This window comes from Esox lucius, chromosome 15 (genome assembly GCF_011004845.1).
Source record: "Esox lucius isolate fEsoLuc1 chromosome 15, fEsoLuc1.pri, whole genome shotgun sequence".
Taxonomy (NCBI): Eukaryota; Metazoa; Chordata; class Actinopteri; order Esociformes; family Esocidae; genus Esox; species Esox lucius.
In genome coordinates, this window is record NC_047583.1 from 11,627,584 (window position 1) to 11,699,672 (window position 72,089).

Sequence of the window (72,089 nt, forward strand, 5' to 3'; positions counted from 1 at the left end):
CTAAGTGGTCTCTGAGATTGCCAAGATATGAATCTTACGGATGTTATCAAGTTATTGATTTCAGAAACCTTACATCTTAGGCTACATACTGTATATTAATGTCGGAATTTGCCCTTTCTCTGGTAGCTTAGGAGATGTAGACATAATATACAGAAAGAAAACATTTTGCCAGTCAATTTGCAATACCTCAACTCAGTTTCTTTAACAAGCAAACAAGTCAGATTGTCGGAAATACAGACCATGGCATTAATGATTATGATCATAAAGTCATAGACAGTGAGAATGATTTAAATGATAAACAAAATTATTATTTGAGCTGTTTTCATAAAATAGAATTCTAGAGACTTGCCACACACATTGACACTATATTTCCACTAGCCACAATGAGTACAATGTATAATATTTTATTCAAAATGATGAATTTATGAATCAATCTGAGATGTTTTAATAGAACATTTAATATTACAATTAAGGATCCTAACATCTTCCAAAATATATGATTTTTGTTCCTTTTTTAAAATGGGCACATTCATTAAACAGTTCTGTGAATAATATAACGTAATTGTATACACTGAACTCTGAAGTATTTAGGCAGTGATATTTTGCTTTGTACTCAAAAACTTTGGATTTGAATCAATGGAAGCCACCAGAACTGTGTTGCTTATAGAAGATGCAACTAATTCTGATGTGTACAGAAATTGTTGTCTGCTCAGATAAAACGTAATGATTGTATGGTTGTTTATAGATTAAAAAACTAAAACTCAACCCCACCCAATGACACGATGGAGTGCCAAACCTGGAGTACAGACCCTAGATTGGGAACCTATACTGTAGAAATTACATTTAAAGATGCAGAAAAATGCTTGTCCTTTCCCAAAAATTGGTCTTTTGACCAAACAAGTCAGAATCGTTTTCAGAGATGATTGGTCAAAATAATAATTGCTGAAATAAAGATGACAATTGGGCTATCAGTGTAAAGGAAGCCTAGGTGTCAACCTCACCCAAACTGTTCTTGACCTAACCTCTTGCTCATGTACTAACAATCCTAATCCATGTGCTTAACTTACGTCACTTTTGTTTTGAGGCGATTTAGCGGCTCGGTCAAAACCACTAGGCCAAAACAGGGTACCAGCTTTGACACCGGTTTCAAATCGAACGCTACACCTGGCTGCGCTTCCGTGTTTACAGTACACACCCACGAAAAGGGAGGGGTCTAGCCGCGGAACCCGAAACGTATGTTTACTGAGCAAGCATACAACGCGGTGGCGAGGAAAGTGACACTGTGACAGTTGACTGTATGGTGAAAAATAGGTGCTAATTCCAGGTTTCAAAATTGCGTTTTACAGCGGAATGTTCACTCGAAGGGGCCATGGAGACGTCAAGAAATCTACACAGAAAGTTCTGGACCCAAAGAAGGATGTATTGACCCGACTGAAGCACCTCCGGTCACTGTTAGGTAAGTGAAATGACACGGAGCTTTGATGCAGCACCAAGCAGTGGCTTACTCGCTTGATTTAAATCATGATTCCTTCCTCCTGGCAAGCTAATCACAGTTAACCAGTTCTGCAGCCATATGGCAGCATATTTTAGCTTTTTTTGATCCACCTCTAGTATATTGGTCATTATGCCTAGATAAACGTGGAGCTACAGCCAAGCCATCCGCTTTGTGCTTGTCTTAGCTAGCCATAGCGCGTCTGTTTGTTAGCTAGCTCGCTAGCTGATTAGCATGCCACTCAGCAGCAGGCAGGTTACGGTTTGAGACCAAGCCACATTAGCCATTTAGCTTTGCGCTAAACAGGTGCTTAGTTTCATGTCCTCGATGCTAACTAGATGGACAGTTTGGTTTGCGAGTTGGCTGCTGACGTTAGCGAGTGCTGAACCTCCAGTCGTTCAAGGACTTGTTAGTTGATACAGCCGACAATTTATATTTTGGCAAACTCACTGGATTTTTGATTGCTAGGCTAGTTAGCTCTAACAAAAGAGTTTCTTTGTAGCCAACATTTGAAAATGACATTTAAACAGAATGCACATGATACTGTTGAATTATGTATTTGTCTAGCTAGGTAGCTTGATAACCATCAGATTTAATTTGCCTTTGGATGTAGTTTCCAAACTAGCTGGTAACACATTTAGTAATGCATAATTCATAGGTGGTTGTCACATGACATTCTTTTTTGAAAGCCATTCATTGTCTCCTGCTGCCGGCAGTATGATGTGATAGGAATTGTACTCATTACTAGCCCCACAACTAGGCAGACTATATTTTATGTGTAAAGATGCAAGTAAAATTACCTAAAAAAAACTGTCTGTCTGACAGTTGAAAATGGAAATATTGAATAAAAGACACTTGCGTATGGCGTCATAGAAAGGATGTATCCTAACCACCTAGTGCACCTGCTCCAAACCCCTAGTCGATTTCTTAAGTTTGTCCGTCAATGTTTAGCTGATAACTCAGATTCCGGTGTTCAAGCTTGCATTAAAACAATACAACAAAAACGTTACCGATTACTTTTGCTGGTTTAGTAGATTACTTTTGCTGGTTATTTCTCCGGGGGAAAAGGAGCCGCTGTTGTCCGTACATCACTAGCCTTTTGTGGAATTTCTGTTGTAAGGGTTTGTATTTTAACGTGTTTTACGTCTCTCAAATAGTTTCGGAGATTGTGGAATTTAAGCCCTTTTTAATTGAAAAGAAGTTGAGGACTCATGACATACCATTGAATGGATGCCTCTTAATAATAGCTGCCATCTGTGACACATTCACAGTGTATGCAGTTAAAACAATTTTCTCTATTTATTTGCACATGTGACTCTCCCAAAGAAGGCCTAGTTTGTTGACACAGACTCTACTGTTGAATGGGAAAACATCATTCAATTTGGCTAAGTGGATCCTGTAGTGTCTTTTAGCCCTTTTAATCCTCTGTATTATGTCTTAATATCATTCTAGGCCAGACAACAAAAAATATTGCCACTGTGTTTGTATAATGTGGTTATGCAGCTCAAGGTATGTGTCCTAGCATTGTTCTAGTTGCACCGTTGAAATGTACTTTCCTTGTCTTAGTCTTGTTTTCTAACAGGATTGCTCACCTATAGTATAGAACACTTTCCAAAACAATGTTTTATTAGCAAAATGTTCGAACAGTTTTTTTTTTTTATTACCCATTCAGGTAGGTTCCTCAAAATGTATTCTATTTTATAAAGCTGTTTTGCAACAGAAAACATTTTGTTTAGCTAGAAGATCACACCCCTACATCTGTGACTGGCTCCAGTTGGTCAAACCCATCTGAACTAAACATTTTCTGTTGTGACTGTGTGCATCTCGCACACCCTGTTCATAAGTTTGCTGAAACAGTGCTCAGAGGGTTAATATGTCAACAGTGTAGTCCATCAGGGTAGTTTCCTGCTGATACTGCAAATTCACTGTTAAGGCAGACGATCAAGACAGAGGTCAACTGTGGGCAGAGGCAGTCTGTTACTTCCCCACTGTTTTTCTGGTCATCATGTGGCTGGAGATAAGGCAGATCTGTTTGTGCACTAGTTGATAGCTGGACCTCCATATTAATGTCTGTTGGTCGCCCCCCCCATCTCCCTCCTGCGGTCAGTGTTTCCAGCAAAGAAAGGATTTCCTCATTGTCTGGTGCTGGCTTGTTCCTATGTGGAAAGGAAGTGGGGATGAGTGATGGGGACTTGGCCATAGCAGGGAGACAAACGAGGACTTGTTATTGCTCGCAGTAATTCAGTGTGTGTTTAAATATTTTGGCATTGCGATTTATTATTTAAGAGTATTTCTGAGTTCCTTTTTAAATGTCAGGGACATCCTGAAACCAGTGAGAATATAGTCCCTGGTGCCCAGATCCATGTTGAATCAGCATGACTTAAGTTTGACTTGGGCTCAATATCAAAACATGGCTTCATATTAACAAGGACTGTGGTTAGAAAAGTAGACCGTATTCTCCACACCCATGGGCATATTGGTATTGTGGGTTTGGAGTCATTGTCCGTTTATGTGTCTACACAGTGGTAACATTTTAAAGCCAAACGTTCCTGTAGTGTCCTTGAGTTTTGGTTACTTGTCAAAATATGCCGAACTACGCCGTAATGAGTGTTATTATGCCTGAGGAGAACACAATAGAAGACTGTATTTTCTTAAATATTTTAAAATTGGTTAATCCATTGATTACTGCTTCAATTAATTGATCTGTTGGATGAAAAAACTAAATTCTACCATTAAGTGCTTTTTGTTTTATAAAATGTAAGTTCTTACGCAATGCTTACTAAAGCATCTTGAGATAGCAGTTATAAAACTAATACATGTACAATATGTGCAAACAAGTTAGGGTTTTATTTCATGTATGTACCTACAGGTGTTTTTGAATTGTTCTCAAAACACAGCTGTTTTGCTTCGGCTTGCAAGATGTTAAACAGTTTTGATGTATTATGAATAATAAATAAAACACAGTGAGCTCCAGCTAATTAGTACATCCAGCTTGTTTACTTGCTTCAAATTTTACTGCCTAAATCTGCTAAAATAGCATGCTTTATCCTTTTGAAATGAATCCGAAATTGCACAGTGTGCTTACTGAATCTGTACAACAAAATATATAGTGGAGACAAGAATCTGATACCTCATAGTACCTGATAATCTGATCATGGGCAACATCACTGTATTGCAATACATTAAGTTTGACTGAGGATACATTTTACTCATGTTTCTATTATGTAGAAACGCTGGATTGGACGCCATTTATGATGATCCATGAATAAGGTAGGGAATGCTTAGCTAGCAGATGCTACTCAGCTGTAAACTAATCTCCACCAGTGCAAGTGCCCCACGGAATCCTTAAGAAAGTTAATTAAAACAGCACCACAGCGTCTGCCTTTTTTCAATATTTCTACCTGCTTTCCAAGTAGACCCAACTATCAATAATAACATTTGTTGACAATTTAATCGACTTTATTGATAGTTGTTGTAACACCATTTTAAACACCCAGTTCCTCAGTAAGTGGGCCTAGTGTTTTTATGCTGATATGTTATATTTTCTATTCTTTTGGGTTTGAAAGTGCGGATCGTATTGAGGTCCCCGTATCAAACAGTTCAGTACAAATATTTGGGGTTGTAACACCCCTCCATGGAAATGTGCTACCATGGACATTAAACTGCTGAGGCTACATCAAGTGTGTAGTGTGCCTATTTTCACTGGTGTTTGTTTGTGTTGGTTTTGTCCTCCGTGATCTGTCCCGCTGAGTGTGATCTGTCACGTTGAGCTGGCTGTTAGTTTGACGGCAATGGCTGGCCGGACCTGTCCGAGTTTAATTACATGAGCCTGCTTGACCACCAGATAACTCGCCGCCTCTGACTAGGCTTTGCATGGCTATTCCTTAACGTTTGTGTGTGAGAGGGAAGACAGACGGATGTTAACCACAGGGTCACTTCCTCCTCGTCTTTCCATGCTTTAGCTGAGTGATGGCGGGGTAAAGGATCCACTAGGATGGCTGCTGGAAAGACCTTGAAACCAACTTAATATGGCCCTTTCCCTGCTTAGTCGAGCTGAGACCTTGTTGATGTGTGATTTTATTCCTTATTTTGTGTTATTATTATTTTTTCGCTTTCAAAACATGTTGGATGGCTTCACACCCGTTATCTTTTCACCCAGGCTACAGTGTAGCTTACGTTCAATCACTTGTCCACTTCAGAGTTTAAAAGCACATCTTTGATAGTCGGCTTTCTTAAATGTCATTCAGGCTAGTGTCATACCGTGTTTTAATTGCCAGTATAGTTTTGTCTAAATAGAAAATACTCCTATGTGATTGACTAAAGCCTAATCCAGAAAGGGCTTGTTTGTTCTTTGACGTAGTCTGGGCTCTGTTATTACCCTGGGCCTATTCACTGTCCCTAGATGCCAGTTTATAAGGAAATAAAACCATGGAATTTACATCTACACAAGTTCAGTAGTCTACCTTCTTGATGGGTGTGATTGGGTTTCTGATTGTGAAAGCTCTAAATGTGCCCTGTAAAGATAGTAACACAACCGGCCTTCTGGGAACTCATTCAGGAGTTCTTTCACTGCTTGTGCTGCACTAAATTTGGCGAAAGTTGTCAAGCCCGGGAATGAAAGGCAAAAAACAATCGCGAATATTGTTGATCTGCCTGACCGAAGAAGTCATCCCAATTAATACAATCCTTCATCTGCTGAATTCCATGCTCCACTCTGCCTCATGCTAAGAATGCGTTCACGTATCTCACCTTAAAAAAAGCCATTGTTCTTCTACGGGCCCATAGAGGCTTTTGCTTGGAAAACCATAAATAAGATGGGTCAGGGTGAGAATGAACATTAACATCAGTGACACTGGAAAACACACCGGCCCACTGACCTGAAGCGATGGAAGGCAAAGGGCAATCACACACCGTGTGTTGCTGTTGTCAGAAAATGAGCCAGTAATGCCTGGTCTGATCAGGTTAATACCACAGCTTTGGTGAAAATCCAGGTCTATCTCTCTGGGCAGGTGTTATCTTACGTCTCGTGTAGGCTGCATTAGTCAGACGCACAACATTTGCTCCAGGAATGTAAAGTATCTTTTGCTTAGAAATGGGCTACATTCTCTGTGGCGTTTTGCCACTGTTCTGTTGGCCCTGCTCTGGGATGATATTACGGCATGTGTCAGAGAAGGCAATCTCCTATCCACTTTGAATGGCTGGATGGCCTGTGTGTGTTAAACAGGTTAGGTGACTATAGACAGCCATTAGCAGGTCCATGTCTGTCTAGCGTTGCCCATTAGGATGACGGCTTCTGCCATTATCACCCTGGCCGTGTGCTAGCTCCACTCCTATCTCATACAGGCCTGCAGGGCTCAGAGCTGGCAGTAGATGTGTGGGTGTGGCTGAGGTACAGGAGGCGGAGCAGCCTGGCCTGATCCCATGCAGTGTTTCCCTCTGAGCCACTCCCATAATAATCTGCGATGACTGTAGATCTATTACACCTGTCAGTGGGAGAATCTCTATTGTCTTGTGTCCTTGTCTCCTCTCTCCTCACGTTTCCATCGCCAGTTTGAGATGTTCAGAGGGGACGGGCTGTCTGGATTTCTTATCTAATGGGGTTGGATCATAATTTGAGAGGAGTGTTGACGAGGAGTATGCAGTTAACATTCTCCCATTGCTAGACTGTCGTACTGAGGTGGAATTGTCTTTTGTACCGCTAAGAGTTTCACATGGCACTATATCTAGGCTATAGATTAGCCTTGGCCTAGTGATCAGAATAACGTGAGCCATGCTCATCATAATTGTGGAGCGCTCCAGGCCTAAGACACTGACTTGCAGTGAAGCTGTGTAATTGCAACCAGGGTTCTAATCTTCCCTGCAGCATACAGACTGTGCCTGGGATACTGCAATGGGAACTGGCTCAGCAACGTCTATAGGCGTTGGGGGGGATCTTGGACAGGTTTGGCTTGCCTTATCGCGCTTGGCAACTTTTTGTGGTCGGTGTGATGTGTGTCATTGTGCTTTATCCTGCTGAAAGAGGTCTCGGCCATCAGGGTATACCATTGCCATGAAGGGATGTATCTGGTCTGCAACGATGTTTAGGTAGGTGGCACGTGTCAAATTGACATCGACAGGATTTTCCAGCAGAATATTGCCCGGAGCATCACACCCCCTCCACCAGCTTGTTGTTTTCCCACTGTGCATCCTAGTGCCATCACTTCCCCGTGTAAACGGCGCACACGTACTCTGACTTGTGCCAGTCTAGACCTTCTGTCAGTTTGGACCAGATAGGTCCACAGACAGGTCGTTGAGCCTTGGGCACCCAAAATCCTGTCGCCGGTTTGTGGTTTGTCGCTTTTCGGACCACTATCGGTAGGTACTCACCACTGGTGACTGGGAGCACCGCACAAGCCTTGTCATTTCAGAGATGCTCTGACCCAGTCGTCTGGCCATAACAATTTGGCCCTTGTCAAAGTCATTCAGGTGCCCATTTCTCCCACATCCAACACGTTGACTACGAGAACTGATTGTTCACTTACCATCTAATCTACCCAGACCTTGACATGTGCCCTTGTTAGGAGATGATCAATATTATTCGCCTCACCTGTGAGTGGTCATAATGTTTTGGCTCATCAGTGTATACCGGACGCTCTAAAATATATAAAGGGTTGGATCAGCGCTGCAATGACCAAAAACCTGCTCTGTCTGCCAGCACTTACCTGCAGTGTTTAACCGCCTCGTGAGGTACTGTTGTTGTTCCCTTCTCTTGCATAATTCAACATGAGTATCAAGAGAACAATACCCATCGGATTTCAAATCATTACGCTTGGCTTTTTACTGAAATCAGACATAAGTGTGGCTTATCAGAAATGTCTTTGATTTTGGTGTAGCTAATTTGTAAAAAACTAACTGTATTATATCATTACTTTATTCAGTTGCACATTGCAATACTAAAATTACATGACTTGTTTTATTCTTGCGATCACTACATTACAAAGTATCAATATGGTTTGATCCTTGATGAGGATTTTACGCTCTTATAATGTACTTGTAGACGAAAAGTTGAACAAATGTATTAAATTCATTACACAACCAGTGTGTTAGACAGGTCAACGTTAAGATAATGTATTCCATTCATTAAACAACCCGAGTGTTTGACCGGTTTTGTTTGCAAAGGTTTCATTATCACATACCACATGCAAAAGGCAGAACGAAATTGAAGCAAACAATACAGTAAGATTCAAAAAGCCTCATCTGTCACATGATCTGACACCATTCCAACTGCCAGGCTTCTCCAAATGCACACTTTTCTCAAAAAGTGATCTGACTTTGTCTGAATGTGACACAAACCGCCACTATTCACAATCAAAATGAGGTTCATGTGTGCTGCAGGCGAAGGAGAGACTCTAAGATAAGCAGGTAATTCATGTTGCTAATGATATTGAACGTTTGCGTTCTTGTAATGATGTTGACTGCCTCTCCCTTAACCATATGATCAGGGTTACGTTGGTTCATTCCTGTTCCTGTTAGGGAGTCGGCTGGCTGGTCATGGTGTGACTTCCCTGAGCTGGGTACAGCACCAAGATAAGCATCAGGCAGTGTAAAGAGTAATGGCGCCACGGTACCCATGAAATTAGCATTGCAAACAATGTGTGCCATGATAAAAATGCAGCTAGCACACAGCTGTCCTCTTTATCCACAACTCAAAGTTCCCTTAACCAGCTAAGCTCGAGTGTCCGTATTCTAGAACGAGACGCTATTCATTCATGGGACGGATTTGGTATTTCTTGATGATATCAAGTACTGTATAAAAACAATGTGATCTTGTTTTGCTGAGATCCGAGAACCAGGCCCCATCTGTTATTCAGAATCAGCACTGACCTACTTCTGGGTAAATAAGTACAACGGGGGCACACTTTACAGATTGCAAAGTCCTGTTGGGTTATCTAGAGCTCATCTTTGCCTTATTTTACACGTTAGACATTGTCTCAACGTAGAAATCCATGTTTGATTAACTGAATAACACAAAGTTTATTTCTCTCATGTGAACTTCACAAATTCAGACCTTCAATTGATGGATTTCTTTGAGCTGTCCTCAGTAAAATGTTTGAGGTTGCATTTCTATTTTTGTTCCATGTTGTTCTTGTATACTGGAAAGATGCTGGGTTAACATCTCAGTGATTGCTCCAGAGTCAGGCCTACCTCACTTTCATGACTTAATACAGGTTGGTGTTTCTGTTTTCCAGGAGTCAAAGTTCATTTCCATGACAATTACTTTTTGTAGTAGTGCAGCCTTGAGAAAGAAAGTCTACTGCGGAGTGCAGTAATTGATTATTTTGGAGTCCTGGTATTGTCTCAGGAAAGATTCTAGAAATATCCAGAGACTTATTCTTATGGGTTGGTAGGCGATAAGGACCTGCCTCAATGTCCCACAGGGAGGAAGCTCTGTCCTTGTGAAAACACCTTTGCCCTTAGGCTGGATCAGTTTGGTGTGTTGTCCTAGCAACTCACCTCTCATCTGTACAGCCTAGTATCTAACAATCAGTTTTTAATACTGATCATTAAGAGGTCCCATTTCATGACTTTGACACACTTGTATTTATTTGGAATGTAGTTCTTTTTACCCTGTTAAAGCTAAAGACAGCGTTACATTTTTTAAACAAGTTCAGTACTTTCAGAACCATGGCTGCTTATCTAATGTGGTCAGAAAAGGTATATTTTTAAAACATTTATGTTGTTTCTAGAAATGTTTAAACACAAAATGTATTGTACTAAGAATGAGACACCCTCAGGGTCCAGTGCTAACTTGTTTTCCTCACTGGCCCAATCGGGCCCTGACTGATTTTTACTGGCCCGAACTGAAAAAATTAAATAAAATACACAATTCATCTGTATTGTACATCTGTATTGTATGTAAATACCAAATCATAAGAATATTGAAAAACCACAGTCTTGCATGTGATGTGAGACATGAGCTGATACAAGCAATTGCTGTTTGTGAATATGCTGTCACGTACATGATTTATTTTTAATAAATAGTTATCAAAATACTGCTATAAATATCATGATCATCTTTTCACGAAGATACTTCCTTTGATGTGACATAAAAGCTTGTTGGTTCGCGGGCTTCTCATGTGTCTCTGCTAGTATGCACGTAGGTAGGCATAGTTCACTTGTGCTGTCGCCAGGTTGTCAGCAGCCCATTAGGTCGCAAACCACAAGATGTAGGGGACTTAAGAGGATGTTCTCTGTAGTTGTTCATTCACTTTTAAAATGACCCTGCCTTTATCAGCTTTCATCGGGACTGCACGACAGGTACGGCAGAACATGTCTCTTGTCGTTATTGTTTTCGAATCAGGGAATCTTTATATACAGTGGGGAGAACAAGTATTTGATACACTGCTGATTTTGCAGGTTTTCTTACAAAGCATGTAGACATCTGTAATTTTTATCATAGGTACACTTCAACTGTGAGAATAAAATGCAAATAAATTACTTAAAAATCATGATGATTTTCTGGATTTATTTTTTGATTTAATCGCTCACAGTTGAAGAGTACCTATGATAAAAATTACTGTTGCAATTACATCTACTTGCTTTGTAAGTAGGAAAACCTGCAAAATCGGCAGTGTATCAAATACTTGTTCTCCCCACTGTATACTCTTACTTTTGGTGCAGAAACATACAATTTGTCTTTGGCTTTGACGAAAATGTTTGTAGACAATGGTTAAGTAGATGGCTGTTCATGTTTACACTTGCAAACCAAAATGATCTTCACAATGTAATTGAATGATTCATCTCACCTCAGTGTCCTTTTATTTAGAATAGGACATCCATTTTATGTAGCTACCATTTTTGATTTACAGTAGTTCTCCGGTAGAAATATTTAAGCAAAGTTGTGGCCGCCTGGAACAGTTCATATTGTAGAACATGGATGGTCTACTGCTGCACGTTAATTCAGATGTATGTTGTTATTGTCTTTGTTAGAATTCATAACATTGTTGGATATTAGAAAGTTAACTTGTCGGTGCCCAACCTGCCACAAGGTGTTGCTAGAGAGTGTTGAGTCAAGGGTGCTTGTCAACCCCAGACGGCACGAAAACAATTTTCACCGCTGTTAATCTTGTAAAGATAAGCAAAGCTCAAACTGTAAATTAGTTTGTGGAATAATGAATTGTACATATCTTGAAACTATGTTCTTTGTGTTTGGATTTCAGAGCAGTAAGGAGTGTTGACTGAGTAACGACAACCTTTTGAGTTGTTAGTCAATATAAAGGAAGATGTTTGTCAATCGTAAAGGCTTTTTTTTTTCTCCTCATTTGTCCCATTGCATACAGTGGGGAGAAGAAGTGGGAAAACCTGCTAAATCGGCAGTGTATCAAATACTTGTTCACCCCACTGTATGTTCTGCGCTGGGCATTATTGTGTCACAGATTATAAGTCAACAGAACTGGCAGCCTAAGGCTGGTCAGACTGGTTTTATGGTCAGATGTTATAAATACGAGGCCCTACAGGGGTCCCAACGAGAGCAGTATGCTGTGTCTGTTTTGATTTCACTAACTGTTTTGTGGTGTAGCTGGTTCATACACTTGCTTTTCAGCATCACCAAACTCTCTATTCCTAGTTATGCAATTGGTGTGACAACACCACTGGGTGCCCTAGATATTTTTGTTATTGTTGTCTTTTTTCTGGGTGGGGCATTCTGCATCCTGGTGAAAAGCTACAATCGCTTTCTTTCTGTCAGACATACCATTTCCTCCTTATCACAATTATGTCATACTATTGCCCAACCATAATCTGCAAATATCATTCAAAATGAGTCAGGGCTGGACAATAACGATGGGGCCAGTAAGTAGTCGACACAAATAAAACCAGCAAGTCACTGTCCCAATCGTGCCATTGCAAAAACAATTGAGATTGCTAAAAATAATATTCACGTTATGAACTCGACATCCTCCAGCTGTGTCGTAATCCGGCACACGCACAAATAACTACTTTGCAGGTTTTTGCGCGTGCTGTTGGCCAGTCCAGAGCTGAGCAGTGACGTGAGGCTTGGCTGTCTGGATATGTTTTTCAATAAAACATTAAAAAAACTTGCCTGAGTCACTCAAGTGAAGAAGGCAGCGAAGGATAACTACGAACATTTTAACCCCAGTGCAAAATATAATTTACCTGTTTCGACTTCGATGGAACTCTGATGTCGAAAGTTCCCGGCTAGATCGGACAAATGTGGGTCTTTTTATAAACGTTTGCAAACGGTCCCTGACCAGCCATGCCAATAGCAAACCACACCTGGTCTGTAAGACAGACAAGTGGGGGGCTGCCAATCCACCTTCAGGGATTTAAATGTAGATGCCCATTGGGTGATCGCGTGACTTATAACAACCGCATATCTAGTAACTAAGATGGACCGGCCATTCACCTTGTTCCCAGAGTGATGAGTGTTTGTGTGTTAGTATTTTGTTTACAAGTCAAGTGTTTTGTTGTCTTTTAAAAGTCAAAAGTTTTGTCTTTTTATTAATTTTATAATTAGAAATGTGATGAAAAGAAATCTCAAAATGTTTTTGATGTTTTATATATCCAGAGTCCATTTCATAAAGGGTCATACATGTTAAGTAGCAGTAGTATTTGGTTATATGTTGTAACGCTGATAATTTACAACTTTTGAAAGGTGGGAAGGTCAATTTTTTTGAGGGGGCCAGTAAGTTTCAAACCCACTGGGCCTGTGGCCAAAAATGTAAACTTTGAGCCCTGTGTGTGTCGTCCCCCCCCCACCACCACCACCACTAGTCATCAAAATGCTATGGAGTTTAGACTCAGCACGGATTGTTTGGTAATAACTCGGTGGCCAGACTGCTAAGAACATTGCCAGGCATATTGTCACTACTTATCAGCAGATTTTAATTATTTTATTAATAATCTTTGCTTAGAGGTCAGCTCCAGCAGGCGTCTTCATATTGTCCACTGCAGCTTAGCCAGGTTGTGACGATTGGACAGCAGCTTGTCTCTCACCAGCCGCAGCTTTTCATCCCTGTTAAAATTAAGTATCTAAAGGCCTCTTCTCAATGAAGAGTGGCAGTCGTCAATTCAGCAGCTCCGCTGTGCTAAGCTGCCAAGATTAGCTGGCCCTGACAGACTGACTGGCCTGAGGTCAGGATGCAGACAGCCACTACGGTCTGTCAAGGTTCAATCTATACTAACGTCGTTCAAGGGTCCAAGAAGCAAATCACACATGGGCCTGTTGCCTATCCCTGGTCAGTATGTTTAAAACATTTAGTTGCTAACATTATGTAGGAAGACATTATAGTGCTGACGACACCAAGATATTCTGTGCCAAATGCCATAGGGCTTAGTGTATTTTTCTCTTCTCAAATGTTAGATGATCATGGATCCCAGCAGCAACTCTGCAGACACTTTGTTGTATAGCTTAATGTTTTAGCATTTTTTATTGTGAATTTTTAATTGGCCTATGCGAAACCTAGGGTACTCTCATGAAGACATTCAATAGATCTATATGCATAAGGGTTTCATCTCAAAAAGTTGTTTACTTGTAGTAGGCTCAATAATGGAATTTACCGTAGTCGTCTTATTTTCAACTAAACTTGATATAGTGTTTTGCTTACCAAAATACACTGAACCGAAAAAGGCGCGTTATTCCTAAAACTGGACCCCTCCCTTAAAACCTCGCGCCACCCTCCCTCTGAAAAAGGATGACATTGTTTGTCAACGTTTGAACAGGTTGTTGCGGGACGATGTGTCATTTCAGACATGGCCCAACCCTACTGTCAATGACAGTGGAATTACATGCTTGGATGCCAAGATCACACACCCCTGGGAGGTGAATGGCTGCTGACAGTTCATTGTAAACCACCGTTATTTATCACTCTGGGTGACGATTAGCACTGGGCGATGTCTACATTTACACATCGTCCCGAATGCCTGTTCAAACGTCGCTGATAGGCGATGTATTCGCCTTCTTTTAGTACTTGGAAGGGGCGTATGCACTGTTCGCACTGTGCATACGCCCTAAATTTGGTGGATGGCACAGTGTATTAACAAACCTGTTAAAAAAAGCTAACCTTTTAGTGCACGCCTTATTGAGTCTAGCATTGCACTATATGACGACTTTGATAGCTTAGACGGCATTATATTCTTCTGTAGCCTACTGACAAATTGAATTAGTTTACCTTTTAAAGCGAATAGGACTATTAGGTATCCTTATGGATTATTTTGTTAATAAAACTATTTGGGACAATTGTTTTCACTTTAGGTAATTCTCTAACCGCTTAATGGTTATCAGAGACCATATGCACCCAATGGTATGTCAAGGAGGTTAATAAACCCTAGAACCATATTACTGCTAGCCTACTCGTGTTAACAATTGTCATGTTAACATTTATTGCAACTGCATTTGCCCAAAGCCTATGGCACGGTGTTCTTGGAGAGGCTGCTTCATTACTGGGATCTGCCCTTTACCCGAAGCCTATGGTAATGTGCTCTCGGAGAGGCTGCTACATTACTGGGATCTGCCCTTTGCCCTGAAACCTGTGGCACGGTGTTCTTGGAGAGGCTGTTACATTTCTAGGATCTGCCCTTTGCTAGCTCACTGCAGACTGAGGACTTCTTATCACAACAGTGCCGTGCAGCCCGAGTGCTAGCTATCTTGCTCCTGCTGACCTCAAGATAAGGACACCAGTACAGGATGGGTTTTGGCTGTGGTCTCACTGGGGTTCTCTGGTTCTGCCTGGTGTCCTGGGCCCATTTAGTGGCTGCGGGGTTAGCACAGACCCTTAGTTAGCCCAAACCTTCTGCTGTCCTTACACTGCCTCCTAGTACATCCCATTCCCTCCCTGTCAGATGCATCTAGTCACGGACTGCGGGGAAGTCTCGCTAGATGCAGCTGGTTGCCATGGATTCATCGTTAGCCTCCTGTTAAAGTGGTCAGAAGTCGGTGTACTCTGAGCTGCTCTAAGAGGGCTGAGTGAAGCTTTATTGTCTTTTTCTCCCTGCAGGGTGGCTTCCTTGTTCCAGATTTGAAAATAGCTGAGCTGGGCTCATGTCTAGCTGTGTTGTGGTTGCGGTGAGATTAGGATTGATTAATAGTTTGCACAGAGTTTCTGGCATCAGAGGTAGACTGGGTGGGTGAAGACGAAGAGGTGGGAGACTCCCTGTTGCCAGCTGTGTCACGGTTATGAAAGCCCCCAATGGGATACCTTTTAGGGCCACTGTGTGGGTGTTTCTCAATGTAGGTTGGATGCAGGCAAATGCCAACACTGTGGCTGTGTTAGTGGCCTGTGTTACTGCAACTTCAAGGCACTGCTCCAGGGGTCCTTGTCTGAGGCAGAACGAACTGCAGCATAGTCCTGAAGTTAAGTCACACAGTTCCTGCAGAACCAGCACTGAATCAAATCCAGTGTCCCTAAGAGAAATAGTCTGTTGTTTTTTTTCTTCAAATGAAATGTTCCCGGATCCTGGACTGAGTGTTTGGGCAGGGCTGGAGTACAGAGATATTCAAACACCTCACATAATGATACCTTTCAGTGGGTTGAATGACCAAGATGGGCAATCATTTTCACGACTGACGACTGCATGTTTAATTACCTTGCACACTGAACAAAGGAAACAAGAATGTTTGGTGTTATTTTCTCTACTCCCAGCCCCTTCTCTACTCCCAGCCCCTTCTCTACTCCCTCTCTTTCCCCTGATCTCCCCTTTTCTCTAGCTCCTGCTCCTCGGCCTCTCCGTGTTGCTTCTGCAGTGGCAGGCCACCTGCCCCCTCCTGCTGACCGAATCAGAGGCACAGCTGGGTTTAAATGCTAATGAGTTAATCTGGCCAATCAAAGACTGATTAACCAGGCCCTGTGACGTACAGTACCATATTCATGACTCCATGCAATGCTAATGTCACACTTGAACTCCCTTCAGCTTGAGAACGTTCGACACACTTTTTGTGAATTATTTGTTGACATTCATGAAGTGGTGTTTGCTGTCTCCTTTGGAGCGGGCCCTTAACCAAGTGTCCGGGTGTTTTTACAGTACCGTGTAAATATTCCATTGGCTCCGATGTCTGGCTGACCTTCACTGGGTCAACATTTTGGCCTAGCCTAATACAGGTGACACAGGTGGGGGGCGTGGCCCGTGGGTAGGTGGCTGTGATGCGTTCTAGTCGACATGTTGTTCATGGTTTCCTCTTTTCATAGCAGTCATCAGTAGCCACTTCTACAACCCCAAGTCGTGACGGAGTGTTATTACAAAACAGGGGCTTTGGATGCTGTGTGCTGATTTGAGAAATATCAAGTTAATAGTGAAGCTCCGTTTCATTTCAATGCTGATGCAGTTTCCCTGGCCAGCAGGAACTGTGTGTCCTTCCTTCCCATGCCTACTGGTCTGGCGTTTGGTTTCAACTGTTGTGCTTGGTCTGAACGCCCTTCTGCCTGTCCTGTTGGACCTCGACGACACATTGAACAATGTTTTTGCCATCATTATCTACATTGTGTCACATTAATCTGACCAGACTGCTACGGTAGCCGCTCTGATCAAGGCACATTCATTAAGCTAAATCTTTTTTCAAAGGAAAGGCAAATTAAAACAGTGTAAAAACTAGTTAGTCACCTTGAATGTTTTTTGACCAATCTAACTTGGAGGGGTAACCTTGTCTTGAATCAACTTGTTCTCAGACTAATCTGCTATGCGGCCTGGTCTCTGATGGCAGAGCTGTGAGTTCTGCACATGCTGTAGCTCCTGGATGCACTGTAATGCGCTGTAGGGATATAAGTCACGCCAGGAGCTTGTGGCTCTCATTCACATCCCTACTCAGCTGTGCTTTTCTCAGTTTGCGGCAGGTTGTAATGGTTTTCTATTGAAAGCATGGCTTGACAAATCTTTTTAATTGTCTTGGACTGGCGCCCAAAGCTCCTAACAATCACATAGGGAAGGATTTTTTATTTTTATTTTTACTTTAAAAATCTTGATTGACCAAGCAATTTACTAAATGGGGTCAGCCCTAGAAATCTGGTACATGGGTCCATTTCCAAATGAAACCAATTAGAATTATGTGGAAACATTTAAAACGCTTTCTCTCTGGCAACTTATAACCGATCTGTACGAAACTTGATATGCCACATATATGGACAAAGATTGCTCGTCGTAGTCTCCCTGATTAGTACCTAAAGCAAAATGCCCGCTACTGAAAATCTACATTTACATGAGGTTAGTTTACAGTTGCCATGCTGTTGTCGTCTTTGGACTAGTGTTTGCTAGACGGCAGGTCACTGTGTCGTGTGCTATTGGTCCTGAGTCCCTGGGAAATGGCCTGGGGCCCGGCTTTAACGGTTTCGCCACTGAAGGCACAAAGGTCACGCTGTTGGACTCTTATGTGATGTATTTCGACGAGCCGAGACCACCGTGTTAGCCTGTCGACTGAGTCAAGCTGTCATGACATTAAGATTCTACCGGGTCGTTTTACGGTCGGTCGTCTGATATCCCTGAGAGAAACGTATTGATGATAAACAGGGTTTGCTTCGTTTCAGCGTGGACAACAAATGACCCTGCTGTGTTTCCACTCTCTGAATATTTAATATTGTGGTCAGGCATCAGCTTCTCTGCCTTGCTTCTGCTGGATGCTATTCTCCAGTTCTGGTTCTCTCACATGGGTTCTCAATGGCTGCTCAGCCTGGCTGGGATTTGACCGGCATCAGGAAACCCACAGTACAGAAAAGTCAGACTCTAAACACTTAAGACCGGCTTTCCCATTATATTCTTATCTTCTGTTCCACTGTCAGCGTAGAATAGTCAATTGTGGTTAGCCTCTCTGGAATTTGATAATTATGATTCTTGGCCATGCTGGGTGATTAGACACTGCTCTTATGGCCTACTATCAGTCGGGCTAGAAGACATTAGTCCGGATTTCTATTGACTGTCAGATGACTGGCCAAGTGGAACGAAGTGTTTGGAATGACAACTGACCCTGGGTCTGTTTTCTGCTGTTGGAATTTGGCCGGCGCACACACGCACACAAACTGTAAAATGTTGGAACTTGCTCCTCTCCACAAACAGAAAGTGCTTTCTGAAGTAAGGGCAAGGAGAATCAGAACAGCATTTCCTCTTCCCTTTCCAGTTAAGTCAAACCACCTTCCACCTCGTCTCTTGGGCTGCCGTAACAGAGCTGTGTTAAATCACAGCTGAATGCCTTGTGTCCCCAGGCAGGCTGGCCACTCGTTGGCTGCAGAGGAAAGACACTGGTGTTGTTTTGCGCAAAGGAATCCGATCCAATGTCATTTTTAAAATTCCTAGAACCCACTGAAACAGTTCTGCATAAGTCTACATGGCCCCAGGGGTACTGAGAGGGCCCTTGACTGGGATGGTCCCACAGGGGTTGACCTTGGTACAGTATGGAGAAACAGACTTGTGAAGAGTTAGTACACCCCTTGGAAAATATTTCTATATTTTGACACATTTGAGTGAAATTCCAAACTATATTCGTTGATAAAGATAACCCAATTCAGCGAATTGCACAATTGAGGTGAAACCATGAATGCAATTAACATCAACCAAAATGCATTTACCTACTGTGGCAAAAAGTACACGCCTAGCTTCAATAGCTGTTTTTGCCCCCTTTTTCCCGAAATAACTTTACATCGACTGTGAGGACGTTCTGCCCACCCTTTACAGAATTGTTTCCGCTGTCTTGTTTGAGGGCGTTCTTACGTGCACGTCCCACTTCAAGTCCCTCCACAGCATTTCGATAAGATTGAGCTGTCAGTTGACTCTCACTTTACTGTACATATCCCTCCATTTCTTGTTTTTGAGCCACTCTGTTTAGTTTTAGTTAGCTTTAGTTTTTAATCATCATGTATCGCCACTTTGCACTACGGCCAAACAACTGCACCCTTGACTCATCTGTCCAGAGCATGTTGCTCCTGTAGATTTGGTCAACACGCAGGTTTTGTCTGGCAAATGTCTTGATAGTCTTTGTTACAATGATGTATCGTCTAACAGTATCTCTTAATTTAAATAAAATCACAGATTTAGGTTACCTATGGTTACTAACCTAATGAACAATATGAACAAGTGCTGCGTGTATGGTCGTTGTGAGGTTATTGTCCCAACCGTAGTCCAACATGAAGCCCTTCCTAAATGCAGAAAAGTGGTCTGTACAGGAGTCAGTTGAAATTCACCACTGCGAACAGCAGCTCAACTGTAGTGTACTGTCTGTTTTAGATGTCCGGAGGTTTTCTTCCTCTGTCAGGAGTCTTCCTGTCTTCCCTGAGCTTGTCTGTAAAGCCTGTCTTGGGGGATTTGAGCAGAGCGGCGAGTCGATGCGAGGGGTGGAAAGAGCCAGATGATATGCTCTGGTGGGCCTGTCACATGAAGCGGGGAAGCACGTCAGACAGAACTGATCCAGCTTGGTACGCACGCACACTCACGTTCAGGAGTTAACGCTGCTAATCATCCAAATATGAAGAAGCTAATAGTTAAACTTGGGGACGGAACTGCTTGGTTGGCTAGTCACTAGAATAACATATGTTATTTCTCTAGTTGGCAAATTTAACTACTGTTTGTGGCTACTTCTGCTCGCAAAAAAATTACTGACCTGAGCATTAAGGCTGAGGGTGTGACCCGGGGATGGCCTCATCTGAACAATGAGCCTGCTCTCACATTCCTGTCTGTCTCATGCTCTGTCGGTTTTTTGTCTGTCTTTCTTTCGCTCTGTCTTGTTCTGTGACTTTTATTTATATATATATATATATACACACACACACACACACACGCCCCAGTCCCTGCTAGGTCCCTGCTTCAAAGAAAATTACTGTCCTTTGATTTCATTGGCCTGTGTGAAATTTGGCTCATGATTTTACTGTAGAGGCCCATTTATGGCCTCTACTCCCTCTGTCACTCACACAAACCCACTAAGCCCTCCTGACTCCCTCCTATGAGGAGGTGCCTGCTGCTCCTCTCTGCACTTCCAACAGCTGCCGGCTAGTGACTCCTGCTCATCAGTCAGCATGTTTTCCTGAGTTCCCGGCAGGAAGCCCTCTTAACACAATGAACTGTGCTGACAAGGAGTCCATGTGAAGGGCCCAGATAAGAGCCTGGCCTGGGCCTTGGGCCCTCGATCGGCCCGTCCTGTAACCTGCCCTCGGAGGAACTTGCTGGGAACGGGGGTCTGCTGGGTCTGCAGTGTGTCACCAGTCCACCTTCATGTTTTTATTCTGCTTGTTCAGTAGACCCAGTGAGCCTAACGGCCCCGCTACACATCCGGCTTCAATGTTCCTTTTAGTAAATTAATAAAACAAACCTTGCCAAGGTTTGATTCTCATTGGCTGATTGGCTAATTCGTTCTCTTGTGTGAATGGGAATGACGGGTGTAGCGGGTGGTGTCGCTCAGACGTGATGCTGATGGCAAGGCGATGTGTGTGCTGGAGCTGAGGTGCCGGTCTCATTCACTGGGTCTATACTAGAGCTGGCAGTGACTTACTGTCTTCTGAGGTAGACTTTGAGCTTCATGGTTCAGCTGGGGTGTACTTGTATAAATGTGACAGTGTGCTGTGAAAAGGACTTGAAAGGCCATTTGTAGCCTAGTCACTGAGACTCTAGGCTGGATTTGGAGAGGCCTCCGCTCACTCAATGGCCTGCTCCATTAGCAAAGAACAGCCTCTGTACACGCAAGCTCTCACATCACTCTCATCGCAGTTCCGGCACTCATGAAATCCCAAAAGGGTTCAGGGATTTGAAATAATTCTGCTATTCCATCTTGCGTTGCATTAGTGATCTCCCACTTCACTGACTACATATGGAGCCTGTGACTGTAGGGCTGCAGTCATTGGTCAGCATGAATAGGGTTCACGTCATTGGTCAACATGAATCGGGCTGCAGTCATTGGTCATCATTAATTGGCTCACGTCATGAGCAGTACGCTGAAGGTTTATTTTTTTATTGAACACATTTGAAATATCGTTTCCCAATAACAGGACTAAACATCATCCTCAATTAAAAATCACCATGGGAATTACATTTTAGTCCTCGACTAGGCCTAGTCTCTGTATGAGTAACTTCTACTATGTAAAAAAAAAAACTATTTTCTTTTTTGAAAATGGCCTAAAACCTTCCCAGTTTAAATACTTGAATTGCCGTGCACATCTCTGCTGATGTGCCAAAAGAAAGGAACTGGAATGGTTTTATGTCAGTATGTTACAGAAATAGCAATCTCCCTCCTCTTGGACCCTGAATTCAGCTTTACTTAAAGCTTTTTGATCTTGAGAAATATGTAACTTTCTATAAAGGAGTCTTATCTGCCATTCCAGCACAACCTGTTGTTTATGCCACATGGTGTGTTGTTGATGTTTTCCCTGATTTGAGTTCCTTATTGCATATCCCTATTGCATAATTTCCTATCCATACATAATATAGCCTTTTAAGTGGACAGTGCTCTATTTCACTTGCTTCCAACATTAAACAATCATTTTCATAGGCTGCTCCAGAGATCAGCATCACAGAAAGGCTTTGCTGCTTCTTCTGAGTCCTACACAGTCGTTGTTGGAATTGTTTTCATTTCATATTACATTGCATGTGGTCCTGCAGTTCCGTGTTACGTTGCACATCCTTGTGGTAAATGTTTTGAAATGAGGGCTTTTTTTACTACTCTGATTCATTCAGATCAGAGCTTTAATTAGATTGGCCCAGAAACGCAGGATAAGAACGTCTCCCTTCTGACTTATGTCGCTTCATTTTAGAATGGACATGAAGATGTCTTTTAAACGGAAGTTCAGGTATTAGTACATGGGACTGAAATATGATGGTAGAACTGGACAGAGCTTGCGTGAGGACTGTCCCTGTGACAGATGTGCTGTGGAGCTTCGCCCCCTTAATGTCACAGTTGTCCGCCCATCCCCTGACACTCAGCGTCTACCTGCCCTTCAGCCATGCTCCGGGGGATAACCTTCTCTACTCGTCCATGGACACCGTGTGCTTTCCTCCCTCTCAGATCTGCTTTGGGCCACAGTATTTTAATGCACCGTTGTAACAGCCTGTATCGACCCAATCCACTAGTTTACCAAGTTTCTTTAGGAGATGTTAGGCTAATTATAACGGCCCCAGTCCTTGGTGTGCTGTTATTTAAGTGTTCACATCCAATGATTTACTGAGGATGTTTAAGATGGGTTATTTGACAATGTATCACAACATATGATTAAGACGTGGGGGATAATCACAGAAAATTGGCTCTGTGGAATTTGATTACATTTTGAATGCAAATGTTTCACGTTTGGCCTTGTTTGGACCGCTTTATTTGTTTTTGCATGTTTCACTAAGCCAAAAACCTTTTGTTTGTCTGGCTGTCGGAAAATGCATCTGAATGTGTTCTTGTCTGTTTCCTTTCTAGATATCATTGAGAAGAGTGAATTGAAGACCTTCTTCGAAAGCAACTGTTCTCAGATTTATTTTATCTTCTATGAAAATTTCATTACACTGGAAAGCAATTTAAAGCAAAAAGGTAAGAAAGTGTTTCCGACCGTGTCCCTGTTTAAACTGTTCCCATGGATACCACCCCAGTATCTGCCCCAGTGGTATGCCGTATAATTAGCTGGGTAATGGCTTTTTCAGCTCGTTCTGGGCCGGTGGCAACTTCAGTCCTGCAGGGGTTGTGAATTTCAGTTCAACAACTTCCCTTTGCCGTTCAACAGCAATTAGATTGACATTCAGATCTGGTATTGTATTGCAGCAGCTCGAAACCAAGTGATTTGGGACCATCCAGAGGGAAATAAGTGATCCAGCAAGTCTGTGTGTAAAGCCCCAGAGCTTATGTATTACATTAACAACTGAATGAACCGCCGCCTCCGGCCACATTGGGGAGCAGTCGTGAATAACCTTATTTTAGGGTCTGGTGTCGTTAGTTTCTTTTTGTAGCTGCTGTGAAACGGCACCTGTGTCTACACCGTGGAAAGTGCTGAACGGGACGGAGCTGCATGGTAATAGTTTTGATTAGTAGTCTAGAAAGTGCTTGTCAGAACAGCCTTGGAAACACCAGCCTCACTTAACGCGGACACTCCACACCTCTTTGGTGTGGTGCAGGATTGTTCTGGGAGACAGACATACTCAATGTAACCGCATTTAGAGAACGTTAGTCTTCCCCATCTGTTGTAAAACAATACGTATATTAGGGCTGCACGATTCGGATCAAATATTGAATCACAATTTGCAATATTGGAATTACAAAAATGATTTGCGATTTTCAAACACTTAGATAATCTCACTTCCAAATAGACATCATATAAATCATAGCCTACGTAATGTGCTAACACTTTAAGTTAACCGCTATTGAAACATTTTACCCTTATTGCCAATTTGGGGGTGCAGCCTATATCGACATTGAGTTGAGTATATACTCATTTAATGCAATGGCGTTTGCTATGTCAGTGCTGTTGCCCGTTGTTCAAAAAAGTTCTCAACCCTTGTGGGATATTCCCATGTTAGTATGTTTGCAGGCACTGCAACGCTTAATAACCATGCTGTTGTGTATGTTGGACAATATCTTGGTGCCACTCACTAGCTTTTTTTTTTGGTGCCGCAAACCGCTGAATTTGGCCATTTGGATATTGCACATGTCAGTATCGCAGTTTCAATTATAATTTGATTAGTCGTGCAGCCCATGTGTCTATTATACCTATCATTAGGCAAGGTAGAACTAAACAAAAGACTGACCATTATGCATACAGCCTGTCTATCATATTGTTTCTAAAGGCTCAGCCAAGATGAGGCCCAACCTGGGGTTGTTGGTGGCCAAGGCCTGTGCCCCCCTGCTGTCTCTGGGTTTGTTAATGCATGGGGTCTGTAATACACACTCAGGTCCGCATGTCCCCTTTCAGCACTCACCATGAGGCCTCGGTGATAACCTCCAGGTCTAATGCATTCTCCACCCTAGGCCCTTCAATAAAGAACCACTCTCTCTGGTTTTGTCTGGTCCCTCTTTAAAGCAGTGTTCTGACGACATCATAGAGAGGGATGACTTCATCTTCTACTCTCCTCATGGGTTTAGAGCCCTAGCTAGAATAGGCAGTGATCTCCACTGTGTGGAGGGCAAGGTGACCTTCGTTCTGCTGGCAGTTGTTTTTATGTAGACCTCATTACCATAAGCACTCACTTTCACCTACACACACACACACACACAGGTTTACTGCTTTGGCCCCAGACAGTTGATGGGTCTTTTTTCTCCAACTCTAGCAGGGTCTCCAAGTTGTCATCCACTCCTTACTTTCTTTGTTAGATAGAACTCCTATCCCCAGTGGTGTAATCAATTATGACTTAGAAACATGATTTGAATAGACAGCAGATGTTGTAGTATAGGTTTGGGAGACACTGATGCAAAGAAACTGCCCTTGTCAGATGGCTCTGTTGAGAAATATGACCAACTGTTTGTGTGACATTTCTGACAATTTTGAAATGTCTTTCCTCTTTTCACGAGGGTCGCTGAATGTCTCTTCTCTTTCAGGGAACAAGTCTCAGAGGGAGGAGCTGGACTCCATCCTCTTTATTTTTGAAGTAAGTTGCTTCTCCTGTTGCTTTCTGTTGCGAGTATGATTTCCTCTCTGATGTGACCGTTCCAACTGTAGTATCCGATCAGATCTGTGTTTCCAACATTGAATCTGTTGACACACCTCTGCCTGCAACGTGGGTGGGGTGGGGTGGGGGGGGGGGCAGCAGCGTTTCCATGGTGCTGGTTCTACCTGCCTGCCTGCTTTCTGAATTGACCTGAAATAGAAACAGAGAGTAGGGTTGTTAAAGAATAAATAGCCCCCTGTTAGATTGTTTTTCTAGCTGTGTTGAAGGCTGAACTTAAAGAGGGCAGAGACCTTGCTGTATAAGGCATTCATGTTTTCAGCAGAGCTGAGGGCCGTGTTGTCTCGGGGGGTGGGGTTAATTTCCCCCTTCATTTGCAGTGTAGACATGGCCATGCAAATCAAAGAAAATACTATTTTCGGTGTTTTAGGACTACAAGTTGGTCTTTTGCCCCAGGTCCCCTCATTGTTCCATCACTGCCTGAAGTGGGTAAACCAATTCATTCTTATTTCCATGGTTAAAACTCTATATGTGGTATCTTACCTACACTTTCACCTGACTGAACCTCTTGCTCCGTTAATATTTAAACCTAGGTCCCAATCAAGCTGACACCCAGCCTGGCTTTGACCTGAGGTGCTGACTCTCCATACATGTGTAATGAAGCTAGGTTTCAGTCCGTCTTTTTTTTCGTGCTGATCACAAAACTTTTGTTTTTCTATCCTTATGATTCATGATCATCTAACATTGGATTGAAAAAATACAGTAGGCCCTATATGACATTTGGTGGAGTGCATGCTTTGATGATTTCCACTCTTCTTCAATCTACATTTCCCCACAAGGGGGGCTGGGGGGTGGGGTGCAGTAGTGACAATAACCGTGACACAAAAGAAATCCTGATTTAAGATGGCTGTTCATCATCCTTGATTGTTGATGGCATCATAACATTGTGCAACCATTCCTCACATTCCACGTGGCCTTTAAATATTTATAGGTTACCCTTTGAAAAGGAACTAATATTGAAAACAGCTTAACCCCTGGGTGTCCTTTTTAGCGCCGGCCAGCCGCGGCAGTGTGCTTTTCCAGTGTGCCGAGGAGATAAGCTCCCTCTGAATGGTGTGTACAAGACTCCCACTGACAGCTTTGATCTTCAGCCGACACACTGTGTTCTGATCTGGTAGATTAAACATGTTGGATCATATGGCTGTTTATACTGGATGTCATGTATTTGACATCCACGGCTACCTCAGTCGTTCTCCCAAAACTGACATTTGACCCGGAAAAATGTCTAGTTAGACAACTAAGATTAGGATTCATAATGAATAGAAATTATCTTATTCTTTTTGTTACCATGTGTGATACAGTTTAATGCCCTGAAAAACAAATGCATGGCGATTTTCGTCTTGTAGCTATGCTTCTTGGGTTAAACACGCGGGTTAGCATGTGGACAGTTTTAAGCTGTTCATGTTAACTGTCTGTTCTCGTGAGGGTAATCTGCCTGTTCTCGGGCACATGCTTCTGTGCTATATCCTTATCGCCACACAGTTACATTTGTATTAAAATTCAAGTAATGTGCCTTGAACTGCGCCTCTTAGTAGTGTCAGTCCTGTATCATTAGTTTTAGTTAGGCAAGTCTATCAACCAGGAAAACAGCGCCAGCCTTTCTAGACGGCAAAGAGATGTGGGTTTTGTTTGCCGGTCTGGTGTGTGTGGTAGTGTTTGGATGGCCGCAGGGACCAAGCAATTAGTGACTCCACCAGGCTGTGTGACACACTAATGCTTTGCGACAGACGGAATAGGCCTCTGCCTTCCATGTCCCACTTCATTGGAGTCACTCACCAACGATGAGAAACCCGGCTGCAGGCGTCGTCAGACGGAAACCCAGTGTTGGGGGCCTGGTGGTCTCCGGGGGGTGGTTGTTTCGGCTGCGTTATGGGGATTACCTTACTGTTACCGTGGTGCGTTTTGTGACCCTATTCTGTGTCTGGGGGATTATGGTCTGTGTAACAGAGCCTGCTAGAGGCGTAATGGGTGGCTGGAGGGGGTGTCTTTTGTTCTCCACAACCCTGCTGTCAGTCTCCATGTCAGCAACTTACCCCCCCCCTCCCCCCCTTGTGTCTGATGCCACAGAGACACCCGCCACAACAGCTTGCTGTTTGTGTATATGTGCCTGCGCGTGCGTGCGTGCGTGCGTGTGTGGTGTGTTGTTGCCCATGGGATGATGCGGTGCAAACTGAGAATCTGTGTTCTAAACCACTGAATGTAATGGCATGCCTTCACACGTGCCCTTTACCACACGCTGGGGCAAGAATCGGTTCCGTTCAATAACCAACCGAGTCAATAGCCATGAAAATGACCAACAGACACGAGTGCCGTGCCTTAACTAATCCACTCCATCTTGTTACCAACCCGGTTGTGGAACTCTCTGCCCGTTGTCTCTCCGATGGTCTCTGTTACGGTCAGAGGAGGTGCCGCAACGGGGAGGGAAAAAAAGGAAAGGAAAAGCAGCAGGGGGAGGGCGGCGAGCCGATACAAAAACGCTGAGTGTTTGCTAAGTCACACTGTGAATGCCGCCTCTGTTCAACCTGAACAGCCCTGGCTGCCTCCCTAAAACACTTGCCTGCCATCACACCCAGATGGGCATAATGGCTGCTTTCTCCGTCCAGCCCGAGCCTGCCCACGCTCTTCTCCCTCGACGGTGTCCTCACTGCCAAGAGGGTGCTAGTTGTGGCCAGGCCACTGCAGCTGACACCGCAGACTTCAGAGTGGCTGCGGACTGACTGGCCAGTGTCTGCCCTGTGTCTGCAGGGGTGGGCTGATTAGCGAGTGTCGGTGTCGTTGCTGTTATTCATGGGACCGCTGGGACCTTGAGGACTTGACCGGATCACTGGGCTGTTGTTGCTTCAGCGTTATCGGCCCTCGAAACGGAGCGGCGGTCTTTAGGCTACATGTTTCCGTTAATTACAGATGAATGTACCGTCCACATTTCTGCAAAGATGAGCAACCGACTGGAAACCCTGTAGAGGAGCGGCGCTAATGCCAGCGTGTGTGTAGGTGTAGCCTCTGTGGCTACAGGACATGAGTCTCAGGCCCACTCATCCATGGCTGTTTTTCTCTTAAACAAAAACAAAGCAGTGGGCCAACTTGGAACCCGCAGTAATGTCCATGTTCCAGTCCCGGACCACCCAATGCAGTGGCTCATGGGTATAATTATCCACCCATCAGGTCAGGGGTGACGGGTCAGGGGTGACAGGTCAGTTGACAGCAAATCAACCCAGTAGGGGAACAGCGGTGAATTTGGGCCGTGCTGGAGGTTGTGGGACGGGTTGGTGCCCCGTGGTAATGCTGCCACCATCTAATTCTGTCTTGACCGGGACTCTGAACCCAGTCATCCATCATCCAGGCCCCCTCTGACATCCAGCCTGGGAACGACCCAGTCTGTCCAGAACACACTCAACCATCAGCTGGTTGCTATGTCTTCCAGTGGGTAACTGGGAGTCGACCTGGGTGATGTATCCTGGATACATACCGTAGCTGTATATCACCATTCTGTGTTTGTATGCAGTTCTGAATAACCTAAATATGTGTAGATTGCTTGTCCGTCAGTTCTGCTTGGGAATAAAACCACTGGAGGCGGTTTTATAACTTACAATGAAGTGTTTTTTCATCACTCTGTCTGCATCAGCCAGCCACTCAATATTAGTTTCAGGGAACTGACTCTGTGCTTTTCCTTAACTACACTGGTCCTGGACAGTGTGTGCAGAACCTTAATGACTGGGCCGACCTGGGGAATGTCGTCCTGGAAGAAAGACGCGGTGGAGGAGAGAGCACATGGCTTACATAGGTCTCATTATTTACTAGGCTGGCCTTGGCTCACAGTGACAGAAGATTGTCAATGATTGATGTCTGTTAAAGCGTTCAGTGCAGAGCCAGACCACTAATGGGCTGGGTATGTAAATGGTCTGTGTAGGTCATGAATAAAATAAGTTCTTTCAACCTGTCATGGCCCCCCATCAGTACTTTGGATTCTGTCTTTCTCTGGGTCAATGCTTTGTTTCTTTTATTGATGTGTTATATATTGCTATTATATTATATTATATATATATATATATATATTTTTTTTTTTACAGAAGACAAGTCTTGTTTTCCCCAGTGTGTCTTAGTGGCTTCACTGTGGTTCTGTTCATGGCAATATCAAGTCTGAAAAAATGTGTAATCATTAGCTTGAGGAAGATCTGCAGTGTGTTGTGTTGTTGCCACCTACTGGTTAGAGAGTATAATGTACATGTTTCTGGAAAATCTTTGTGGTAGATATCAACAAGACACAGTAACAGATGGAGAGAAATTAGCGTCAAAATAACTTGCTTTGATGAACTATTTAACACAACTCCTATTGCGTGGGCCAAAGACTGAGCTTTTTCATCACGTGAGCTCTACTTGGTTTTCTCAACAGGTCTGCTGATTTGTTTTCCATGTAAATGAGCAGCATAGTATTGTTTTCACTGCCGGGGTTAACCCGGAGACGTCCTCTCTGTCTGCCTCTGTGTCGCTGGTCATTGTTTCCATTTAGCCCACATCTAGTGTTGCTTATTCATTTATTCAGCGTGTTACATGTTTACCCGGCCTCCCGCGATGTTAACTTCCCTCCACCCTCAGAGGATTGGACAGCCTGCGTCATCGCTACTCTTGTCTTTTGAGGAGTGGTCCGTGTCTCACCGAGGGGTTCTTGGGAGCGCCAGTCGGACCTCATACGCCCGGGCCGCGTTATTCGCGAGTGTTCACGCTGTTGCGCCCGAACAGGACACCCAGGGTGGAGTGTTCCGCTCCGTTTTTTAAAGTGAAGCTTAAATCGGCCGAAGTACCCACAGAACCAAAGTGTCGCGAGGTTCTCCCTGAGGGTGTCTGGGAGCCCTTTGACAGCCCACGCGGGCCACCTCCAGTGGAAGTGTATTCTGAGTCATGTCCGCCCGGTGGATGGAAACCTAAGTGTGGATCATGTAAATGTGGTTGTAGTCGAAGGCGTCCCTGGGTAATGCCCCCATCTTTATGCCTGGAGTGCGGCTGTAGATTAGAGGGACTCCATCCGGGGCCCGCTGCGCTCCGCCCCTCTGTCAGGCTCACGGTGCTTCATATCCGCCGCTAAAGTCCCATTGTTGTAGTTGCCGTTCCCGCCGCGGCAGGGAGTCCGACGGCTTCTGCTCCACTGTCCCGTTTCCCCGGAAGACGGCCGGGTATTACACACACAGGCACGCACGCACGCACGCAAACCCTCTAATGTCGCTCAGCGTCTGTCTCTGTCGTCGTCCTTAGGCTTGCCCCCCTGCCGTGTTCCCACATAGGATAATGTGTCTCGTGCTCCACGGAGAGCGTCGGCGCTGGGGGGGTGGGTGGGGGGGTTGGGGGGAGGGAGCGCTTGGAATGTGTCATCCCAGCCGGGATCAATGGGGAGGGACACATGTATCATCACGCTCTGGATCAGAAGAGTCGACCAGGACTGCCGGGCCGGCACCAGGAGTGACGGCTGTCAGATTTCTGATTCTGTCACAGAGGGGATTTAGAAAGAGGAGTGTGGGGGGGGCGGGCGGGCGGGGGGGGCAGAATGAGGATGAGTAGGTGATACACAGAGAGAGGTAGAAGGAAGAGAGAGGGGAGCTACTGCAAATACGAGATGTTTTTGCCAGGCGCTCGGTTACAGCATAATTACAGTGTGGCTGCTCTCCTCTCAGTCACTGATTCAGTTCTTCCACTGTCCTCCACGTCTGCTGGTGGGCACTGTGTGGGCCGTTCAATTCTATCACTGTGTCTCAAATTCAGCTCGCTGAGATATCTCTCTGAGAGCCGAGCTCTTTAACGTGTCTGCTTGGTTGGAGGGGTTAAGACTGCGCGTTAAGCAACGGAGCACCAGGCCTCACCTCTAAACTGCAAATGATATTGGTTTTATTGGGTCTACAATGAGGGTCAATGAGTGGTGAACCAAGTTGTCATCAATTACCCACAATGCACTGCCTGTTATGGAGTGGCTGCCCACATACTGCTCACTCCATAGTGTTGCCCTCTCATTCCTCCGTCCCCTGGTCTCTCTTTCATCCCCCTGGTTAACCCAGTTGACCCGCCCCACCAGTAGAGGGATAATAATAGCCTGATGAAAGGTCAGGGTGCTCTAATTGAGTTGTATATCCGTGGTTGGAGAGGTTGACGTTTCCAGTGTTGCCAGCTCACAACGTAGATGGACACACGTGACGTAGCTATGGCGGGCTGGAGGCGGGTTCGGGTTTCTGAGACAGCGGATCCCGCCTCGTTACGTTCCACCCAGAGATGATGTGCATTTGTTATTCTATATCCAATAGGTGTGTTAGTCGCCATATCTGTTAGCTGCCAGGCAAGAGGGTCTTCTTTTGGTATTCTTTTGTGCTGTTCTGCAGCAGAAGCAAACATCTGTGTGTGACATGCAATAGTTAGAAGAGGCCGACAGACTGACTGACCAGGCTCTGTTACGGTGTTTGACTGGGCCGCAAAATTACAATTGTTGTTAGGAAAGTGTAATCCTTTCATTATTCATTTATTCAGAGGAACCCCATTGAGAACAGGTTTACATTTACGAGTGGACCTTGGGAATACAATTTAAAAGGGAGAGAGAATTCAACCCCAAAAAAAGGGAAGGAACATAAACCAAATCAAGGCGGTTAAAATAGAACATCGAATTTGGGCAAAAGATCAAATCAGCACCAGAAACAGTCAGCAGTATTCTAAACTCTGTAAATGACAAATAGTTTTTGAAATTTACTTAAAGCACGTTCCCCGTTAGTAGAGTATAATAACCAGTATTGGCCACTTGTTTTCGTACTGTAATTTTTAGTTATTTAACCATAATGAGAGATGTCAGGCGCTGGTTGTTTCTGTAAGACAAGCAGAAAAGTTATTCTCTAAGAAGCCCATCATGCCTATTCACATGTTTCCGAAAATGTTCACCAGAGACGAAGCAAAGAGCACAGTGATACACAGAATCCATCGCTTTAAAATAGAATCTGCTTTGTTCATAAAAACATCTCCCATCCTTTAAAACTGATTTGAATGCTGCCTTTATATCATTTTTATGTTATATTATAAATGAGTGTCCATGCTCTATGGATGGATGTGTTTTACAGCCAGTCCGTCTTAGTTTTCTTTCCTCCATTTCAAACTGATTTTCTTGCCAGTGTTACTGAGGGTTGAAGTCGGGAGGATGTCACTTCACGGCATGATGTGTTTTCCGGAAATGTTTAACACATTCTTTCCCGTCTTCTCCAGAAAATCCTGCAGCTTCTACCAGAGAAAATCTACGGTCGATGGCAGTTCCACAGTATAGGTATGTCCCAGTACTCCAGGGTGTAATACCTACCATGAATAGGCAGAGCCTTACGGTATTCAGGGGCCTCTTCCCTCCGCTGCTGCCTCCGGTACCAAAATAAACCACGGCGGCACACATTACCAGCAATGCTTAAACGGTCGGTGTAAGAAGAAAATAATTATTCGCGGAATGGGGAGGTAAATGAAAGATGCTAATGAGAATCTAATTTGGAATGCTAATTGGTAATTGAATTATGCATGCCTTGGTTTCAGCCTCGCGAGCAAGGAGGACCCTCACGAACAGCGATAACCTCAATCATAATCTTCTGTTTGTCAGCCATTTCTCAGCTAAAGCTGCGGTGCAGAGATCACTTCCGCCGATCGCCCCTGGGGCGCATTGCTCCAAATATGTCCGATCGTTTCCCCTCGGCAGCCCCCCCCGAACGCGCGTCGTTCTTCACCAGTGGAAACCTGCTTCTCCTCCCCTGGCCTCATCCATTAAGGACGATCCCCGGCTGCTCTGGTCCGCACCGTAATGTGTCCGGCGCTGTTGGGTGGGGGGGGGGTCTGCCGGGTTGTGTGGGCGCGTCAGTAGAACGGCACTGCGGGGTCTTTCAGCTGAATCGTATCCGCCGGAACTTTGGTTTTCTCCCCAGGGAACCCCGGGACTTTGGTTTTCTCCCCAGGGACCCCCGGCTGCTCTGTTCATTTATTAAAACGCTGTTGGCTTTGTTCACACGTGCACTAGTTCAGGGCAGCATTGAAATGGTTAAATGTCTGCTGTTCCACCGGCCCCCGTCCCCACCATGTAATGCTACCGTGTGTCATATAATGATCCTTCCACTAGTGAAACAGCCGTTCAGACAGATCGTTACCTGTTTGGATCTTGATCTCACTCAGACGCTCCTTGTTTCCAATCTCTTGGAGCCTAGGAATTGGAAAGCAATTTGTTCTTCGTTCGTTTAGCAACAAGGGGGAACGTGATTGGTTTAAGGTGATGAGCAGAGAACCAGGCATTTAGCAATCAGAGACATGTCTCATTTGATTACTGCAGACCTGATTGGCTTCATAAATGCACACCAAGCGACTGATGTTCATTTTCATCAGGAGAATGAGCAGCCTGCCCTAACTGGCTGGTTTATCATCAAGGTCAATACGTATTGATGGAACGTACTGACATGCCTTTCTCAGAGTGTTAGGCATACCTATTTCTATGCAGCTCCTATATCTGTTTGGTTGTTCTAAGGATTGGTCTGTCTTCATGCTCTCGCTTTTGATTTTCAGGTTCTATTCTGAAAAAACTTTTGCACACTGGAAACTCATTCAAGGTAAATGTGTTTTTGTTTGGGTAACACAAACCAGTATTTCTGTTTCCCAAATGACAGCCAAAGGGTTGAGGTGGTCAGATCTGTTGAGTGTGTGGTAACCTGGTCCCTGCCCTCCTGCCTGCAGATCAGATGTGAGGGCATCCGCCTGTTCCTGCTGTGGCTGCAGGCCCTGCAGAGTAACTGTGCCGAAGAGCAGCTCCTTATCTTTGCCTGCCTGGTGCCGGGCTTCCCCGTCGTGCCCTCGACCAGAGGACCCTGCACCCTGGACAACATCATCTACAACCCCTACTCCAACCCACCCGATGGTGCGTGCCCTCCCCCCAGCCCCGACCTCCCTCTCTCAAACGATCCGTCTTGTTTACCGGCCTCGCTGTCCTCACCGGCCTCCCCTTACTTCTGCCCCCCCCACCCCCCAACCGGCTAATTGGGGAGACATGCTTCAGCTTCCCAAGTCCGTTGTTCCCGAGCAGTTGATCGTAGTTGTATGGGTTCTGGGAAATGTGTTATCTCATGTCAGCATGCTGTGGTGAGATTAGGTTTTTGTAAGATGTTTTTCCCTCAACAGCCAAGGTGGTGCCTGAAGAGATCACCCCGCTGGTCCCAGCGGTCCAAGGGGAGAAGGTGGCTGACGACCAGACCTGCTACATCCTCCAAACCATGCTGAAGTTCATGGTTGTCCAGGTGAGGCTGCAGGCCGACCCCATCTGGACAACACTGGATCAATGTTAATCCAGAATGAAGCTGGTGTTACGGCTGTTGGTCTGATTGGTGAGGAAATGTGTCTTTGTGTGTCTGAAAGGCGTCCAGTTTAGAGTGGAAGAACAAAGACAACCAGGACTCAGGATTCAGGTTTCTCTTCAGTCTGTTTAAGAAGTACTACCTTCCACACCTGTTCCCCACCTTCACCAAGCTAACAAACCTCTACAAGCCTCTTTTAGGTAGGTGTATGTGTTCTCTTTTAGGTAGGTGTGTGTGTTCTCTTTTAGGTAGGTGTGTGTGTTCTCTTTTAGGTAGGTGTGTGTGTTCTCTTTTAGGTAGGTGTGTGTGTTCTCTTTTAGGTAGGTGTGTGTATTTGTGTGGGCCTATTCTTTTTGCTATGACTAGTCTTTAAACATTCACCAAAGGTCCATTTGTTAAAAACTCAAGAGCTTACTCCTGTTGACATACTGAGTGCAGCTTTTCTATTTCATACCGCTGGCGTCATGTTTTTTATATAGCTTGCAAATTGTGTATTAGTTACACTCCTTAGAAGCCACTTTGGAAATATGCAACATTTGTTCGTTAGGTGTAATGGAACCAGACATGTCGCAAGTTCTGTTGTGTAATTGCTGCAACTCTTTCTAAAACCTAAAGTAAATACTCCCACATTTCTGAGGCCAGGCTGTTTATTGATTAAATATTACCGTTTAGTCTAGAATACTGTTGAAATTCACAAATCTGTTGGTGTTTCTTGGGTTTGCATTTGAACATAACACCCAGAAATTTGAATAATTTCCAAAATGTACTCCCCAAAGTAATTAGAAAATGACCTAGACAGTATTATTAAGTTGTTATAAATAATTTGATTTCATGCATGTGATTTTCCTTGGATTTGGAATTTAGCTCTCTGTGGTGGGTTTCAGGTGCCTGCAATATTAGAATCACTCATTTAAGCTAGAGACTCATTCTCCTGTTTTGCGTCACTGTACTGCAATGAGCATAGAGAAAAGAAAGAAAACCAGAGAACTGTTTGAGGTGGTCAGGTGCCAAATATTAGCCAATAATGGACAATCTCAAGACTACAAATCCAATTCCAGAGACGTGTGTGTTCCTGTTTTAACCTTTAATAATGTTATCAACATGTTTAAAAACCACACAACTTTAGCCAACCTCCCTGGATGGAAAACCTGATTGAAACTTGATAGAAACTCATCCACAACTATATAAAATGCTTAAATGCAGTTTTTTCTGATTTAAAAGGATATGTTTGGTTCTGTAATATTAACCAGGATTTTTTTTTATTTTGGAGACATTGTCAGTTATTTGAAGAAAGCTCAAGGGTGCCAATGATTTAGGCCTTTTGTGCCTTGTCATGAACCTCAAGCGTTTCTCCGTTATGTAGTGGTGTGCTCTGAATGAGACTTCTGTTAGGGTGAATGTTAGGGTGAATGTTAGGGTGAATGTTTAGCTAATTACCATTCAGATCAACAGTACTAGAAAAGGATTTCTTGAATTTGTTATAAATGTGCATTTTTAAAACACTAACCTGGTCCATGAGCCTGTGGTTCAAATTATAGTTCAGGGTTGGACTGAATGAAATATTTTCATGAGATGACCACTTGATAGCAATTCCTTTAAATCACCCCCCCCCCCCCTTTTTGTTTTCCTTTTCCTCCCTGTCCTGTTCTCCCCTGCGGCCTTCCTCAGACCTCCCCCACCACCGACCAAAGCCTCTGTATGTCCCCGTTACACGCAACAACGAGAGCACCTTCTGTACGAGGGACCAGTACCTGGCTCCCCGTGTGGCCTTCATCACCTGGCTGGTCTCCTTCTTCCTGGAGAAGAAGTATGTCAGCACCGCCACCCCCAGCACCAAGAACGGCACCAACGAGGTCCTCCCCAAACTCATCCAGGTATGCCCAGTGTCACGCAGGGCGCACTCATCCGGGCTCTGTTTACTGTTTTTTTTTTTTGGGGGGGTGGCCCCAGGCCTAAACCCCATCTGCCCGGTCCCGTCTGACCCCTGACTGTGCTGTGTTTTCAGACGGTCACTGCAGGCAGTAGCAGTCAGGAGAAGGACCGTGGAGGCGGTGGTGGTGAGGGGGAGCCCAACGGCCCCATAGAGCCAGAGAAGAGCCACTCTAACAGCAGCACGTTGTCTGACCGGCGCCCCAGTGATTCCAGCCTCTGCAGCATCGACGAGGACCACCGCGGCGTCTACGACATGGTCCACACCATCCTGCTCTCCACACGGGACAACATCAACTTTGTAAATGAGGTCTTCCACCAGGTACGGCCTGCAGGTGGCGCTTTTCTACTACAGGTTTACCCTTGTACTCAACTGGCTTTTGAACGGAATGGAGACAATGTCTGATGTGGTTTCTTGTATTGTGCTGCCCTCTTGTGGAGAGATGCTATCACTGGATCAGTGCCATCATTCAGTCATAAACACCTGTAGCAATTAAGTTAAATGTATTCAGCAACTCACATCATCTTGTGCAAATAGGTTAAAATAATTTATTCATGATCCCTTTTCCTGTTTTGTACCTCTTTCATAACACGGTTATGTTATATCTAACTGTATCATCTTGTTCAACGCCTTCCTGTTGCCTTTCTGTTATATCTGACTGTATCATCTTGATCCAGGCCTTCCTGATGCCCTTCTGTTATATCTGACTGTATCATCTTGATCCAGGCCTTCCTGTTGCCCTCTTGTGAGGCGTCAGCAACCCGGAAGGTGATCAAGGTGTATAGGAAGTGGATTCTGCAGGAGAAGCCAGGCTTCATGGCGGAGCCGGAGAAGAACAGACATGCCGATGTAGAGGAGAACCCGGAACAGCTGTTCGTCACTGAGGCTGACAGCACACACCCACAGGTATTTAAACACACATGCACACACGGGTAAATAAACACATACACGGGTAAATAAACACAAACACAACCATCTACCATCAATGGTCTAATATGAACCCTGCAACTGACAATGACAACCTTTCCTGGTCATCTACTGACTGCTTGGTCCTCCTGCAGGTGTTGGAGAGTCACGGTCACAAGCGCTCGTCCAGTTGGGGCAGAACCTACTCGTTCAGCAGTGCCATCAGTCGGGGCTGTCTCATGGAGGAGCAGAACCGAGACATTAAGGCTGGCATCCAGCCCACCCTGCAGGTAAGACGGGCCGACAGCCAGGGAATGGACCGAGCTGGAGACCGAAGAGCTGCTGGCGTCTGTATCCCAGGTGATACCTACCGCCGTCGTCTTGAGCGGGGAACCTGACCTCTTCGACAGCTGCCCCTTGTTCAGCCTCTCCTATGTCATGTGTGTCTGTCTATCAGAGGGGTTGGGGTAGGGCAGAGCACACTTTCATCTTGTATGGGCTGATGAAGTGCATCTCATCTGTTTCATTTTCTTTGTTGGGTCTTCTGAATGTAGTGAGATGCGTTGCGTCGATCGATCCCCTGACCAGCGTTCCTGTCTCCATCTCAGGTGTTCTTGACCAACTCGGCCAACGTCTTTCTTCTGGAGCCATGCCAGGACGTGCCCAAGCTGTTGGATAACCAGGTGGAGGTGTGCAAGGGGGTGCTGAGCATCTACCGCCACATGATCATGGAGCACGCCATGAACACACAGACATGGTAGCTACGTCAGTCAGCACCTCCAACTCCAACGCTAGTTCAGTGCACGCATTCACGTGAAGGACTTTTTATCTGTCTGTTGTGTTCTTATCTATTGTCTGCTACACATTGACGTGTGATGATGGATGATGATGATGGATTAATGCCGTGTGTCTTTTTGTGTCTGTGTGTGTGTGTCTGTGTGTGTGTTTAGGGAGCAGATGCTGCAGGTTCTTTTGAGGATTACTGAGGCAGTGATGAAGAGGCCTCAGGAGAACCAAAGGAAAGACACCTTTGCTGAGAGTTTGGCTGCCCTCCTCTTCAGGGTCGGTGCGATGCTCTTTCTGTGTTTCTTTGTCTGCTGTAATTCTGTTTTGTGTCGTGCCTAAGAACAGCCCTTAGGGGGGGGTGTATTGCCATTGTCCCTGCAACTGCTTTCCTTATTGCTTAACTGCAGCGTTACAGTGATGGTTATGGCCGTAACAGTATCTGTAACCTCCCTCAGACGATCATCGTGGCATGGGTCAGGGCCAACCTGTGTGTCCTCATCTCCCGGGAGCTCTGGGACGAACTGCTGTCCGTTCTGTCGTCTCTGACTGGCTGGGAGGAGCTGGTGACCGAGTGGGCCAGCATCATGGACTCTCTGACCGCCGTCCTGGCCCGCTCTGTCTACGGCCTGGACATGAGCAACCTGCCTCTGGACAAACTCAGTGAACAGAAGGAGAAGAAGCAGAGGGGCCGTGGTAATGGGGGGGTGGTGGTATCTTGAATTGGGTGGCGTCAATGGTAGAACTGAAGATCTTGTTGTTTTGGTTTTCTTACTAATAATAAGTGTCTCCCAGGGGTGACCCAGGACTCCCAGAAGGCCACGGCGGTGGCCCGGTCCTTCTCCCTGAGCTGGAGAAACCAAGGTGACCAGCAGGGTGTTCAGGAGCCGATGAGGTTCCGCAGCGCCACGACCTCCGGCGCCCCCGGCGTGGAGAAGGCCCGCAACAACGTCCGGCAGAAAGCCACAGGTGAACCCGCGCAAACACACCGTGCCAAATGTTGTCCAAAATCTCCACCCGTCCGTAGCCGAGTCCCTTCATGGCTCCACCCTAACTGTCCGTTAAATGTAGACCAGCCTGGCCACGGCCTCCGTGGTGGAGAGGACACAACGTGCGTACGCTAGTCCAGGTGTTGCCGAAAGCATCAACACTAAGCATAAAGACACAGCAGATGGTCTCCACTGATCCTGTCAGATGTCATTGGCCAATGTCAACATGTTTCTGTGTCAGCTCCGTGTCACGCACACGCATACACACACACACACACACACACACACACCCTGGTGACATGTTGAAGACTGATGTTGTTTCTCCATTGTCCCGATCCACTTATCTAATGTGGTATCTCCGTCTAATTATCGGTTTAGCTTTCAGACTATCCAAATTAGAATGGAAATGTGTTGAGCTTCTCAAAACTATCCAGGCCCTGACAGAGGAGAATAAAAGAGGGAGGTCCCTGGCTTGTTTCCTCGCGCTCTCCTTTCTTTCTCTCCTCCTCTATCTCTTCCTTTTTTTCCTCTCTTACCCTCTCTCTCTCTCCTGATAGCATCTCTGCTAGGTGAAAAGCTTGATCAGCCTGTAGCAGATGCAGTTCAGCCTGAAAGAGGTGTGTGTGCGCGCGTGTGCGCGTGCGCGCGCAAATACAAACTGACATGAAAAGCCATTGCCTCAGAATCTTCCTTTTCTGTCTCCTAATTGGTTTTCTCCCACATTGATCTTCAAAAGTACCGATACACCACCCCCCCCCCCCCTTGAGTGAGCCCACACATCAATCCTGTGGCTGTTTTTGATAGTTTCATTAAGAGTGTAATTAATGCTCATTAATATGCATAAAGTGGTTACTTTAGGGAAGACGATGCTATCTCCTAATGAAAGGGAGTAATTAAAGTCTGGCGTAGACAGAGAATGGAATCATCCTTCTCTTGCAATGTTCATCTCTCGTTTAGATTAGGTCTGAAGTGCTGTCCTCACACAATACTCCAACGCCTTATCTTTTAATATGATTTTATATTTTACATTCATTTTGCCCGGGCGGGTCAGTGAAGAGTAAATTCTTATTTTCAATGACGACCATAAAAATATATACAAATATCTTCGAAAACATGTTTATGTATACTGGTTTTTCATTTCGGGGGAACATTTCCAGCAACAGGGCGCAGAAACTTTCAATACTGTCAACTAACAAGTTAACATGTTCTCATTAGAGAAGTAATAATACATTTTAATAAATTACTCATGCGTTGTACAACTATCTACATTTACTTCAAATGCTCTTCTGGCTCAGTTCTGTTCAAGTCTTTAATTTTCTTTTGTATTGTGGTTTCTAAAATGGACTCTCTTGCACTGAGAGGCAGTTGTTATTGTTTTCTGTCTAGAGCTTTGCGTGTCAAAGGTGCTGAAATACTCTAAAACAGGGGGGTCAAGCTGGTTCCACGGACGGACGAGTATCTGCAGGGTTTGGTTTTTCCTTTAAATTGGTTCCCAGTTCCGATGTAAACAACCAGGGGGGGTAGAAACTAACCAATCGGTGACCTTATTAATCAATCAAGTACAAGGTGAGAGCGAAAGTCTGCAGATACTCGGCCCTCAATGGAGCCGGTTTGACCCCTCTGCTCTTGATCGTTAGCTCATTTCTCTCCATGTAAAGCATACAGTATATTTATGGTCTTAATAACGGTCAAAACCTGTCTTGCAACATAACTGTGAAGGTATAGGCACAACATCTTTTTTTTATAATGTGTAATTAAGTCACAGATAATGGTGTATCTGTGACTTAATTACACACATTTTTAGACCTCATTTTGGGCTGGATGTGTAATGTTATGTATAAATGGTGTATCTGTGACTTAATTACACACATTTTTAGACCTCATTTTGGGCTGGATGTGTAATGTAATGTATAAATGGTGTATCTGTGACTTAATAACAGACATTTTTAGACCTCATTTTGGGCTGGATGTGTAAGGTAATGTTTAAATGGTGTATCTGTGACTTAATAACAGACATTTTTAGACCTCATTTTGGGCTGGATGTGTAATGTAATGTTTAAATGGTAGTAATATACAGTCACTATTATTCCATGCTCCATGTGCACTTGCAAGTAGGATATTTAGACAAGGTACTCAGTTACAGTAACCGATGTGTGTGTAATTTGTTACTTTCACCTCTTATTGACCGTGTCTACAAACAAGAGTGCATTTTGATTGTTTTGTTTTAAATATAATTTCTAATTAGTTTTTTGGTTTGTTTTAGATTGGCATAATCTGATGAAGCAGTCTTTCTTTGTTTAGATGAAGAGCCCTCACGTGTCAAATGACCATGAGATCCAGCCTCTAACTGCTAACTGTTCTGTTTATATTATTTTTACACTCAAGTCTTGGTTGTTGGTTTTGTAATTTCGTGTCTCAGTAACTTTACCATCCCGGTTGTTTCACTCTTTTTGACTGACTTCTCTCCTTTTCTCTTGTCCTCTCCCTGTCCCTCTTGCCTTTTCTCTTGTCCTTTTCTTATCCCTCTTGTCCTTTCTCCTTTTCTCTTTCTCTGTGATGGAAGCTAAGCGAAGCCAGTCCATCAGCAACTGTGTCCATCTTTACGAGGCTTTGCCCGCTACTAAAAGCGTTCCTATGCTGCTTCATACTGTGAGCTCTTTCTTGCCTGGTATCTCCTCCTCTTCTGGTAATTCTTGCTCTCACAGGCTTTCAGGTAAAGACTTCTGAGAGTGTGGTTCCTCCCACCTTCTGTCTGTCTGTCAGTCACAACACTACTTTGTCCTGTCTAATTCTGTCAGTCCTTCCCTTTTGTGTTAACGGTCTGTGGAGTGAGAAACCTTATTCTGTCCCTCAGCAAAATACTGTTTGATTTGAAGCCTATTATAAAGTTAAAAAAATGGCACGCTAGTCTGTTATGTGTTGTAATGCTTATTACTGTTTGTTTTCCGACCCATCTTAACGTGTCCAAACGAGTGACCGTTTTCTGGTTTGACGATGGTTGACTGCAGTGTGGTGGTGCGTGGCCAGATGGCTGTGGTGTGAAAGAGATGCCCCCTGGTTGGTACCTTGCTCTAACACTGTGTCCTCTCGTGGTGGTGGCGGCCAGACGTGGAGGAGGGTCAGCTGTCAGAGTGTGGGGCCGATGGAGAGCTGGAGGCGGGTGACAGCCCTCTACCACGCAGCAGCAGCACCTCTGACATCACACACCAACTGGCCGACGCCTTCCCAGGTAGGAAGACCCTAATGGGCGCGGAAACGGCGGATGTAGGGCGGGCCTGTTCTACCGCAGGGCTTCTCTGGTACGCTTTAGCCGGGGCACCGTATCCTTTGTTTGTCACGCAGTGTCCGCTGTGAATAACAGCCACTCTGTGTCTTCCAGGGCAGAAGCGAGAGTCTTCCCCCAACAACTCCTGTGGCTCTGACGGCAGGACGTCAGAAGGGAAAAGAGAGGGCGATCCGCCAATGGTGAGTCACATAGCTGATGGCTAAATTTACCGACCTGTCAGTGTGGATGGGTGCTTCAGTAGGCCGCCTGTTTCCCTCTGAAACCCCCGGCCTCCTCTGAAACCCCCGGCCACCTCTGAAACCCCCGGCCTCCTCTGAAACCCCCGGCCTCCTCTGAAACCCCCGGCCTCCTCTGAAACCCCCGGCCTCCTCTGAAACCCCCGGCCTCCTCTGAAACCCCCGGCCACCTCTGAAACCCCCGGCCACCTCTGAAACCCCCACTGATAACAGGTTCCTCTTTTGCTCCTAGATTCTGGTCCGGCGGAGCAGCAGTCCAGCTGAGCTGGACTACCCTGTAGATGGACCAACCCCCTACACCAGGCCCAAGCTCTGGGAGAAGAGTGAGAACTGTCCCTCTGACCTGGCTCTCCCGGGAATATAGATGTCTCAAGGTGGAGTATGTAGCAGTGACCGTTTTACCTCTCTGTCGTCAGGTGAGAGCGTGTGCAGCGAGACGTCCAACGGCTACCTGAACGACGCTGACATCAGCCTGCTGTCCTGGCAGGCCTTTGAGGAGGCTGACATCCAGTCCACCCAGATAGACATCATGGCGGACGCTGAGAGCCAGAGAAACCTGCTGCTCAGTCAGAATGAGGCCCTGGCAGGTACTGGACTGGACTGAATGGGTGGGGTGGGGTGTGGGGGGGTTTTGTTGCGCCTGGAATAAATCGCCTTTGGCCCTTGTGAAACCTTCTGAGGGGTTGCAGGAGTTCGTCAGGTTCACCCGGAGAAAGAGTGTTGGTGTGGGGATTGGATTATCTCAGAGCAGCCTGACCTTTCAGAGGATTAGCATAGCCTTAGTACCTAGCCTCTGTCTGGGGAAAGTGATCTGCTCTACAGTATCTCCTTCCCCTGGCCTGTGAAGCTCTGCACCACCTCAGAGAAAGAGAATGCCCCGTCTCCAACTCTTATCTAGACATGGATGTACCACCTGCTCATGGGTCTTTATTCACCCGGCAGCTGGACCCTTTGTTCATTTAGTGTTTTGTATTAGGTTAATTTAAGTGTTTTGTGTTAGGTTTATTTAGGTTTTTCTTGTTAATTTAGGTGTTTTGTCTTAGGTAAATGTAGGTGTTTTGTTTTTGATTAATTTACGTGTTTTGTTTTTGGTTAATTTAGCTGGTTTGGGTTTTTGGTTAATTTAGATGGTTTGGGTTTTTGATAAATTTTGGTGTTTTTTGGTTTGGTTAATTTAGTTGGTTTTGGTTAATTTAGGGGGTTTTTGGTTTTGGTTAATTTAGGTGGTTTTTGATTTTGGTTAATTTAGGTGTTTTTTGGTTTTGGTTATTTAGGTGTTTTGTATTAGGTTCATTTAGGTGTTTTGTGGTAGGTTAATTGCTATTAACATTTTGCTATTAACTAATGTTAGGTGAGTCTTCGGTAAGTATGTTCTGAGGTTATTGAGTGTCAACACACCCAGGCATCCCTGTAGTGTAGTTTGATATTTGGAGAACGCAGCTTAGGTCTGTCGATGATTTCTCAAATGAATGTAAGAATACCTTATTTGTAGGCCCTACCCATAGCACACCCCTGACCCCTGCTGTAACCCTGACCCCATTACATCCCCACCCCTGACCCCTGCTGTAACCCCGACCCCATTACATCCCCACCCCTGACCCCTGCTGTAACCCCGACCCCATTACATCCCCACCCCTGACCCCTGCTGTAACCCTGACCCCATTACATCCCCACCCCTGACCCCTGCTGTAACCCCGACCCCACTACGTCACCCCCACTGACCATGCTGTAACCCTGACCCCATTACATCCCCACCCCTGACCCCTGCTGTAACCCTGACCCCATTACATCCCCACCCCTGACCCCTGCTTTAACCCCGACCCCATTACATCCCCACCCCTGACCCCTGCTGTAACCCTGACCCCATTACATCCCCACCCCTGACCCCTGCTGTAACCCCGACCCCACTACGTCACCCCCACTGACCACGCTGTCTGTGCTGTCTGTATTCACCTGTTGATTCATGGTGGATCCCTCTCCGTCGGTCTGTTTTCTGTCCTCACATCTTCCCTCAAGCTCCACTGTCTTTTCCCATTGTCTTGTTTCAGGTCCTGAGTGTGCCCTCCCTCCCCACTCTGCACCCCTGTCCCACCACCAGCGCCGCCCCCAGAACCCCCCAGCCTCGCCGGCTTTGCTAGTGCCCCCTGAATGCCCGGACTGCCCCCCACTCCTGGAGGACACACTGCGTCAGTCCGTGTTGCGCATGCCTGAAGACCCGGGTACTGCTGCTACTGTCCCTACTCTCTGCCCTACACACCCCCTTCCACCATGCCCTCTCCTCCACCTGTTCTGCCCTCTTTATCCTGTACACCCACCACCACCACCCCCCATTGTCTGTATTCAGCTGTGTGTGACCTGGCTGTGTCAAGCTAAGGGTGTTGAATCACCTCCCTGTGGTCAGGCCTAACGTTCCTGTGTTCTGTTCTGCATTGGAGTTTATACAGCGATGAATAACATGTTGTCTCTGGCCTTCTGTCGCTTCTGTTCTTCCTTGACTTCTTTCTGTTTCTGTCTGACCTTGCAGACAGTAGTGAGTGTCTGGCTGATGATGTCAGCATCATCGCAGGGGGGAGCCTGACAGGTTGGCATGCAGACTCTGCCTTTGTGCTTTGGAGGAGGATTTTGGGTATCCTGGGGGATGTCAACAACATTCACTGCCCCAGGATCCACGCCAAAGTGTTCAGTTATCTCTACGAGCTGTGGCACAAACTGGCTAAGGTAAGCAATGCCAGACACTCCGTCACTCAATCCCTTTGACAAGGTTTTTTTTTCTTGTTATTGTAGTACAGCTAGGCTTGGGCTTCATACCCTGTATTCCACATAATAGGGCATTTGGAAATAGGTTGGGTTTGGTTTTTCAATACAGTTAACTAGTTGCGATTATCTTGTTCCAGACATTGAGATGAAGCTAATTGATCAAGTTACTTGTTGCTATAGAATTCATAACTGTTGAAAACCATGTGCCCTCCTGGTTGCATAACTTATGTAGCACCTGATAACACAATGGTAATTCAGCTAACCGTCGGCTTATTACATGGTGGTTTTAAGAAAGTCGCTGGAGCGGGATGAATCAGTGGGGCTTTCCAGCCACTCCTCATTTGATGGCTCGAATCTAGATTGTGGTGGTCAGCTTAGTCTCATGGACTTGCACCACAGCGCCACCCAGGAGTCCCAGTTGGATTTCCAAGCAGGTTGAATGGAGCCGCTCAGGAGCCAAAATATGCACTCACTGGAATGACATGGAATGGTGTAGATTTTTCTGTAACAGTGTCACCTCCGATGGTTGCGTGTGGTTGCAGATCCGGGACAACTTGGGCATCAGTGTGGATAACCAGTCCTCTCCCCCCCGGCCCGTCTTCATCCCTCCTCTTAGGATGCTGGCCTCCTGGCTCTTCAAGGTGAGACGGCCTCAAGGATTCTCACTGCTTAGCTATCGTCTGTCAAAGCCACGTCAGTGATTTTGACCGTGTGACTCTCTCCTTCACTCCCTCTATGTCTGTCCTTACCTCCATCTTTCTATTTCATGGTCTCTCTTCTCGCGGTTTCTCCCCCCCCCCCAGGCCACTATGCTGCCAGCTGAGTTTAAGGCCGGGAAACTGCAGGCTTTTAAACTGATCTGTGAGATGATGACCAAGAACCAGGATGTGCTGCCCAACCGTGACTTCCTGGTCCACCTGTACCACGTCATGCACAAGGGCTTCACCAGCGATGACCAGGTAACGTTGTTTTATGAGTGGTCCGTGTGGGACGGTTGAGGCCAAGAGAGGAAGCCTGTCAATGATCCGCCTTGGTTGAGACAAGAACATATAAGAGAACCTAAACTGTGCAGTCGTTCCCGTGTCCATGTGCTTTTCTCCGTATTCCGATTCCCTTATCCATGGCCAGAAGATGGAGCCACTGTCAAACACAAGATAATGGGGCAGCTGTAAACCGCAGCTCCCTGCTGCACGTCCACTCATGACCACTAGATGGGCCTAAAATACAAGTCCGCTAAGCTTTGTTGCTTTGTTCTCTTAAGATGGGAGTAGTATTATGTGATGGCCTGTAAATAGCACATGCTTATGTTTTGTCATGTGCTAGCGCATGGTATGTCCTGGTGATGACACCCTGCTAGTACATTATCTTTAACTCTCTGACTTCTTCTGGATGGCGGACATGGTGGTGGTGGCGGCGGGGATGGTTTTGGTGGTGGCGGCAGCACACTGTTTTGGGATGTAGTCTCTTCGCTCCCACATCTTGTGTCGTTGTCTTCCAGCTTGCCACACCCTTCCTGGCTATCAGGATACCCTTCACATTTGGCTGTGATCCAGCCTGCTGAGTGGGGATAAAACATGAGCCCCCTGAAAAACATTGGAGAGCCTGAGAGAGAAAGAGACTGATGGGGGAAATTATGGGAAAGCCGTGATTATTTTCCTTTGTGTGTGTGTGTGTTTTCTGCCCACGGGTTTATATTGCGCCTTGGCAGGGCGACAAGCTTATTAGAATGTTTTCCATGTTGTTAAATAATGTTTGAGCTCCTGCCGTGTATATGTGATTAATTAAGGCTTTTCGTCTGTCCTGCTCTGTCAGAGTGACACGTTGGCTGTAGCCGGAGCGGGGAGTAAGGGGGTCCCGGGGGGGAATAAGGGGTCCTGCGGCCTGTGGAGAAATGAGGGGGCCAGCCCTGGGACAGTGTGCCTTTCTCTAGCTTCTCGGTTGTGCCTGAGAATAATATGGTACCGTGGCGCTGATCCGGGCACAGGAGCATATTGGCCGGTAAAATGGTTTCCATGCCACACAATGGAGGGACAGCCCATCAGCACGCCTGCTTTACATCAGAAAGTGCCTCAAACCCCCCCCCCCCCCCCCATCCTTTCCCTCCCCCTGTTCCCACCCCCCCATCCACTGTCCCTTCCCTCCCCATCCTATCCCTTCCCTCTTCTATCCCCGTCCCCTCCTCCCCTATCCCTCCCCTGTCTCCTCCCTGCTGAATCCCTCCCCCTGTCCCTTCCCTGCTGAATCCCTCCCCCTGTCCCCTCCCTGCTGAATCCCACCCCTGTCCCCTCCCTGCTGAATCCCTCCCCCTGTCCCCTCCCTGCTGAATCCCTCCCCCTGTCTCCTCCCTGCTGAATCCCTCCCCCTGTCTCCTCCCTGCTGAATCCCTCCCCTGTCCCCTCCCTGCTGAATCCCTCCCCTGTCCCCTCCCTGCTGAATCCCTCCCCTGTCTCCTCCCTAGTGAATCCCTACCCTGTCTCCTCTCTGCTGAATCCCTCCCCTGTCTCCTCCCTGCTGAATCCCTCCCCTGTCCCCTCCCTGCTGAATCCCTCCCCTGTCCCCTCCCTGCTGAATCCCTCCCCTGTCCCCTCCCTGCTGAATCCCTCCCCCTGTCCCCTCCCTGCTGAATCCCTCCCCCTGTCCCCTCCCTGCTGAATCCCTCCCCCTGTCCCCTCCCTGCTGAATCCCTCCCCCTGTCCCCTCCCTGCTGAATCCCTCCCCCTGTCCCCTCCCTGCTGAATCCCTCCCCTGTCCCCTCCCTGGTGAATCCCTCCCCCTGTCTCCTCCCTGGTGAATCCCTCCCCCTGTCTCCTCCCTGGTAAATCCCTCCCCCTGTCTCCTCCCTGCTGAATCCCTCCCCCTGTCCCCTCCCTGCTGAATCACTCCCCCTGTCCCCTCCCTGCTGAATCCCTCCCCCTGTCCCCTCCCTGCTGAATCCCTCCCCCTGTCCCCTCCCTGCTGAATCCCTCCCCCTGTCCCCTCCCTGCTGAATCCCTCCCCCTGTCCCCTCCCTGCTGAATCCCTCCCCCTGTCCCCTCCCTGCTGAATCCCTCCCCTGTCCCCTCCCTGCTGAATCCCTCCCCTGTCCCCTCCCTGCTGAATCCCTCCCCTGTCCCCTCCCTGCTGAATCCCTCCCCCTGTCCCCTCCCTGCTGAATCCCTCCCCTGTCTCCTCCCTGCTGAATCCCTCCCCCTGTCCCCTCCCTGCTGAATCCCTCCCCCTGTCCCCTCCCTGCTGAATCCCTCCCCTGTCTCCTCCCTGCTGAATCCCTCCCCCTGTCCCCTCCCTGCTGAATCCCTCCCCTGTCCCCTCCCTGCTGAATCCCTCCCCTGTCCCCTCCCTGCTGAATCCCTCCCAGGCTTTATTCAGTCTTTTCTGTCCCACTCAAATTCTCCTCGTCTCTTTGTTAATAGGCTGCCTGGTGTTGACATTGTCAGTATTATTTTTTTTTTACTCGGGTCATATAATATTTCAATGCTACATGTTTGCAGTTATGAACCGGGAGGTAGGAACGCTGAAAGGTGTTTTGGTGGTATCTGTGGAGTATGAGACCCCGTGCTACAGCTGGGACAGAGTTATTCTTCCTGTTCTAATTGCCTTGGCGATGTGTTTATAATAGCAGTATGGTACCTCAGCAGTTTGAGGTGTGTGTGACCTGTATATGCTAACTGGTGTTTAGCTTTGGTATATTGACCATGCACACTTGTGCCTTATTGCCTGAATATAGCATGGCAGTTTTTTTGTTAGTTTTTTACTGAAACTGAGGGTCTGTAAAGGAGCGTACATGCTTTGGCTGTCAAGGTCATCGGTATTGTCCAGGCTCTCTCTCTCTGTCTCAATTCACTGAGCCACCAAACAACAGCCAGAGCCTTGGCCTAGGGACTCTGGCAGTAATCTATCTAATGGGAGCGCTGTGAGAGGCAACATCAGCCTGCTGAACAGGACATCTAAGGCTGTGGGCGGCCCGTGTCGGGGCTGTGGGCGGCCCGTGTCGGGGCTGTGGGCGGCCCGTGTCGGGGCTGTGGGCGGCCCGTGTCGGGGCTGTGGGCGGCCCGTGTCGGGGCTGTGGGCGGCCCGTGTCGGGGCTGTGGGCGGCCCGTGTCGGGGCTGTGGTTCATCACCCTCCCAAGGCGCCTTGACACAGGCATACAGTTGAGTTGACCTGTGGTTCATCACCCTCCCAAGGCGCCTTGACACAGGCATACACTTGAGCTGACCTGTGGTTCATCACCCTCCCAAAGCGCCTTGACACAGGCATACAGTTGAGCTGACCTGTGGTTCATCACCCTCCCAAAGCGCCTTGACACAGGCATACAGTTGAGCTGACCTGTGGTTCATCACCCTCCCAAGGCGCCTTGACACAGGCATACAGTTGGGCTCTGGACTGGGAAATCCTCTTCAAAAAAGAAAAACTCCACAGGGGGAGATGTCCGTACAAAGGCTGCAGCTTGGTCCCTGTGTGTTATCTGCATGCAAACTTGGAACGGTTGTGTTAAGGCACCCTTTGTCGACCCGAACAGAGCCTGCGAGTCCTTTGCCAACCCAGAGTCCCATGACATACACGCCAAGGTCCAATTCCCTTCCCCACCGCTGACACTCATTTCACATCCAGCTCCCTCTACTTACAGACACAATGGAAATGGGTCTTTTTTTTTTTTTTGGTTTGTCGCTTCCACTAAAACACTCATTTCAGGCAATCAGCTGACAGTTTGTTGGCAGCTAATTACCGCTAGTTCTCCGCACTATGCCTCTAAGAGGTCAATTACGGCAGAAATGAGGGTAAAATGGGCTTGCAAGCCCAACGCTCCAAACCAATTTTCGTCTTTAGCCGGCACCACTGTATGTATTTTACGTCTTCCTTATTGCCTGCGTGTTTTTATATTTCTCTTTTGTTCCCCCCGCTCTGTTTTTCCAAAGGCTTAGTTCATTTGAAGAGATTAATGTAGTGAGTAGGTGGGGACGGGACTGGGGGGGGGGGGGGGGGGGGGGTGGGGGTTGGGGACAGTGCGGGGTGGGGAGGGCTGAGCAGGGCGGGGGTGTGGAGTGCTGAGTGTGTGGGGTGTTTGTGAGTTGCACTAGGTTTAAGACTCTGGGAGATATGACCTGATTTCCACACATTTACAGCACAAGGCAGGTGTTCCTGGCCTGGACCTCGGCTGTGTACACACACTCACACACACTCTTTCACACTCGGGCTTGGTAAAGATAAGGGCATCACCCCCTCAGTCCTATTGCGTTTTTATCTCACAATTGATTTCAGTTTGTAGCATTATGTGTTTGTCTGCTGCCACATGGTTCTTTTACCAGACATACTGCATTGTTAGCATCTTGTTTTTTAACATGTGCTAGACTTGGTCCTTGGTAATGAAACTACTGTTAACCACTGATATTGCTGTACTTTTTACTCACAACGTATACCGACATAACTCTTCAAGACATCATTCAATACAGCATATGTCTTTGACAGGATAGAGAGAACATCCATCTGGCACCAAGTACCTGAACAATACCTGAGGCCTGGCTTTGATTAAGTGTGTGTGCGTGCATGCGTGTGTGCGTGTGAAGTTGCGGGTCTTTTGTTCCACCACCCCCCTCTTGTTCTGTGAACATCCCATCTGCTTCCTCTTTCTCCTTTTCACCTCCTCCTCTCTATCCCTTGTTTCCCTCCTTTTCTGAAGAGATGGAAAATCGCATTCTGAGCTCTCCTGTATGTATTGTTGTCATTTGGGCAAATTTGGGAAAGACGAGTAGCAATAATTTACTTCTGAAACTAGTGTCTTTCCTTTATTCAAAATACTCTCTCAGAAATCTAAGCACCTTGCTTTCAAACATTATGGCTCTGTGTGTTGCCAGCCAGCCAGCCAGCCAGTGACCATCTCTGTGGTGTGTGTATTTCTCCCCAGGATGTTCTGAACACAGTGATCCGGTCGTGTTCCCCACGCTTCTTCTTTCTGGGCCTGCCTGGATTCACCATGCTGGTGGGAGACTTCGTCACCGCCGCGGCGCGCGTCCTCAGCAGCGAGTCCCACGAGGTACGCAGACCCACACACCTGTACAGCTGCAGCCAGGGGGACGGATGCCTTTCGTTTGGTTGTTATGGCGCCCCCCGTGGACCAATCGGTGTCATTTCCGAACGATAGATCTGTGGGGTGGGTGTATCGTTTGGCCATGTTTACTCGGACGCTCCGAGGTTGTAGGTGACTTGCGTATGTCTATGTGAATGGACGGAGATAATTGGAGGGGATCCGTTTGGCTGAAGCAACAAAGGAAATGGGGTATCTGCATTAATAGTGGCAGGATAATGTTTCACAGAAGTACCAGTGATGTTGGTCATTTGTCCACCTGTTCACACTGCGATAAACTGATGTGTTCTTTTCACACCATGTCGCACCAAGTGCGACGCAGCGTACATATTTAACGCTCTTCTATACTTCCAGATGGGCGTGTTGTACTGCACAGCCTTTCATCCCAATGACAACATGTTCAATGCGTGAAAAGACGTTCTGCTCCTTGGTGCTTTTCGTGCAATGAAATGATGAATGTTATTTTCCTCTGAAAAGGCTCCAAGGATAGAGGCCGGGACCGTCCTTGGGTCTCTGGTCTGTTTTCCCAACCTGTATGCGCAGATTCCACTACTGCAGACCGTTCCTGGAACTGATGATGTTGTCGTTGGGAACGAGGACATCAAGGTATTTCGAGGTCTTACGTGTACTCCAACCTCTCGGTAAATAACCAGGGCCGCAAAACAAATTCTAAACTGCACTGCAGTTACCTCTTGTTCACATGCCTGTTTCACAAGATGAATACGGTTGAGAGTTTGGCTGGCATGTGGATTGGTCATCATTGTCGTTCCTTCCCGTCACTCTTCAGAACTATCTGGTCAACATCTTACTGAAGACGGCACGGAATGAACCCTGTGAAGTGGCAAGGTATGGCCCGGGATGGGTATGCCGGCGAGCGTTGAAGTGGACGGAATCCGACCAGTCGGTTTCAGTGGATCCACATTTGTAAATCATCCGTTGTGTAACGAAACTAAATGGTTGATGGTTTTTCGTTAAAATCGGATGATTACAAAAAAAAAAAAAAGAAGTAACATTTGTATAGAGATGCAACATGAGTAAGTACGTACTGGGTCCCACTGCATTAACCTGTGTTGTCCTGGGTCCGCCGTGTCTTCTAGGTGTATAGCTGTATGTAGTCTTGGCCTGTGGGTGTGTGAGGAGCTGATGCAGAAAAAGATTCACCACCTGGTCAAGGATGCTATCAATGTTCTTGGTGTAACACTAAAGGTGAGTGTGTTTGTGCCTCAGCATCTGGACTCGGTCTGCTCATGGGTGTGGTTTCTGTGTAATACAGCCGCACTTCTTACTTCCAGAGGCTTCGTTTTCAGGCCAGCTTGATGATGCAGCATCTCCCCCACAAATTCTCCTGCCCGAGTTGACTGACACACACACGCGCACACACACGCGCGTTCAGCTCGACCAAAATAAAGGGGATGTGGAAGTGCTGAAGCAGGTGCTGAACTCTCAGGGTCTCTTTGTGTTTGGCCATTTCTGCACTCTTGCATTGTCTGCCCTTGTTACATGTCAAGAGGCATTCAGCTGGAAAACAGGGGCATTTTTTTCTTTCTTCTGCCCTGAATTCTAAATCACTATACAACAGAACTGTCTGCAAATCAGTCCCCTAATGAACTTTAAAAGGAAAGGTTTTTGGTTGAACGGCAACATTTTCAAACCATTCCTCTTGTGCTAGGACAGTTTTTATTATTATTTTGCCCTACAACTTCGAACCCTGATCTCTTATTTCCTTGCCCCCCCCCGTCTTTATCTCTCTCTCCATCTGTCTCGCTCTTTCTCTCAATCCATTTCATTTCAGTAGGTGCTTCATTGGCATGAATGGATGGCCAAATCAAACATGTCTAGGCAGTAATAGTGATACAGTAAAACAACTAATGTTTTGTCAAACAGTGTAAGAAAAACAAGTACTCAACCAATCAGAAATTCCCATTGTGGGAGCTATTGTCTGCCTTGTTATAACAGACCATGACATATTCAGATGTGCAGTTCTTATGTTTCTGTTTTCTCCTGAGAAAATGCATATTTTCTCCTCAGAACAAGTGCGGTTAGGAAATGCATATATTCTCAGCAATTTTTTTATGCTGTCCTGTCTCCACTGAGTCTCAAAATAATTTTTAAGGTGTTGTGCTAGCGTCACATCTCTGCTCAGAATATGGTAACATTGATTTAATTTAGCCAGTATAATCTTTGTGTATATAATTTGGACCACAAGTTTAATTTGTTTGCTTTGTGTTATTGATGGTCAGGTGATTTAGCCAATGCTTGTGGGAAAACCCGTCTAAAGGGTCCATGTCTGCGTTGCTGTGTTTGATTGAGAACGCCTTGTGATGATAATATTCGGGATCGCAGGGTGTTTGGTGAGGCCAAAATTGAGTCGCTCTTTTCTCAGCTTCAGTCATTAATTCCCCCCCCCTCTGTCTCCCTGTCTCTCATAGTTTGGGAACAAGGCTGTGGCTCAGGTTTCCTGTGACCTATTCCAGCTCTTCATCAGTCACTGGGAACACCTCCAGAGGCTGGAGCGCTCTCTGCCCCAGAAAATAATCGAGGTAGGATGACACTGCTCTCCCTCATCCTGCCACTTTGTCTTTTTAGGCCTCCAAACTTTTCCACCTGAGAAATACCTGTGTGTTTAAAGTGTCTTCCCATCTTTTCATTACAGATCTTTGTGGCGACCATAACGTTTTTGTTGCCGAGCGCGGAGCACTCAACGGTGGAGGCTGACAAAAAGGTATGTTAGTAATTGAGAGCATAAAACATCTGAAGGGCTCAGACGAAGCGCGTTCATTTGCACAGGAATCTTGTTGTATCTGGACTCTTTGTGTGTTCTCCCCATCTGCCTTCTCTTTTTCTCTTGCTCTCCCTCCCACCCTCCCTCCCTTTCTCTTCCTGTCTCCTGGTTTTTCCTCCCCCTCTATCTCTCTTAGTCCCCCTTTTTAGTTGGCTCATCTCCTCCCAATCTATTTTGGTGATGATCTATGTGTACAGTAGTCTTCCGTGTGTGTGGAGGGGCTGGGCTAATGGAAACGGCCTCTCCTGTCTTTGTGTGACTCAGCTAATGGTGTCTCTCCTGCTGTGTCTGCTGGACTGGTGCATGGCTGTGCCGCTGAGCCTGCTGCTTGAGCCCATCACCATGCCTCTGTTGGAGGACCCCGCGTCCCACAAGGCCCCTCTGCTGGACTACGTCTACAGGGTGGGTAACAGAGAGGAAGAGGTTGTCATAGTCACTGTCCTACTTCCTCCACCATTCAGACGCCCAGATCAGCGTTTTCAAGTGTGTCCCTTGGACATTCAGTTTCTCTTTTTATGAGAATGTCTAACAAAACACCTCACCTGCGACGCAATGTAATACTCAGAAACAGTCTTTTATCACCGGGAAGTATTTTAGGTAGAGAGAAGGTTAGTGTTTTAACTCTTATTTTGTGATTAATGCTACAGGCGAGGCTGAGCATCCATCGAAATGAACAGAGTATGTTGCTATTTGAGGGTCAACAGATGTGGTCAAAACCCTGGCCTTTATGTGCATGTCACCCCTGAAGAGAAATGTGCCTTTGTCCCTGTGATAATCCTGCCTTTAAAAGCCTGTCTAGTTTTGAATTGAATATCTCTTAATATGAGAGAGACTGCAGCTGCTTTATAGGAAATAAATATAATTATCATTCTGTTTGTTGTTCTGTTGTGCACATGAAAGTTAGTGTCGCTTAATTTAATGATGGGTATATCAGCGAGCGGTGCTCTGGCGTAAGGAAAAAAAAATGTTTTTGGAGCAACGTTTTTGGACAATATTATTGTAATAAAATATAATGACAAACATACAGCATATGAGTCTCTGCTCGTCTCCAATAAACAGATTTCAAACTGCTCACCCGACAAACTGCGTTCTCTGACAAAATCCTTTGCTATTCAAGGCTGCCTTTTCAGCTAGGCGACCACTCACCTACAAGTAAGCTAAACCTCACAAAATAAAAAAAGCGATTTGTCTAATTCATGTGTACTTTATTCTGCCGCCCTCTTTTCAATTAGTTCTAGTAACTATTTAGAGGTTTCTAACACCGAATCCTCAGTGAGCCGATTAATCTTAAAATTGAGCCATTCATGCACTGATGAATGAAGATGGCACATTTTTGCATCTCTGCTGAGGATTTGAAATTGGTATTTGGTGTGTTTGTCTGTAACAGCGTGAGTCTGGTCTGTGTAAAAGGCATGATTGCTCTGGACCTTATTGGTTCACTGGAGCTACACTCAGAGTTCTCCATCTGCTCTCTGCCTGCCTCAGCAGCTGCACCTCCACTCAGATAGTGTGCGTGCGTATGTGTAGAGTATTTGCTTGCGTGCGTGCATGTGTGTGTGCGTCTGTGCCTCTGAACATCTACACATATCCATATTGGTTTTGGTGTGTGTTACCTTCCTGGAACTGTTGCTATGCGAGGTGCAGCCACTTAGTCGTCAAGCAAGCAGAAGCTTTTTTTTTCTCCTCCACAGAGGAACCACTTTGGGGCTTTGGTGTGGCAGCTGTTTGGTTCTGGTCTTTTCACCGTGAACTCTAATCCCTCCCCATGCCCAGAGGACTGTAAGGCATAATATTCCACATACTGTCTGCATTTCCCCACACAACACTTTCAGATGACAGGACCTGTGCCTCTCCACTCTGAGCCTCGGCAGTGCGTGCGTGCGCGCGTGTGTGTGTGTGTTGAATGGGATTATCCGTTCATTTACATGGCCCAGCCTCCACAATAGGTTTACACAGTCCTCCCACTCAGTGCGAAGGCCCCGCAGTCTGCTATTGTCTCCATAGCTTTCATACGCTTTCCACATAAATCACAGGTGTGTGTCTGTGCGTATGTATATGTTCATGCATGTTTGTGGCAACATGAGCTGAGGGATAAAGTCTTAATTAAATCAGAGTAAACCTGTCCAATCACTGTAAACAACTGGCCCTGCGTGTCTTATCTGGTCCTGCCAACCCAATGGATGCATCCACGCCATCTGTTATGCAGATCGATACACTCACACATCACGGGAGGAATGGATTAGTGGCAATAAAGAGCCTCCAGTCCCTCAGTCTGCTGGCTCACCACGGCAAACAGGCCCTAGTCCCCCTCCATATGTTCCTCAACCATTCGCCGATTCACATCCATGCACTCTGTCTGAAAAGACTGCTTACCTTCCTGCATTGTTTCGGAGTTTGTTACTTCCTCTGCTTTTCAGATAGGATGAGGTATACGTCGTTGAGCTGTTCACGCCATCCAGCCGGGTTCCAGTGCCATCACCCCGTTGTAATGATCAGTTCACTGTGTTACATAAAGCCCAGTTGTCACAACACACTTAAACAGACACCTGGCCTACAACCCAGTATGACTGTCGGCCACACTGGGAAGTGGGTCTGTACAGCTGTGGAATGGGTCCAATGTGCTGTGCAGACCAGCTACTCTAAAGAGCCGTAGTGGGGACTGTGAGGTTACCGGAGTCTTGTCAGTTATCACTGCTACTTTAAGCTGTTTGTGGGTTTCTAACCAGTATTTTTCCACTGGGCTCTGGCTGTGTGCTGTAGGTGCTGCACTGCTGTGTGTCTGGGTCCAACCTACACACCCAGCAGAGTCACTATCTCCTGAGCCTGTCTGACCTCTGCGCCGACTACGACCCCTTCCTGGCGTTGGGCCAGGTCAAGAGCTCGGAGCCTCCGCCGTCACACGTCGCCGGCGACTTGGGCAACCTGCTGACCGTGGCCGAGGGTGAGGAGACCTGACGAATGTCACCGACGGCAGACCCAACGCAAACCCTTTAATGCCTGCTGTGCAGGAGATTGCTCTGTGCTGACGGAGATATGAATAGAGGGCTGCGTGCGTGCGTGCGTGTGTGTGTGCATGCGTGTGTGTGTGTATGTGTGGGACTATTGTCATCATCATTTTCAACTATTATGTATCTGCTTGGAGTTTTAGCAGGTGTATGCATGGGATGTCAGTGTGATAGAATGACAGTGACCTGTCATATAAGTTGTGTGTGTGTTCAGCTGTGCCTGTTTATTTACACTTCTTCATCCAGACCACAAAGCGTCTGGGAAACGGGTAGTGGGGATCTACAGGGAGATGTAACCTTTAATAGGCAGCCTTCCATTTGGAGCTAGGATGTCCATTAAATGTCAATGTTTTTAACTAACGTTGACTAGACTAACACATGGAATGGAATGTTTAAAGAGGTGGGCATTAGTGCTCTGCCCCAGAGAGAGTGGCCATTATCAAAAATACATGGAAATGATTTTTATTAGTGACCTTGTGGTGCCATTAAGTAATGTATTAGATATCTAATACAAAAAAAAATATCTATAACGCCCATTTCCTCATTTCCTCTGCTGAGGTTCCAGATGTCTGATTTTTGGACAGAAAGAACATACCCATTGATGCAATGTTAGCCAAGCCTAGATGAAATATCTAGCTTATGTCATTACTTTTCATAGCTACAACCCTACCAAGTCCAGATAAAAACAACAAATGGTCTCAAAAGACTAACCAAAGAGCACTATGCGTTTCCCTTTAGATCATATTGATTAAGTCTCATCAAAGGGCCTGTGTATTGCTAATGCAGCCCGGCCTGCCCGCTCTCTAAAGAGCTTTCTCCACTTTGATGAGAGATGATGGTATTGATGGCACACTGTCACAATGCAGAGCTCTTCTTGTTTTTTTGTTGTTTTTTTTTTTTTTACCTCATCGTAACATGGTATCCCTTTCGCACTGGAGTAGTCCTGGGCATTTACATAAATCTCATTCAGGGAGTAACACTCTGTTCAGCGTTCTGCAAAGACGTGGTTCTCATTAGCACTTTGCCAGTCTTTTCTCTCCTCCCATTGTAACAGGCTCAATGGCCTTTTCAAAGTTGTCTCCCATGATTAGATGCTACCTACTTACAGCAGAGGTGTGCTGGCCATGACTATTGTGAGATATGAAAAACGACCCTATTAGTGATTATGTTGGAAAAGCTAGCTTTGTGTGAAGAGGCGAGAGGAAGAAGAACATGTCTACACATTGTAATGTGCTTTAAAAACAAAATGGAAGCCCAAGGTGTTAAAATGCTAATTTAATTCAGTTTAGATTATTTAGGTTATGCACATTCAGCAGACACTCTTCTTGGCATCCAAAATATACAGTAGGCGGGGGTGTCACGTACGTTAGTGGATGTCTCTGAATCGAGACCGCGCTGGAGGTTTTATGACATGGTGTGTTTCTCACAATGTCTCGCTCTCTCCCCTTTCCCTGGACTCTGTCTCCTCCAGAAAAGAGGAGGAGGAATATGGAGCTGATCCCTCTGACGGCGCGGATGATCATGACTCACCTCGTGAATCACCTCGGCCACCATCCCCTCAGCGGTGACCCCGCCCTCCTGCACAGCCTGGTCAGCGAGAACCATGACAACCCCTTTGTGGAGTCTTCTGAGCTCTCCTCCGAGGTGTTCAAGAGCCCAAATCTGCAGCTGTTTGTGTTCAACGACAGCACCCTGGTGTCCTACCTCCAGGTGCCCTCTGCGCCCCCGGGCCCGGGGGAACCCCGTGACACCCCATCCCAGGTGCGGGTCATCGTCCGAGACATCTCCGGGAAGTACTCCTGGGACGGGGGGGGTCCTCTACCGAACACAGGAGGGACAAAATGGTCTGCACCAGGGGAGTGACGACCCCTCCAACCTATCCGCTCCCAAGACCGCCTCGCCAATGGCCTCGGAGCGCTCCTACCCCCCAGGCTGGGAGTCCCAGCCAGGCTGTGAGGAGGAGGAGGTTGATGTTCTGGACAAGCTCCTGGAGGACCTGGGGAATAGCAGCCCTGAGTGCCTGCCCCAGCCCCAACTGAGGCTCAACCAGCCAGCCCCCTCTCCCTGTGGGATGAACCTGGAGCAGGAGAGCACCATCATCGAGGCCATCCTCAGGCAGACTCAACAGGAGGCAGATCAAGTGAAGAAGTGGAGCGCAGACATCAGTGTTAAGCCTGCTGGCCAGAGACAACCCACCCACCAGGAGCCCAAAGCCCCCTTTTACTTCTGCCGTCTGCTACTGAACGACTTGGGCATGAACTCTTGGGACCGCAGGTAAAGAGCAGAGCACGACACCGCCACAGCCACAGCTGTCGACTAGTTATAGAACATCTCACGGAAGGATGAAAGTGGGAGTACAGGAGTCCGGAAAGGCATAGCAGGGTGTGTTGTCTGTTAATCTGCTCTCCGCAGGGCAACTGTGCCCAGCTGTTTTCACTCAGGTCCACTTTGGCATGTGACACCTTTTGTAGTGATTCCCGCTGAATGGGAAGCTCACACCTCTTGGGTGGAAAACTGAGAACCTCACTGGTAGATCAGTAGACTCAGAACCCAATTTAAAACCTGGTTCCACTTGTTACTCCTCAGACCTAAAACCAAACTAAACATGAAAAATATCAGGCACAAGCTTTTCACTGGTACACTGTTAAGTGCCACCTGGGTTATTAGGAAATGAACAATGGTTTTCACTGGATGCATTCGAGTAAAGTTTTGTTGATTCCTTTTCAGGAAAAGCTTTCATCTCCTGAAGAAGAACTCCAAGCTCTTGAGGGAACTGAAGAATTTAGATTCCAGGCAATGGTATGTTTCAGCACACTAATTATCTACGGCCTCTTAAGCACACTGTGTCTCCAGGTTACATTTACATCTGTGATGTGCCTCTTGTTAGGGTTCTTTTTTATGCACTGAATTGTTCATCTGTGTTAATTTATAGGCTGGAAAGAAACCTAATCCTATATTTCTCCTGGGTAAAGCCTGATGTATCAGAGCATACCATGTCCATCTTCACTCTGAACCTAAGCCTACTAATGAAGCTTCCCTTCCTCTAAATAAGTAATGATCACACTCTCAAGGCGACGCAGATTCAAACATCTCCATTCTCCTTTCCCCACCTCTGCTACTCCTAATCTACACCATCTCGGGCTGATCGCCGCTCTGCAGGACACGCGCGCACACGCGCGCACACTCACACACGCCGATCAATAGGCACTCCACACTGCTAATGACTGGGGCTTATTAAAGAATGCCCCTAGGATTGGGCCCCATTCTCCCAGTCCAGTGAGCATACCTGGTCCGCTCATGGCAACCTGTGTCGAAGCATGCAAAATGCCCCCAATTTAACACAGTGGCAATGTGCCGTGCGCCGCCATGGCAACCGAGGATTGCAGAGGTGGAACTTCGGGTCTGCTCTTGTTTTGTTTGTCACGCGGGGGGGGGGGGGGGCAGTGTAAACACACAAACACACACTATTGTGCAGTAACACATTGACACATGCCAGACTGCCTTCTGTAATAGAAAATAATTCCTACTGTTACAATGAAGAGGGATGGTCTGATGTTAGCATGAAGTCTACACATGACCCAGGAGACACTTCCACACCGCATCCCCAGTTGATAAAAGCCAGTTCTGGGTGCTGAACCAAGGCCACACCATGTCCCAACAAACATAACTGAATAAGTGGCAGAAATGCTGCATGTTGTAACAGAGGCATGGTTAACCATGTTGGCTGTGGTGTGGCTGACCTATGGTTGGAGACATTAGAGAAGGCCCCCTAAAATAGTACCAGTTAGAGCAGGAAACAACAAGGTTAAAATAAGATCTGCACTTTGAAAGCAGTTTAGAGGGCCGAAATTGTTGTCACTAGTTGATCACAGTGATGAGCCAGTGTCCTCAGTTGATTAGGGTTATATAGGAGGACTTTGAGGTTCATCCATTTTGTAAAGTTACTTCAGTTCAGATCAGTGCTTATGTCAAACCAGCTGAATGGTTTGGCACAAATGACTATAAGGAATTCTTGTTGTTGTCTTCCATTCAACCAATTCCATTGGGACAGGACCATTTTCACAACTGGAGATGGGAGTAACAGGCACAGGTATTTTTTTTAATGTATCGGCCAGGGACCCCTTTTGCAGTAGCATATTCACCTGGCGCCCCTTTTCCAGTAGCATATTCACTAGGGACCCCTTTTACAGTAGCATATTCATCCTACTCAAATTTTATAGAAATATAAAATGCTGGGTTTTACTGCGACAGTGACATTCAAACTTAAGCAGAAACATAATTTTCTTCAGACAGATTTTCTGGGGTACACTGTTTTTGTGGGCAGATTTTCCTGGGCCTCCACTGCGCACAAGCTATTTAAATAGTGAATGCATAATATTCAAATTAGTATACGACTTTAACATCCGACAAGAATGATATGTTGAGGCATGAGCGTCACGAAGGAGTGACTGGTGTCTGATTAGTGCCAGATGTGGTGCATGCCTGGCTCGCGTAGGCAAGATTCTACGTTGGGGAGCGAGTGGGTACTCCGACTCGGCAGAGGACCATTGTCTCAGGCACATAAACAACATTTCGCATGCACAGCAGTGTTCGGCACAGAAATATCACTTCATCGTTGTCGCGCACAGTAAATAGTCAGAAAGACATTCATCAAAGGCAAGAACTCTGAGGTTTCTGTGCGGTCAGACAAGGGCTTCACTAGGACCAGGTTTTGTGGCTTTAGTACACAATGATTTTGGAGCCGCTGCTCCGGTGGATGAAATCAACTGTATGTTTATTGCTATGTCCGTAGAGTTGTGGTCAAAGTAATCAAACCGTTATAATAAGGATGACGCAGTTGCCTTGAGTTATGTTTGGTCAATGAATGTTGGATGATTGATTCAGCGTCGTTTTGATAGGGATAGCAGAATCCTGTTGCGCTGTTTTGGTACAAGAATTTGGTTTGATGAATCATTCTTTTTGTTGTCACTTTCTCTCTCTTTAGATGGGCCCATTCTGTGAAATGTTAGTTTTTATATATCAATATTATTGCCACAAATGTGGATTTATAACCTGATGTATTTGGTAATAAACACTGAGCTTTGTTGACTGAGCGGTGCTGCTCTCTCAGCAACATTTGAGCATTTTATATTTTGCAGTCTTCTGGTAAAAATGTCCCCCTTTAAAATGCAAAAAAGGTGGTCTCCAAATGTGGGACTTATTGCTATTGATGATTAAGGCACTTGTCCTGGATTGCATTTATTTATGACCAGTGCTTCATGTTCCCAACAGCAGGGAAACCCACAAGATTGCTGTATTCTACATCGGAGAGGGTCAGGAGGACAAATGTTCCATCCTGTCCAACAGTGCCGGCAGCCAGGCATATGAGGACTTCGTTTCTGGCCTTGGATGGGAGGTACACACACAGACTACATACTCCAGCAGTGTCCCCGTGTCACCCAGTCACACCCAGGCTGACTCCTCAGTGTGTTGTCCCCGTTGTCTCTCAGGTGGATCTGGCCACACACTGTGGATTCATGGGTGGTCTTCAGAGGAATGGCAGCACAGGAAACACTGCCCCCTACTTTGCTACCTCCAACGTGGAAGTCATCTTCCATGTGTCTACACGCATGCCGTCCAACTCTGACGACTGCCTCACCAAAAAGGTTTTTACTGCTTGTTATCATTCTCTCTAGATCCAGAAAAGCAAACATGATCAACAACGAAAGAAAACATGTCTGTTGGACTGCCGTTAAGACGGTAGCAAGTTACGAGGTGGTTGGAGCCACGTCTTTATGTAAGCCAGACAGGCCCACGAACCAAGGCTCTAAGCATTGCGTACACGGTGGAAAGTGGCTGCCGAGCCTTGCACTCTGTTTTCTTGGCTCTTCCTTTCGTGCTATGCTGAGTTCAGGTGGTGTGACTCCTGGCTTCTGGCATTGATTAGTAGACCCTGGGCAGGCCTGAGGAGTAGAGAGAGGAGCAGGCGGGTGTGCGAGCTGGCATGTGTGGTTACGGTAATGACCGTGATTCCCGGACCTGTCCCCCCCTCCTGCCCCCCCTCCCTGGGTGCTGTGACCAGGGCCCAGATTCAACCATTAGCTGTCCCTGGCAGGGCAGGCGGCGGGCGGATGCTGGCAGGACCTTTTTATCCCGTTCCGGCCATGACGGCGGGAGCAATCGATGGGAGCTTCAGCGGTTTCCCTGGCTGTAGCACACCAGCGGCAGTTAGCATGGAGAAATGAGCTGCAGGGCCACTGCCTGAGCTGCCAATCTTCTCATACAGCATCCCATGGAGAGGAGAAATTCATCAGGTCCTCCTCATACACCACCCCCCCCCCACCTACTATCGACATGCCCGCCCCTCACGGCCATGAAAAAAAGCCCTTCTCCGACCCCACACTGAACCTGTGCTCAGTGGCTGCGGAAATTAGTTAGCCTTCGCTAAATTCGATTTTGGCTAGCTGGTATGAGGCCCTGCATTGGCTGGTGTGTGCCGTCAGCCCGCTTCCATTCATTTGACTGGGATACCCTGTAATTGCTCTCCTCTCCTCCCCAGAACCCTGCGGTAGCCACAGGCCAGACAGAAATTGGTGGCTCGGCGGCTCGCGGGGAGGCTAACGGGGGATAGGAGGGAGGAGGTTGAGATAGCGGGATGAAAAGGGGGCTTTATCGTCGCCCAGGCAGGATGTTTCTCTGTCAAGTTATAAAGAAAACTTTCAGCCTGGCTCAGTGTGCATTTGTGGGCGAGCGGTCCGCTCTTAAATGCACACTGTGTTGTTGGGAGGTGGGGGTTGGGGAGGCATTTGCTGGCCAGATTGTCTGTCTGAGCGAGAGGAAGAAAGGGAAAAATGGACCCCACAGCTAAACCAAAAAGGAGGGGGTACGGTAAAGAATTCCTCCAATCCAATTGTGTGCTCCAGGGCAGAGTCTTGCAGTGCCTAGAAGCAGCTGGCTCTATAATGTGGTTATGGGAGCGGCTTGGGAGGTGGGGGTCATGTCATGTTGGGTCCTAATGTCAGATCACAGTCAAACCGGCCCCAGGGCTCAACTGGGATGCCACTCTGTGTGTTCACAATGGAGGTCTGCTGAGGGGCCTTCACTGCAGTGTGCCGCTCCGGACGAGGCCCGCGGATTAGGCCCGTGTAGGGTCACGGCGGGAGGTCACCATGGCAACATAGGAGATGGGCCTTTGACCGGGGCCACACTCAGCTCTGCAGGACTGCGCAGTCTGGACAGGGATGCTGTCACTCTTATCAATCAGGCCTTCTTGATTTGTCCTCACATTTCATGGGACTACGGATTAAAACGAAGCATCTAGGTCAAATCTTATGCGACTTCTAAACCTAAATCTGTTCCCCTTTCAAATAAATAAAAGAAAAACCTTATTTTCTCTCATTGTTATCGACTTGCCCACAAACCAATATCCTCCTTTCCCTGACGTCTCGGGTTGTCCTGACTCCTAATCACAGAGCCATTAGCAATTCACCCAGACAGTCCGGTCTCTTGGTTCAAATCATTGTAATGTAATATTCTAATGTTAATTACCTTCCCTAGGATTTTTGTGAGCAACCTCGATATGCATATTCAACATTCTTGGTTAATTTGTCCCTGAGTCTGTTTGGTCTGACCTGTGCTGCAGCCATTGATCCTTGTACAGATGAAATGAACCAGTGAGCATGACGTTCAGTCACCGTGTTGTGGGTCTGTTTAACGTTATCCCATTACCATAATTAAGGGCTTATAATAGAATGTGCTAATTGCATTTTTGGGTGGCGAGGACATGTTTTCCTAATGGCTCATTAGACCCAAGTACATTGGCAGATGTTTTCCTCCCCTCTCAATGAGTCAGGCAGTGAGGAGGCTTGGGGGCAGGAGTTCTTACCTTGTCACCTCACCAGGAAAAACTCTGGGACCTTGCAAGGTCTAGTTTATCCCGGTTAGATCTTCTGGTCAGTGAAGTGGTTCTCTAGGAATGATCCATAAAGACCCCTGAGGTGGAAACGGCCGGCCATTACTCATCCGTCCATGTCTCTGTACATCGTAATGTTTATCTTTCTCATTACCCCCCTACTCTGGTTAAAACATGAGCGCTGCTTTAACGAGCTTTGAATTTCCTGTCATTTCTGTCCTGACTGAACATGGAAATTGGATGCAATTTGGAGTAAAGTTAATTCCAGTGATTGGTTTTAAAATGCTCAATTTTATGTTATTTGTTTTGTTTATGTTTTTTGCGTTCCCGATGAAAGTTCAAACTATAATATGTTTTGAATCACAACAAATGTGGTACTAACTAACCCGTATTGATGCCTATTTATAGTAACGACAATGTGTTTTATTTCTGACAGTTATCACCATAGCGATGTTTAACCCTGTTATTTATCGTGGTGCAGTTGCGTCACCTGGGAAACGACGAGGTTCACATAGTGTGGTCGGAGCACAGCCGGGACTACAGGCGCGGCATCATCCCGACGGACTTTGGGGACGTGCTGATCATCGTGTACCCCATGAAGAACAACATGTTCTTCATCCAGATCATGAAGAAACCACAGGTACAGATACCGTAGAGGCAGTTGGCTGCTCTCACCGTGACAATAATCATTCGGTTTGCTTTTGTCTTAGGTGGAGTCTTTTCCGCTAGATTCTTGTACATTGCCAGTCAATAGTTTGGACTGACTAAGTGTGTTCAAACTTTTGACTGGTGTTGTATGTAATGGATCATGAGTGTAACATTAAACCCATCACCGGAGTTATTTTCAGCACCGCTCCAATGTACCCTACTTCATTCTGTTTGGAAAGAGTAGCAACGGTCTCCTCTGCCCTTAGAGACCGACTCCATCCCTCCTTTCCTATGGCTCTCCAGACCGGCTTGTTGGTTTAGTAGATTACCGTCTGTCCCTGTCTTCCTATCTGTATTACTGCCTGCCTGTCTGCCCAGCTGTGTGACTCTGAAATGGACGCTCTAATGCCCTCCTCTTCCACTCCAGTGAATTACCCTCAGTGTGGGTATGTGTTCTCAGATGCAGGCACATTGTCGCTGAGCTGGCTTTCATCTTGCCTGCTGCTCTGTTCCGAGCCGCTGCATAGAGCACACAGAGGTATGGCTGGCTGGAGGTCATGGAGGACGGGTCAGAGTCAACGTGCCTGCTGTTTCATATGCACATTTTGAGTTTGTTGTTCCCAAACCAAGCAAATTCCCATAGCATTTCTACGCACGTCTAAAATGCACAGGAACACCACACACACGATGCATCCTGTCAAGGGACTTGTCCGCCAAACAGGGGGCTTTAGTGTGTTGAAGCGAAGGGCCATCCAGATGCAAGGCAGATTTCTCTTTCCACTGAACTGCCAGGACCCTCTTTGCCAACCTGGAGCTGATGCCCATCGCCCATATCCCCCTGCCTGGCCATCCACCTTGGACTCCTGCCAATAAACGTCCAGGCAAACATCTGGCTTACTTGCTTGTGGTTTTCATATCTAATGATTACCTTCCACTTTTCTGTCTATATATTGAGTCTTTGTGTAGCTGATCCTTGACTCATATTGTCCATTGCAAACAACAAGTATGAAGTCTCCAATAGTGCCTTCGTGTCTCTTGAAACCCTTTTCTGTCCCTATTTCACTCGTGTCTTTGTCAAGTTCCTGCACTGCCAGGTGGAGCGTTCAGCTGAGTTGTCCTCCAGGTTGGGTTAAGGATGCACGTTTTTATCTGCCTTAAGTTTGTCTTTGTTGCCGCTTTCCTGAATCCTGCAGAATGGCAGTTGAGCCGGTGCTTCCCCTTCTTCAGGGGAACTTGGGTGATGTTGCTGCTGTTCTGATCCAGTTTCTTTTACCAGTATATGTCATGCCACGTTATTCTCCAGGATGCATAGGCACCTGATGTGAAAGGCCTGATGTGAGTGTACAAATTCTAGGACAGTTCTGGTGATCACTGCCTGATGGAAGGATATTTTCTGTTAAGGTTGAGGTCTTTGTTCTACTAAAAACCATCTCTTGAGCCTGTCAGCTGATGGTAATGCTTGCTTCACCTGTTTTTTTTTTCTCTTCTGTTATCTTAGAGTAAGCTACCCATATATTTGAAGGATTCAGCTATTTTAAGTGGCTTGTCAGAGGTGGTGTAGGTCAGTGGATGAGGTGAAATAGTTGACTGTCTTGTAGACTGCTGGGTGTAAAAACAAAGAAATGTAAGGAATAGATCACAAGTCCCTATTTGGGTCAATGATTCATCTGTTCTATTCATTCTATTTCTATACTTTTCATCCTATCTGATGTCTGAAGTCTATGTAGATAACTTTTTTTGTCATTTGCCCCTTGATAGTACTGCTCCAGGAGAAAGACAGACAAAGAGCTTCATTGTCCTGAGTTAACCTAAAAGAGTAAGGCTAGAAGCAATTGAAGGCGCTAGCTGTCAGTTTGAAGTGTGTTCAATTATTTACGTGTAGGGAGTGTGTATAATGAGCTATGCTGTGCAGAGTAGACAGCAGGACTTATGGAGAGGCAATGACATTCATGTCACATTCCAGGTCAACAATCTTTCAAATGAGCAGATTTAAGATCTCCTAAATGCTTTACACACACGCGCACACACACACTCTCTCTATGTTATGTGCACACTGCTGTCATACAGAGAGTGTGCCATTATATTTGTTTGAATGTAGTACAGTGGGGAGAACAAGTATTTGATACACTACCGATTTTGAAGGTTTTCCTAATTACAAAGCATGTAGAGGTCTGTAATTTTTATCATTGGTACACTTCAACTGTGAGAGACGGAATCTAAAACAAAAATCCTAGAAAATCACATTGTATGATTTTTAAATAATTAATTTGCATTTTATTGCATGACATAAGTATTTGATCACCTACCAACCAGTAAGAATTCCGTCTCTCACAGACCTGTTAGTTTTTCTTTATGAAGCCCTCCTGTTCTCCACTCATTACCTGTATTAACGGCACCTGTTTGAACTTGTTACCTGTATAAAAGACACCTGTCCACACACTCAATCAAACAGACTCCAACCTTTTCACAATGGCCAGGACCAGAGAGCTGTGTAAGGACATCAGGGATAAAATTGTAGACCTGCAAAAGGCTGGGATGGGCTACAGGACAATAGGCAAGCAGCTTGGTGAGAAGGTAACAACTGTTGGCACAATTATAAAAAAAAATGGAAGAAGTTCAAGATGACGGTCAGTCTCCTTCAGTCTGGTGCTCCATGCAAGATCTCACCTCGTGGGGCATCAATGATCATGAGGAAGGTGAGGGATCAGCCCAGAACTACACGGCAGGACCTGGTCAATGACCTGAAGAGAGCTGGGACCACAGTCTCAAAGAAAACCATGAGTAACACACTATGCCGTCATGGATTAAAATACTGCAGCACACGCAAGGTCCCCCTGCTCAAGCCAGTGCATGTCCAGACCCGTCTGAAGTTTGCCAATGACCATCTGGATGATCCAGAGGAGGAATGGGAGAAGGTCATGTGGTCTGATGAGACAGAAATAGAGCTTTTTGGTCTAAACTTCACTCACCGTGTTTGTAGGAAGAAGAAGGATGAGTACAACCCCAAGAACACCATCCCAAACGTGAAGCATAGAGGTGGAAACATCATTCTTTGGGGATGCTTTTCTACAAATGGGACAGGGTGACTGCACCGTATTGAGGGGAGGATGGATGGGGCCATGTATCGCGAGATCTTGGCCAACAACCTCCTTCCCCCAGTAAGAGCATTGAAGATGGGTTGTGGCTGGGTCTTCCAGCATGACAACAACCCGAATCACACAGCCAGGGCAACTAAGGAGTGGCTCCGTAAGAAGCATCTCAAGGTCCTGGAGTGACCTAGCCAGTCTCCAGACCTGAACCCAATAAAACATTTTTGGAGGGAGCTGAAAGTCTGTATTGCCCAGCGACAGCCCCGAAACCTGAAGGATCTGGAGAAGGTCTGTATGGAGGAGTGGACCAAAAATTCTGCTGCAGTGTGTGCACACCTGGTCAAGAACTACAGGAAACGTATGATCTCTGTAATTGCAAACAAAGGTTTCTGTACCAAATATTAAGTTGTGCTTTTCTGATGTATCAAATACTTATGTCAAGCAATAAAAGGCAAATTAATTACCTATAAATCGTACAATGTGATTTTCTGGATTTTTGTTTTAGATTCCTTCACTCACAGTTGAAGAGTACCTATGATAAAAATGACAGACTTCTACATGCTTTGTAAGTGGGAAAACCTGCAAAATCGGTAGTGCATCAAATGCTTATTCTCCCCACTGTATGTTCTTTTTCTTGTATTGAGAAGAATTATTATCTTTTGCTGTAAATACATTTTCATTGTACAGTAAAAGTTTGAATGTGATGCTGGGAGGCAAAACATTACATTAAAAAAAGAGAAATCTAGGCTAGCAATTGGCCTGTTTTAGGTTTTTCACATTTAAAAGCACACCCATTTCATGACTTAAATTGCTCTTAACAAATTCAGAGTTTTATAAGGATGTCTGTCTCTCCCCCCATTCTCCTTGTAGGTCCCTTTCTTTGGGCCTCTGTTTAACGGATCCATTGTCACAGGAATGCTGTTGCCCAGCCTGGTGCGTGCCACCTGCATCAACGCCAGCAGAGCAGTCAAGTCACGTCTGACCCTCTACCAGAGCTTGTATCCTTTCTGTCTACCTCCGTCCCCACAGCCCCGTCTACCTGCCTTTCCACAGCCCCGTCTACCTGCCTTTCCACAGCCCCGTCTACCTGCCTGCCCACAGCCCCGTCTACCTGCCTGCCCACAGCCCCGTCTACCTGCCTGCCCACAGCCCCGTCTACCTGCCTTCCCACAGCCCCGTCTACCTGCCTGCCCACAGCCCCGTCTACCTGCCTTCCCACAGCCCCGTCTACCTGCCTGCCCACAGCCCCGTCTACCTGCCTGCCCACAGCCCCGTCTACCTGCCTGCCCACAGCCCCATCTACCTGCCTTCCCACAGCCCCGTCTACCTGCCTTCCCACAGCCCCGTCTACCTGCCTTCCCACAGCCCCGTCTACCTGCCTTCCCACAGCCCCGTCTACCTGCCTTCCCACAGCCCCGTCTACCTGCCTTCCCACAGCCCCGTCTACCTGCCTTCCCACAGCCCCGTCTACCTGCCTTCCCACAGCCCCGTCTACCTGCCTTTCCACAGCCCCGTCTACCTGCCTTTCCACAGCCCCGTCTACCTGCCTGCCCACAGCCCCGTCTACCTGCCTGCCCACAGCCCCGTCTACCTGCCTGCCCACAGCCCCGTCTACCTGCCTGCCCACAGCCCCGTCTACCTGCCTGCCCACAGCCCCGTCTACCTGCCTGCCCACAGCCCCGTCTACCTGCCTGCCCACAGCCCCGTCTACCTCCACATAACTGAGCTTCAGCAGTTGCAGTTTCCAAGTATTTCCAGCTATGTACGTTTATTTCTTAATATGTCTTTCTGTGTTTATGCTTTTTTGCCAAACCGCGTCAGCTGAGCCGACCTAGAAGAGTGAATGTCTCTTACCGAGTCCGTCCCTGACTGAGTGACTGACTGACTGACTACCCCTTGATAAATAGCGTAGTGGTTAGAGACGCTGACTATTGAACAACAGGTCCCAAGTTTTTCTCCTCTGTTTTGTCTGCCTGAGGTTCAGGACAGACAAAAACTTTGCTGGCTATAACTTTTATGTAGCTATGTAATAGGAAGACTAAAATAAAACAGTTCTGGTGGATATAAGGTTTTGTTCAGGAAAGACAAACACTTCGCTACCTACACGATTCTCTCGTCTTTTCACTTGACAAAAAAGTCAGTTATAAATATATCGTCACCTGTATTGGTAGATACACAATGTCATTCATGAATGGCTAATTAGCTGTTAAAATGGCCAGTGGTAAAAGAGGATTTGTTCACAATAGACAAAAACGTTGCTGGCTACAACCTTCTGTAGCTACGGGAAGCCTTAAATGAAACTGTTTACTGTAGTGATGGCTGAATGAGGCTTCATTAGTGTTATTTTAGCAGCAAGATATTATGCAGCACTCAGATTTTCATTATCACAATAAAAGCCATCATTGACATTTAGAAGGCCATATAGTTAACAATCTAGTATGTAAAAAAAGAACAGACAAGAACAACATTGGAACGGACATTAAACATAAAATGACAGACTAGGTTGATAGACTAGATCACCTTAAATAATGTAATGATGGCTTTTATTTTGAAAAATAAAATCTGAGTTAGTGCTGCTAGCATAATATCCTGCTGCTAGAAGAACGGCCATCACTAGTTTATTGTTATATTGTAACTATTTCTGGTGTATTTTCAAATTATGTCTTAGCATTTCTTCAGGATAGTCAAACACTTCACTAGCTACACGATTCTCTCGTCTTTTCACTTGACGTAAAGGTATTTTATAGTCACCTGTATTGATACAGTAGTTATTGTATCAATGTCGTTCACGAATGGCAAATAAGCTGTTAAAACGGCCAGTGGCAAAAGCCATACAGTTAATAGATGCTATTTGTGGTGGAGGTAAACTTATTAAGAAACTTTACTAAGTTTAACACAATGCATAATGGCGTCTAGCGACATTACTGGCTAATAAGCTTTTAAAACGGCCAGTGGCAAAAGTCATACAGTTCATAAATACTATCTGTGGTGGTGGTAAATTTAATAAGAAAGGTTACTCAGTTTAGCACGATGGTTAATGGTGTCTAACGAAATATTCAAACTTGACATGATGTTAATGCATGACAACATTATATAATGTCAATATGCTATACTGACACCCAGCAAATGGTCAGCTCTGTGGTTAAAGACAGCCTTTCACGAGGGCAACCTAAGTTAGAATCTTGAGAGGGCAGCCATGATCAACACTTTCTAGTGCGGGCCGGCTGAACTAAGCTTGCCTGGATTCTTGTTTGTTTGTACCTATGCTACTGACAATATGGCTGTTCTTAT

At 46.2% G+C, this 72,089-nt stretch overlaps 1 protein-coding gene across 1 annotated transcript; it reads left to right on the forward strand.

The window, feature by feature from the left end:
* Positions 1–1,126: 1,126 nt before the first annotated feature.
* ralgapa2 (Ral GTPase activating protein catalytic subunit alpha 2) lies at positions 1,127–59,145 on the forward strand. The gene is made up of 34 exons (XM_034297607.1): positions 1,127–1,456; positions 22,854–22,964; positions 24,960–25,009; positions 32,312–32,369; positions 33,635–33,678; positions 33,803–33,983; positions 34,244–34,359; positions 34,478–34,616; positions 36,085–36,290; positions 36,422–36,667; positions 37,073–37,252; positions 37,408–37,542; positions 37,861–38,009; positions 38,203–38,314; positions 38,494–38,731; positions 38,831–39,004; positions 41,588–41,737; positions 42,131–42,253; positions 42,404–42,489; positions 42,779–42,869; positions 42,963–43,133; positions 44,595–44,765; positions 45,071–45,264; positions 45,846–45,944; positions 46,107–46,262; positions 51,204–51,332; positions 51,861–51,989; positions 52,171–52,229; positions 52,481–52,589; positions 53,813–53,923; positions 54,037–54,105; positions 54,430–54,567; positions 56,926–57,106; positions 58,642–59,145. Exons 1-34 carry the CDS (start codon positions 1,351–1,353, stop codon positions 59,031–59,033), a joined length of 4,803 nt encoding a protein of 1,600 aa, XP_034153498.1. The 5' UTR covers positions 1,127–1,350; the 3' UTR covers positions 59,034–59,145.
* Positions 59,146–72,089: the final 12,944 nt, after the last annotated feature.

Coding starts and splice junctions, on each gene's coding strand:
- ralgapa2 (XM_034297607.1), top strand. CDS start 1,351: ATGTTCACTCGAAGGGGCCATGGAGACGTCAAGAAATCTACACAGAAA. Junction 36,291..36,421: donor TCCTCCCCAAACTCATCCAG/GTATGCCCAGTG, acceptor CTGTGTTTTCAG/ACGGTCACTGCAGGCAGTAG. Junction 51,333..51,860: donor TCAGCAGCGAGTCCCACGAG/GTACGCAGACCC, acceptor TCCTCTGAAAAG/GCTCCAAGGATAGAGGCCGG.